Source organism: Bactrocera oleae, chromosome 5 (assembly GCF_042242935.1).
Source record: "Bactrocera oleae isolate idBacOlea1 chromosome 5, idBacOlea1, whole genome shotgun sequence".
NCBI classification, from domain to species: Eukaryota; Metazoa; Arthropoda; class Insecta; order Diptera; family Tephritidae; genus Bactrocera; species Bactrocera oleae.
Window position 1 is genome coordinate 72,464,148 of NC_091539.1, and position 72,089 is coordinate 72,536,236.

General features: G+C 34.9%; 1 long non-coding RNA gene across 3 annotated transcripts; it reads right to left on the minus strand.

Annotated features, from left to right (window-relative positions):
• Window positions 1-19,864: 19,864 nt before the first annotated feature.
• LOC118681302 (uncharacterized) lies at window positions 19,865-46,639 on the minus strand. 3 transcript variants are annotated; one of them, XR_011396604.1, is made up of 3 exons: window positions 46,437-46,639; window positions 20,096-20,216; window positions 19,865-20,035 (listed from the first exon to the last, which is right to left on the minus strand). It is a non-coding gene; the product is annotated as an uncharacterized lncRNA (long non-coding RNA). The 3 variants fall into 3 exon arrangements; XR_011396605.1 differs by lacking the exon at window positions 46,437-46,639 and adding an exon at window positions 28,735-28,832; XR_011396603.1 differs by lacking the exon at window positions 46,437-46,639 and adding an exon at window positions 23,509-23,619.
• Between the last annotated feature and the right edge of the window lie 25,450 nt (window positions 46,640-72,089).

The window sequence follows — 72,089 nt, forward strand, 5'->3', positions numbered from 1 at the left end:
GACTGGTTTTGATTTTTTTTCTTTCTTTCAATTCATGAAATATGATTCACATTGGCGCAGCTGTAAATAGTGAGGGGTGTTGTGGACACATTTGGGTGTTAAATTATGTTTATTACGTTTTGTAAATTTTCTTAAAATATCTGCATTTTTTCCATAAACTCAATAATTATGACATTTTGTATTTTATTCTTATGTTTTCCCCTATAAAAAAAGATAAATTAAATTGTAACATTAATACTTGTATAAATTAATTTCAAACCTGTCAGCAGCTATCTTCTTGCTTTGTTTCTAATAATAAAACGAATAAAATTGGTTTCTGTGGCACCCAAAACCGATATAATTTTTGTTTCGAACGTCAACCCATAAATAATAGATGACACCTAATATATTTTTTTTATCGGTTAAAATTCTGATTCCGACAACTATCAGATTCTACAACACTCCTGAATATCTTGGAAAGGTTGGACAAATGATACAGAAATATTGTACAAAATAATATAAACAAATAATTTTAAAATTTAGAAATATTTTAAATAAAAGTTAATAATTTTTTTTATTATGGAATTTATTATTAAATTAATATTGTTCACACTTTGTTTACTGTGGACGTACTAGGAGCATCATAAACCAAACAGAAAATACAAAAAAGTCTAAAATTCAAAAGGAAAGGTAATTTACCCAGCATAAGTAACTCGTGTCTATATGTCTAATGAATTATGAATAAAAATGTTGCCAAATTCGCAGATTCCCATTTTGCGTCACATCTGCTGCTCACTCTAAGTACCTCAGTACTGGCACGTGACTCGCGTAAAGATTCTGTGAATAGACTCATTCAGAAGACACCAATATTATCTGGTAGAACTTAGTTGTGGGCACGTTTTTTCATGTCTATATAAATCATCAACAGAAATCCATTGCCAATTTAATTTATAGGTGCAACATGTGGTACAACTCACTTCACGAAGGCGGTACTCGTTTATGTGTTTTTTATGCTAATTTATATAACAACGCATTCGCATTTGACGCTTTGGAATTGCGATAAGCATAATAGCGACATATTGTTCGTACATTGCGTAAATGTATCGGAAATTCGCCGTAACAGCGACAACAAACAATTTGCATTACATGCAGGATAAGCAAGCACTTTGTGGTTTTGCTTGGAGTTTCGGAGTAGAAAGAAAATTATATGAGCTACAAATAAAGGAACGCGTATTTTCTACATATTGGTTGACTAAAGATATCAGACTTAAATTTTTTATTATCATTTTTACGGTAATAAACAAAAAATAAGTAATCGGAATCAAAACTGTCAAACACGGATTTGGTTAAGGCTTGCAAATTTCGCAATTCATTGTTACTCTAGTGATTATAATAGAAATATTAACAATTACTTTACAAATCAAATAAATATTTATGTGTTTCACTATAAAGGCCGTGTACTTGCTATGAAATCAAAAATCTAATAGAAAGCTGCTTAACTGTAATGCTTATTTGTTTTATTGCGAATTTCGGTTCTCAACTGTACACACATCCAAAAAAAATATACCATTAACAAACATATGCAGCCACGCAATATAATGGTGCTATTATTCATTATAATTTTTAGGTGTGGCACCATTTTATATAAGCATATATATGTACTTGAATATTTGCACACACTTATATACATATACATATATATACATATGCAGAATCGATTAAATGTCAGAGCAAATGTGTGTTTCCATCAAAACCAGACCTCAACAACCAGCCAACATCTGTCTTGGATAACAGAACGTCTGCGGTCATCATTCAAATGACAAATTAGTGTGACCAAAGTCAACAAAGACAACCGAAATAAAAAACAATGGGCCCTTGCCCTTCAAGTAAGGCAGCATTGTTCGACAAACTTGAGATGCAGGAGTGTTAGGAAAGGAAAGGAATCTCATGATATGCCTACTTTGCTGATACAGTTTAAGGTAGTTGATGCAAATATTCCTTGCGTTAAAAATCCCCTCCCTTTATTTACGAATGCCTTCCACTATAAAACACTGCAGAAGAGTTTTAAAAATGAAGATTATCGGCTTTACCTTTAACTTTTGCCATTTGTATTTCTTTTTATGGTGGGAAGAAGAAGAAATTAAAATACTTATGAAAATTCACCTGTAACAACCAACACACTGAAACTATAAAAAATCATGTCTCTTCGAGATGCGAGTACTATGTTGTTTATGAGTGATTTGTATTCAAACAACTTCTCTATAACATAAATGGCATGTTGAATTTAATTTTAGAATCTTATATTAAATAAGCAACTTTTCTTTGATAGCAATTAATTAAGACAATGCTAAGGGAAATTAAGGAAAAAAAGTTTAAACTTTAACAAATTTTATGAGGAAACACAAATACCAGAGAACCTACACAACTAAGTAAAGAGGTAATTAAGAAGTGGCTCTAGTTTTGCCGAGTAAAAGTAACGCCAATTTCTCTTAGACTAACAGAACTTCTATTTAGAAATCTAAATAAAAATAAAAAGGATTATAAAATTAATTTTGGAGAAGTTAATAATAGAATCTTGTTGCTCTTCACTTTATTAGAACATTTCTAATATTTCTAATTTTAGCAGCCATCCCTGCGGACTTAAAAATCTTCTTGTTGTTCTTTGTTCTTGTTGGGTTATAAAAACTTCCAAGACCACCCGGCTGCTGTGAAAAGAGTAAAGTCGAGTTTTCCTGAATTTAAATAAGGTTCCAATTCTTTTTTTTTCATTTTCTAGCTTCACCAGCAACATTTACAATTTTAATTAAACTTTGGTTTGGCTGACGTGTACAAATATGTTACCGAGTGAAACGGAGGCGAAGAACAGACTGTGAAAATTTTAAATTAATTTGAATGACTGCAACAACAATAAACACTGCATCTAGGTAAAGTTTGTTTTTGTTGTAGGTAACTTGTAGACAAACAATCGACAGTTGTTACACGTGAGGCGTCGGTGCGCGGGATGTGAGGAGCGATGAGACGGATAAGCTTTTAGTGGCGCATCTTCGAAAGGAACACCAGAGAGGCAAATATGCTGCGGAAAATTAAAATTAATAAATTAACCAATTAGTAGAATTGAGGACATATGTATTAATGAGCCATGTACATATTTTAAAAAGCAATGAAATTCCAGGAATATAGTTATAAAGTAAAGCGTGATCTTTAGCTAAAACACCAAAATAATAGTTTCAACGGAAGCAAACTGTAAAAAAGAAACGCTAAAGAACTATCAGGATGGCGTTTTAAAGTCTAAGGTCTAAGAAGTACTCCAGGCAAATACAATTAAAATTGAACAAAGTTTTTGAAGCATAAAATAATTATTCTCTCATCAAACTATGCATCTACGCAGTTTCTTCCTACCTTATACTCTCGAAATCAGCAATAGTCTATTATTTCTGTAGGTACAATTCAATTCAACAATTTCGAATCGCGCATCGCTTCAATCTAGTGTACAACTAATACACCTTATAAGCTGTCAGTCCAGCTCTCAACATGCTATCGGCATCGACTTACAACTTGACTTCCGCGTTTACTGGAAGTGACGGGTGTTGAAGTCTTGCCTTTAAGCAAAATTTGTTTCTGTTTTTGACATGTCATGTTGTGTATTTTTTGCAGTTTTCGTTGTTATCTGCTTCAAATGTAGTGTTACTTAGACAGTCAGAAAACAACGACAGAAATGGTAGATTATTCTTTCTTCAGTTTTATTAGAAGAACAAATTAAAATATAAATAAAGTTGGTAAAAAGGATTTAGCCTGAGAACCGATAAATGTTCGTAGTTAAAAACTTGATATTATTCCAAGTTAGTAGTACTTGTAAGTGGTATGTTTAGTTTTACTTACGTATGAAGCTATTTTATTTTGATCTTATATATAGGCAGAATACACTATCTTTAGAACGACTTGCTTATATTTCTAAGAATATACGTTATAACGTTCGATATTGTAGCTTACTACTACATGAATTGATGTTCGTGGCGCAAAAGCTTTCATGCATATGTATATTGTTGAAAATATTGCCGTCACTGAGATGTAGGGCTTATCCATTTCAACCACTATCTGCTCATTCATTCACATATATTAAATAATACTTCCAAACAGGGTGAAAAGTCGGTGCTTCTACATCGATGCTCTCTTGCACAGCTGCATTTGAAGACTGTGTAATTTGCAGCTCACTAAATAAATAAAACCTCAGCATTTACATAAAAATAGAGGTATACCCTGATTGTTAAGAGAGTAAGCCGAGGATACAAAGGATAAAGAGACTGGCGCAGCTGCAATAGCTGTGTAGGAGCTGAAAGTATGGAAGCCAGTAGCTGTATGCATAGTGCCAACAGGACTGGTATTAGATAAACTGCGAAATCAGCGTTTATAGAGAGAGAGAGGGCTGGCAGGATAGCTGAAGAATCAGCGGAAACTTTTAACCGCTCAGACTTAATTAAACGCCTCAGCAAGTGAAAATGTGGATGCAAGATTTAACATATACGAGCCATATACTATGTATGTATGTATAAACCTTGCACTTGTGGAGCAGAAATATTTGCAATTTCTTTATTTGAAAGCGCTGATGTGTGGGAAGGTCAATACTAGCTGATGTTTCCGCTTTATTTATATGTATAATTCATGTGGTCTTTCATACATACATTTTAACGTTTGATATCTTGCTATAATTTAAAATTGAGTTTATTCACAATGATAGCTTGAAAATATATGAGAATGTCGACAAACTGATTTGAAGTTGTCTTGTCTCTGCATATTGAAATGGCAAATAAAGTTCATAATTTTAATCGTCAGGTTTCCCATTTTCATATTGTTATAATTATAAAAATAAAATAAAAACTCAATAAGAATATTTAAACTTTTCTGAATCGGCAGTTACGATTGCTAGTACTAAAAGCTCAATTTATAGATCTGGAGCAGAAAGATTCCTAATCGTTCACGATCTCACTTTTACATACTTTCCAAAGCTGCAGCTACTAGTGACATTCATGCATGATAAAATCGAAAAATGTCTGCTATTATATTTAAATGCATTCTTAGCATTAAAAATTACTTAACCCGCCTAAGAGTTAGCATAACGGAACAAAAATCTAAGGTATTAAGATTGTTTGCTATTGTTCTTTTGTCACAGTTTTTCGACAAAAACTGAGAATTAAGCTTAAAAGCCTACTTAATTAATTTCAAAGGTGAAAATATCTGTTTCTACGTAAGAATATATGTATGTGTACACTCGTACATTTTTCCGAAATAAATTCCATTCCATGTGAGTATCATTAAAAGTCTCTATATAAAATTTGTTCATACTTCTCACTCTTCCTCTTTGTCTTACACTGAAATTCTGTTCCACTTACCAGCCGTCAGATTTAAATTATGCAGAGTCATTGTACAAAAGACTCTTTTGAGGTACTAATGGTGTTTACATTGCTTATTATAATGCCATGAATGACGTTGATAATATGTTTAAGGACACTCGAGTGCACCAGAAGTGAGCGTATGCGCCAACAACAAATAACAACTGACACATGTGACACGTTGCACTCCGTTTCACACCCTCTGAGTGGCGTAATTGTAGGTCTGTTGGTTTGACAGTGCAATGCAGCGAAGGACAGGGAAGGAATGGTCACAAGTTTGAAGAACTCTGTAGGAAGGAATGACTGCTGTTCCAAGGCATAGAATGTAGCAACATGAATAATGCATGATACACTTACCCGGACACACCCAGTCGCCTGTGGAGTAAGGGGCTCGCTCAAAGCACATTCAAAGGAATTTTTATTAAGCACTTGTGTACTTAAGATTAGAGCTTTCATGCTCCACTCGCATTGCTAGAAAATAGCGATATGAATTTACCTAATGTCAACTCTTTAACTCTTTTAAAATTTTACATACAATTACAGAGGAGTCATCTACTTCTTAACTCCCTTAAAGAAGTAAATGGAAAGGCAGGCTTGCACTTATGATGAACAGATGTAGTCATACTTGTATTAATGATATCTCGCGTGGATTTTAACTCTAAATTCAGATTCACATGTGTAGGTATACCTTTTTACTATAATATGATAAACAAGGAGATTCTGAGCCACACGATAAACTTATAGGGAATCACTGATTTCACCTTCCTGTAGCGTCAAAAATGTGCGTAATTTACTGATATACAAACATAAGTGCATATTTATAAATTCAAATCCATTTCAGTATGAAATCAGAGCATTCGCTGTAATACTAAATATTTTCTCATTGACGTGAAACCAAAAATCACTAAGAGTATAATGGCTGCTTAATGCTTTCGTCGTGCGGGCTTGCCTTTTATGAGCATAGTATGCTACACTGGAACACTTTCGAGGGCTACAACTTATCAAAATATTTTCAAAGCGGGTTTGGAAATAGCTAAAACTAATTGAGATAGTTATAAGGATTATATTTCTAGATCATAATGAGCCCTGCAACGTTAACTGGAGTATAAATTGAGTTTTATATTCATCTATACCATAACTGATTATGCCAATACTTCGTTTAGCATATGAAAGTTACAAATAAGGATGACATCGGTCCATGTCTCTCCCTAAATTAATAGTATATGTTCCGGATGCTGAGCAGAATGTCTGCAAATTCCGAAGCATCTTTTATCGATAAAAATGCCATCACACTCGTGTACATTTTAAACGAGCTTCTCTTTGTCTTGTACCCACCGCATACCAATAACTTGACAAATCACCGCATCTCTTTGGTCATTTACATTACTTCAATTGATTTGCGAACATTTTTATTACACTCCCAAGATTCCATCGAAGGCACACAACCATATAAGTACGTGTTTTTGAATCTGCTTGTGACATTGAAGAGTTTTATGGTATCGCATCGTCTTGTTTCTGTCAGTGTCTTTGTCACTTTCACTGCTGCAACTCATTTTTTATTTTTCGTCTGTTTCTCCAGCGTTCGGCCATTTACGCTAAGCATTTGGGCTGCACACAGACGGCAGTGGCTCCCAAATTGAATTCAATGCCACATTCATCATATTTTTATGACAACTACGCTCCTGAAGGCAACAGTATATTTTCCGCAAATCATCGTTGAGAGCGCCGTTTTGAGATTTGTGCTGGTGTATGCGGGTGTCAGGCTGTAAGCGAGTACGGCAGCTATGCGACAGTAGGGCTGTCATGTCCCACAAGCAAACACGCGAACAGCGAGTATTTGAGAAAAAAAACGTGGCAATTTAGTTACAATTTCCTTGTATCACGTTCTCAAAATTCTGAATTTAACTTTACCGAATTTGTTCTTGTAAGTATTTTTAATAATTCATATGCTTAAGCACAATGCTTGTTGAAATAAAATACCAAATAAAGAAACTGCAATTCTTCTGAGCTCCTATATCCTTTACTTCTCTATAGCTGAGTATTATTGATGGAGTTCTTACGCACATTTATTCGCTCATTAAATAATCGAATGAATGGGATTTTCGCTTTTTCGATTTAGCCTTAGTCGCCTTTTGTTAGCTAAACAAAGCCATAAGCTCGCAAACTAATATTATTACAGCATGTAGGTTTGACTTAATAAAGTTTCTGTGATTTAGAATCACATTTGCGTGAGTGCAAAACTTTACTTTAACCTATAGTTGAATAATTATTTTTTCGAAAATAGTCGCATATTCAGAAGGCATGCTGTACTTAGCTAAATGACGCCAAAACTGTTCATTCACCAGACACCTCAGCGACTTGTTAAAATATAGCGCACGCCAAATGATGAGTTAATACTGCATTCTAACATATAGGCACTATGGTATGTACATACAAATGTAAATGGTATCTACTTCGGAAAGCATTAGAGGCACTGAGTTAGTGTATGCAAGTCGGAAGATACTCTACTTACGAGTTAAGTGAGAAATACAGTTATGTTTGTCACTGCAGCTGTTGTTGAAGTAAATTTGGCTGACGTGACGTATACGCAACACAAATTGCATAATCTAACTACAAACGTGCGTCACAAGCTGCCGGCACAAGTGCTTATGCACATGCGTGTGCGAACGTGAAGAATCTGCATAAGCGCGAAAATGTGAGTTGCATAGAGCAAACGCAATTTGCATGCAAAAATCGACGTGCAATAATTCTTGGAACAAGGCGCCCAAACTTAAAATACTTTCACGCTTACATTTGCATAAACTTTATTGTTTCCTAACGTTGGGCGGAGAAGATGCTTACGCAGCCTTACGTGTTATGGCACCGAGCTCGTATATTGTCGAACATGACTTATTGAAGCGCTTTGTTACTTTTTTTGCTTCATTTTGTTGCAACATACCCCTTTTTTAAGTAATATTGCTTTTGCTTCACAGCCTTAAAGGTTATGAACAACATCTTTTTCTGTGCCAATCTCAGTATATTAAGCTGCAGATTAGGAATCGATCAGCCTTTCTTTAAAAATCGTCATAAGTTTCTTTTTGGAATAAAAAAAAATATATTTAATATATTGAAACTTTGAGAATGCTTTATTAAGTTATCTAAGCAAATATGATAAAAATTTTGGAATTTTTTTCCTTTGAAAAACACCAGATATTAGCAACCCCTTAGTGCAGGTCCCAATCAGACTCAGCATTTTGCGTACATGCAGGAAGCCGCAATTTTGCTGTTTTCAAATGAGGTTGGAATTTGCCTTCATTTTATATGTCTCTTTTCTATATGAATCTTTTCTGCAAGTTCTACAGAAGTTCTTTTGATCACGTTCGAAAAAATCTCTCACTCTGACTTGAAAGACAGCTGCTCACTTTACCGGAATTAAAATGAATTTTGATTTAAACGTTTTGTAACATATGTTTTTTAAGTTTTGTTAAAATTTTATGAATAAGGTTGTTTCAACCGTCTAACTCTATTTCACTCCTCAAAAGCTTTAAGTTATTTCATAGCAGCTGCGAAATAACGCACACACTTTTCAGCACTTTCCCACTTTTAAGTTGACATTTTGGTTTTCTTCCTTCACTCCATCAGCCAGCACACTCAGCACTTTCTGGCAATAATTGCCAATCACTGCCGTTCACGAATCTCAAACAAATCACAGAAGGAGGAACAGACACACAGAACGAAACGCACTGCACTTGCAACTTGTTGCACAAATGTAATGAAATGTTGAAATGCGGCGTCGACACAAACTCGCTAATGGCAAAAAACAACTTTTACTACTTAATTAACATACCAAAAACACACTCACACCAAAAAAGTCGCCATGTCTCGCTCACTTCCTCTCTTCTTCAATTGGCGCTGAATCACAAACATAAATTCTATTAAAACTGACACCTCGGCTTTTTACACTTTTTAGTTGACTTGGCGCATTGCTTCTGACAGCGTGGCACTATGCACCCGCATAGCCCTCATATAACTGCATTCCAAAGGCTCTAGCAGGATAAAAGTGGTAAGGGTAAAATTACTTTCTGAAAGTTGAAAAATATAAATGAGTGTGCACGAAAGGTCATCGCGTAAAATATCCGCAGTGAGATAGCGAAGTTGGTCGTTGAAGCGCTTGGGATTGTCAAGTTTTTGCTGAGATAACCTTTGAAATCTTTGGCTGAACTTCTGTGAAATCTGTGCGTTGTGCTGAGCAGCAGGGGTTGAGAACTCTTCCTCATTTAATATGAGCTGTGGCATTTAAAGGAACACCGATGGCTTTTGCATCATTTGAAAATAACAAAAATTTCATTTCATTTTAAAAGTGTCAACGGCAAACCTAACAATAACAAATTTTACTAGGCTTAGAAGTGTTGGACTTGCCAAGTAGTTTTGGTGCTTTCTAATACGTATATATAAGTATAAATATACCTATATATTATATTATACGTAATTTTCGACGTGGTAAAATTAATTATTATTTGAAAATTATCTGCAATTTAAAGGTGACGAGAAAAAATTATGGAACGCGCTCTTGTGGCACGCACATTATTTTACATAAAACACTACCCAAAATTTTAATTTAATATTAAAATAGTAAGAATAAATAATATGAAACATTAATGCTTGAAATTCTTCATACCTGAATATAAGATATCTTCTTTGTTTTAGTAAAATTTCATTTATATATTACTACTATTACTATTATTATTCTGTTAACTCTTTGCTTTAACTTTTTTCCCTTCCTTTTTGTAAGTCAATAAAATGTTAACTCCACTTCCCTTTTTGTTGCTAATTATTTGTTTATGTATGTCATAGATAGCTATAATATACATAGACATTAAACGGGTTACTAGCGAAAAAGCCAAACCGTTTGCTTTGACTCCATAAACACAACCATTAATGCGGTCATTAACAGCGATCATGAGGGACATTAATCCAGGGCAAGGAAAACGACAGCTTCGATTGGTGTTTATGATGGCAGCGTGTATTTTCACAATTGGCCAACAGTTGATACCCAAGACACCGCAGCGCAATTAAATAATTATCTTCTGCTTTGCAGTAAAATAAATAATGAACATTCTAACAACGAGTCAGAAAAGCATGAAGCTCGTAACTCGTAACTCGCGGAAGTAATCAGCAAGCGTTGGTGAAAGAATTCACAGGACTTTGAAGACACTTTTTTATTTGTCATCGCACACCAAGAGTTTATTTTTATTGCTTGGTAGTTCTAGGGCTTATTTACTCTATAAGATATTAATGATTCAGGTGTGAGGTGGAAGAAGGTGTTTTGCAACTTTAAATTCTAAGAAAGCAAATAAAAAAATTACTTTGTAGTACTTTAAAAATTATTACGATCTTTTATTGCTACGAAAGAAGCATCGATTTCATTGTCGGTAAAATTTAAACTCATTGGGAAGCTAATACTTTTTCTTCCAAGCAATATTTTACCAACTAAGCACAACAAATTTTTTATAATATGATCGCCATGAGTAGCCATTACCAATCACAAATTACTACAAACTGCTTGAACTTATGCAACTTTTACATGGGCATCGCACTGTTTCCAGCTGCTGGGTTCCCACTCATTGGTACGCGGCATTGTATTATTTACCTTTCACTAATTATTTATTTCAGACTTAAACATACATCACCACCAGCATTACAAAATTGCTCTTTTCACAACAAAATCAGTCATCGAAGGTGTTGGAGTGTGCTGCGATGACTGAACGCCTTCTTTCAATGATATCACCACATTTTCGCTCCGACACACTATTTACAATTTATCGTTAGTGTTCAGGAGTGACTCTATCTTTTTTTTTAACTATTGAAATAGGACTTTAAAATGTATAAGTTAACGGGTAGTCTCCATTAGCGTCGCAATTAAATGCCCTTTTAAGCTTACCACCATAGCCCAAGGCATTGTACAACAACCACCTTACTCTACTCACGGATATAAAAACCCAAATTTGAACATCACTCAAGTGAACAAAAACTGACTTGTTGTTGTAGTAGTTTTTAGCGCGAAATTTCAGACAAGCGCCGGCAATAATACGGTCGTAGAGAACAGCTGAAAATCCAGCAAAAAAACGTTCATTTTGAAAAGTTTTCTCTAACTTATTATAAAAGCAAACTAAAAGCAGAGCAAAGGTGATAAGGCGAACAGTAACATAATCCACTTTCCACAGTACATTTTGTGCTACAATTAGTCATACACACCAGTATTTTCGGCGTAAAAAAGGCAACCGAGAAAGAATGTTAACCTTTACCACAAGCTTTCCCGAATCGCTCAACCCTACGAGCGCCTCGATCGGTCGGTTAGCCACAAACCATTAATTTTTCGCAACAGTTTTATTTTCATCTGTTAACTTACTCTCCGCGGTTGGAACTTTCCTTCTTGCAACTACTGCCCACTTTCATTGTTGTAGTCATAATGTAGCTTCGATGTTCTCTATGAGTGTGTTGATGCTTGTTAATATGTTCATCACAGATTCCACAGCTATTTATTATATTCTTCGGCTTTTAATTTCGATCAGCTTAACATCGCTTACAAGCTTTTTTCACTTGATCATTTGTACAGCAAAACTTTTTGCAAGTTGAACATAAATACCTCTTGATTGCATTTTAATGTAAGTCAAACACAGAGCAGCAACAACAGCAGAAGTAGGTTCCTGCAATGAAGCGATAGAAAACTTCTTTCTAAGTGTTGCCGCCATCTCCCAGAATTGTGGTGGCATTGGTTGTCCTCAGGATCCAATGGAGTCCATGTGCGCCATACCTGGGTGTATGAGCAAAATTTTTGCTTGTAGGAAACTCCCAGAAGCGTTTCTCAACAGCAGCCCAGCTCGAAATTGCGTTTTGAGCCATTTATGCGTCATCTAAAATAAAAAATGCAAACTTTCTGCAGCCGAAATTGAAATCCATTCAACATTGCAGTTTACACAAATGAAAAAGATGAGTTTCGATTGCGATTCGCATATGCATTCATTCACCTCTGATCACGAACCTATGTGTGTTGTCAAAAGTGTAATCACAGCTTGGTTTCTGTTTGCCCATGATACCTGACTTATTGTTCGAGCAATGGTCCAATCATCCGAATTCACTTTGATACATTGTGAATCGTTCCACCTACCTCTCTACCGACTGCCACAGCAGTCGCCACAATACCGCTGTCCTCAATCATACTGCATTGACTTTTGAATGGACGATTCGAGCGTTCAATCGATTTGAGTTTGCAATTGTTGCAATTTGCGACTTCATTGCAAGACATTTCATAGGTTATCTATCAGGGGAGGGTAAAGCAAATAAAACGAAATTAAACTTTCAATAATGTGCAATTTTACAGCGATGGAGCGAAAATTCCCAATCGACTATGTGGACAGGCTGACTTATGCAAAATGAAATGAAAACTGCAATCGAAGTCTAGTATGGTTGCTCGAATTGACCGAAACGTTCGGCCACATGACAAACATTGACAGTGGAAGTGGAGTGAGACTTGAGACGTGACAGTGGGAGTTAAGCAATGGTTCGATAAACTGTGAATGGTAGAATTTTTTTTTTTCATTTGATACCCATACCCGTTGGATACCGGATCTTTTACCACTACCATAGTATTTTTAGCTTGCCTTTTTAATTACTGACATAAAATTTTAAATAATATTTTCGTAAACTCACCTTGCTGGTTTCCAACCACAATAAGAGTGTGTTAAACTCAGTTGAAGTACAGTAAAAGAGCAATAGAACAAATTGAGGATATAATTAATTTAATTTCTTATCTGAAATTCGATCTGCACAAAGTGAGCAAATTAGAAGCAACTAAACACTTTTTGTGCCTCAAGAGTATTTTGAAAGCTTCACGAGTCGATGAGAAAACTTAAACAGAATTCGCGATTTACTTAAATACACTTCAGAACACACAGAGCTATTTAGCTGCGCATGTATGTAGAAATAAAGGTGTGCCTACCTCGAACACACAAAAACTATTTACACAGGTTGCACGAGAAAACAGCCGTCGACTCTTACTGGTGTTTACATAACTGATTATAATGCGATGAGCATCGGCGATAACACATTTCGACTCACACAAGAGGCACGCAGAAGCCACTTCACGGCGTCGTTAAGTTCTGCCAGCGCTGAGCAAAAGCAAAGAAATAGTGAGTTTCAGATGTAAAAATCCACTAACTTCATAAATTATGCAAACGACTCAACCCTTCCCACAGACTCTTTTCACGACCACACCTACAACACACATTCATCCACGATAGGGCATTTAGATTTGGTTCGACTCGGCTCTGCCTAAACACACACTTTGCATAGGCAGCGATTATGGGAGTGAACAGACACTTCTGGAAAGAAACTAAAAGCAATATGCTGCTGTAATTCCCTTTTTCTATGCACATGCACATCAATATAGATATCACTTACTATTTGCACCTCTAAGTGTTAGCTAACCAGATTTCAACATCTGCAGCGGATCGTCAGTACTAAGTACATAAGTATACTCGTATTTATATGTTGAGATGCAGCTGAGTTTTATTTTAAGGACCAAATAATGTTTATGTATCACATTGGCGAAGGCATTTGGAGGTAGAAAACCGCTTTAAACAAATACATGTGTGTGAGTGGATCCAAAGATTATTTTAATTGTAAAATCGACTTTTATATATTCGAAAATACATTCATGATGCTTTATTTATATTTTGGCACCAGCAAGAGTAATGCTTTGTGTGAAATCCATCAATTTTTAGTAGCTCAAAAAAGTTACTATTTGTGCTTATGATATGGATTAAGATACTCGAATTTATAGTTAGATTTACATATAGACATATTGCATTAAACTTATTTTATTAAATTCCTCTACTAATCTAATAATCACTTGCTTGACTGCAATATAAAGTTTGCTGAAGAAGACTCAAATTATTCTTTAATAACTTGTAGAATAAGTTTTGTTTAATTGTGCACAAGTTACTTTTGTACCCAAAGATAAACTCAATGTCTGTACTTAGAGAGCTACAAATATATATACTATTTTATATATTTGTATGACGGCTCAAGAATAGTTGTCGAACAAATATAAGAGCGAGTTTAGTAAATTGCCGTTAGGGCAAACAGAATAATGATTGGATGTGGTAGCAGATATAGTCCGATTTTGGACTGGTAAAATAGTTTACCCAGCAGTCACTCCTAATGGAATTAAAACCCGATACGTTTAAAAATAATTGTAAATATGAGAATTGGACACCTTCCTTTTTTACAGGCAGTTTTAAAATAGCTTTTCTAGTAATAAATTGTTAGAGATTTCAATCTTACTGTTTCTACATTTATTATGATTTGAAATTGTTGGAACTAGTATTCACAAATTTTCCAGAACGTTAACTCTTCTTTTAGTCGAAACTTTTTAATGCAATGTCAATAATTGTATGTGTGTTTAGTAGTAAGCACAGCAGTTGGGGTATATTTTAAATTATGGGCTCAGTTAACATCCTAATACCAGTGATTACATTCAAAAGTATGGTTATCACCATAACTAATGCAATTTGAACTTGTTTTGCCCCAAGCTGATGCTTTGCTCAGAACTGATAAACAACTTAAATAATCATTCCTTTTCGGACTTTCCCATTCGAAATTTCTTCAAAATATCTTGCTCTATGCTCAATTTCAACTTGAAAACACTTTTGCCTCTTCACTTAGTCACTTAATTATAAAATGGCTTTGCACGCCGGCAGATGCTCTCAACATGTGTGTTTAACCACGTAAGCAGCCATAATTTTGCTAATTTTAGTACGTAGAACCGCCGAAAACAACAACAACACAATGCAAGTAACGCACAACCAACACGATGCTAACGGCAATAGTGTCAACATTCAAATAACCTTACAAGTGTCTTAGTGTGCATAAGTAGCAAAAGCCACAACCATAAGGATGCTTACAAGTATAAGCGCAGAAGGGGGGAGGGAAAAGAGGAAACGGAGAAAAAACTTGGTAAGGTTAGTAGACTAACACAGCAGTACATTTGCTATCATATAAGCTCTTGAATCTCAAAGACGAGTTATATAAGTCATAACTGTAATTGCTTTTGATGGTGGTTAAAATTAAAAAATAAATTTTTTTTAATTATTTTAACTATTCTTAAGCTTATTAAAACGGCTATATATCATATGTATACATATATTGTATATATTAAAAACACTTGCTCATATGCTGATAAATTCATATATATAAGTTCAAATATATACAATTTGTGTCAGTTCCAAGTTCATTTAAACATGAAAAAGGCGCCTAGGCGTATACGTAAAATGTATCGAAGAAATTAAGTTGAGGAAGATAAATATAAAATATGTTGCTGCAAAATTATCATCAAATTCACATTATTTCATTCACAATGATCTGATGAAGCAAATAAATTAAATTACTTTTCGAATAGCTAACACATTAGTGGAATTTATTTGCCTTCTAAACATGACGATTTACTCACAGCCATGAGTTAGATACAGATATAAATTAAATGATTTTAAGGATACAAATTCTTGCAACACAAAACCGTTCACTAACTCTTTTGACCTATCCGCAACTTCCCAAACGGACAATTCTTTTCGCAAAGCTGCAACTGAAACTACACAACCCCCGACGTATATTCATATGACCGCAGGCAATCGGGGATGTATAGCCCCTACAAAGTTAGAACATAGAGACCGTTACTCTCAATATTCATACGTCATACATCCATTCATCATTTTGCATTGCCGCTTGGAAACATGCCACAACGAAACACACAAGGAAAGTCGAATGTGGTAAGTGAAGTGACAGTAATGAAAAAGAAAACATGAAAAGCAGCCGTCTTTGTTTTTACACAAAGTTCTCTGTTGTCTAGAAGCGCATGAGTTGCTGGTCATCCGTAGGGCAGTTGCACAGCAGAGTATGAGAATTTTTGCGTTTCAAGTTGCATAGAGTAGAAGTTTTTATTCACTTAACGGTTGCTTGTAGCATCTAAAACTAATCGATATAAAACAGCTCAAAATGTTCAAGTTGAAGACGCGAATTGATTTCCGGATAACTCTTCATCACTTCAAGCAATACCTCGAGTGACAAATTATAATAGCTTAATAAATCTCAAATATTCAAAATGAAAATCGATAAAATCTTTACTAAGCAAAAGCAAAAGGGAATTCACAGCAGGACAAAATTAAAACAGCAAATAAAGCATGTATTTTCAGTAACATAATGGAACACGCCATCAAAGGTATACACGGCATTTTGAAAAGCCTTCTTGTAGAGATATGCGTGATTCGTTACACTTTGAAAATATAAGAAAAATATATAAAAATAAAAAAACAAATATTTTTTGACTAGAACAACCTTTTATTAGCAAGGAAAATCCTTATTTATCACCACGAAATCCTGTAAAGAAATGACTACACTACTTCCTTTTAGACTCAGTAATTTTATAGCGCAGTGCTAGCAAGAAATTTAATTAACAGTAATCTTAGATTTACGCAATCATAAAGCTCTACTATCCTCACGAAAATAAATGAAAAATTTTAAAAATGAGTTTACAACTTAAATTCTAATGGAAATGCAAAATTGCTTTCAAACACAGTAAGTTGCGCATACGCAGTGGTATACCAAATTCAACTTAGCCCTGTAACCTTATCAGTTTCAAACAGTGCGCATTTTAAGTGCGCCATATTATTGTTGCCAAAAAATTAGCTATAGACTGATTAGCATAGTTTTGACCACGACGTCGGTGATCCATTTCAGTTTCCAAAATTCGTAAATGTTTAAGTAGCGATAGGCGGCTGTGATGCTCCTTGAAATCAAACCAGCTCAGTCATATCCATTGAATTGTCAAGACCACACAACAGTTTTACTGAACTGTCTGCGACAGAACTCAAATAATTTTGGTTAGGAAATGCACAAGCTTTACAGACTCAGTAGACAGAACCGAAACTTGCGTACCAAGGGAACCTCAAATAGAATAATTCAGACAGTTCAGTTCAGCTTATCTTTTACCTAACCCGTAAAAATAAATCTTTTGAGAAAAATTTAGATAACGTTGAGTAATTTTAGTAAAATTTGTTTAATATGACGTTTAAATTCCGACAAATTATTTTGTAAAATTTTTTCAGAATTCAGTGTAAAACCTTATTTTTAAAGAGTCTACATTACGGTATAGAAGAAAATAGCTTTGGTAACTAGTGAATTATTGGATAATCACATACTCAAAACTTTTAGAGCTGTATAATCTTAAAAAAGTGTACCAAAATCTCACATACAAGTAGACAGAGCGCAGATACAAATTATTTTTAGTTTTACCCGCACAAATTACAGACAAACAAAACAGCTTCAACACTCATTATGCTCCATAAGCGCCTTAAAAGCTTTCTGAATTAATGCAGAATGTAAAGCAAAAGCCTGCATTGCTTTCTGAGCAGAAAGGAGTGCACATGAAATAGGAGGAAACACTAACAACAGTATCGTTGCACATATTCGTTGCATGCTTCTAATATACTGCAGGTCATAAATTATTCAGAGAAGATGCAAAACCAAACAGCCTGTAGCTCCTAGCGTTGTTTACACTGATGGTTATAGTGCCATGAATGACGCCAACACACAACACTTTTAGACATCCTCGGAACTAGCTGTATCCCAAAAGCGGCTTGGGAAAGCTCTCAAATTGCATACAACTGGAGGGGAAAAACAAAACATGGGAAAGCACTGTGGCTAGCTGTAGATTGAAAAACATCAATGGGTTCTTATGTAAAACTCTCGAACACGCTGGAAAGCTCTTTTCACTCAAAAATATTGCACTATTTCGGTCATGTAATGTAAGTTGTAAGTGCAGTGAAACTTGGTCTCTCGGTGGCCGTGCTTAGACACATACGTTAAATAAGCCGAATCGTATAAAAACTTTCGCAATCACTGTCGTTGTAATTTAAAACAACGCATTTAAAAGCATATACGCGTAGAAAGGTGTGAGAATCAGCTTTAACAAAAATTTAATGTAGAGTATATTAGAGTCTTATAACTGGTCAGCTTAAGTAAAAAAAATAATTCTATCAGTATGTTTAAGTTATTGAAAAGACTGCTGCAAAAAGATAAATTAATATTTTTATTCAAAATTCGTATATTAGACAAATTCTTCAGGCGTCTTTGCTTTGCTTCATACACAATATTACTTTCTTCTAAGTCTCACTTGGGCTTTTCTTCCTTTGCTTATACTCGTACACTTGACCTAACTTACATTCACTTCCACTCTGTGTGCTCATTGTCAAGTTCTAATATACCAAAAAAAAAACCAAAAAACAGAAACAGTTTTGACCAAATTTGAGTGTTTTATTTCATTTTAACATCACGTCATTCTTGTTGGTACACCCTTTATTTAAAGTTTTCACATACTCACAATAACTTTAACAATCATCTTTTTCATTTATCATCTGGCAGCTCTGGCCCCTTGTAGTTTAACACATCCAAACACAACCCTAATCAAAGTCTAATGTATCAAATGGAGCAAGAACGCCAAAATAACAAAACAGAAGAATGTGTTTGCAATCAAAGCTGAGTTGTGGAGGAGCTGGACAATAATGGCAGGGCTACAGAGTAACAAAATGTCATTTGCACGCGTTCCCTTATTTCACCGCAAAAACTAAAATGCTCATACAAAAACATTCGAATGTGCTATATAGCTGTACTGTTAGCTAATGGGCGAGTGAGGATACTTCACTCCTTCGCAGCTAGAAAATATAATATACAAATGCGGGCAATAAAGTCAAACTGGAAGTGCCATCAAACAACGTTTTCAAATACCTATTTTAATATCGTGAGGTTAACAGCTTTAATGAAAACAAAAGTTGCTCATAGCAGAAAAACTAGACGTGCTAGATAAATTCCACATATACATTGTTTTGCTCAATTTTTGATGCCGACCAGCGTTATTTGACATTTTGAACGTCACCATCAAAGGGAATAAATTGCGTACTACACAAATAGAAAAACGGTGTGTATATGTGAACCTAAAATGGTCATCACTTTTTAAGCCGTAAATAGTAATGCAATGCTGGCTGCGTGTTGGTGACATTCGTCAAATCTGGTGTGGTAAAATGAAATTTTTGGTGGATTATGTAAGGAAGCGGTTAAATATTTATAATACCGCTATTAGCTTTAGTTATAGTTAATGACATTTATATTATTGCGACGTTTGTTAATGTTGTAATCCGTGATCAGAAACACAATTTCGACAAAATTAATTGAAAATGTGCACTTTCCATATACTTATTTGTTATTTCTGAAATAATTCGTGAAATAGTTTTTTTCCCCATTAGTTTTTAAACAAACCAAACGATCATATTCATATTAATATCACTGAAAACTCGAAATTTAATGTTTTGCGCAAAACTTCAAAAGTTCACCCCAAAAATTTTGGAATTCCTGCCTCGCTTTAATCACGCCTGGAGTTCTATTTTCCGTTTTGATAAAAGAGAGTAAACTTATACTTATTGCACTTTTATTAATATTAAGATTTGAGTTACATGTCGGCATAAGATATAATTATGTGGTGTATATTTTCTTCCTTATATACAAGTGCTGGAAATCCACCGCAAAATGGTACGAATTGTTCGCTAACAACAAAGCCTCTTGCTGGTATTCACTGAAGTGGACTGGAAAGTAGTAAAATTGCGAAAAATCAGTTCATAATCTTCATTAAAGATACAACTCACTCATCTTGATCTCATTTGAGCTTTTGAAGTCTTTTGGTCATCACAAGGCATGCGTAGAAAGCACAAAGCTAAATTAAGGAGTTACCCTGGTCTCCAATCGAGGAAGATTCTGATCGTCTGCCTGCGGAGTTTTTAAAAGTGAGAAAAGGTAAGTAAGTTTAAGGAGAATGGAATAACAAGATTTTATCTGGTTAGTTATATAAAAATTAAGTAATGCTTTGTTTGCCAAAATGCTTCAGTTTAAATTAAGATAGTTTAGTTTAATTCAATAGAAGAAAAAATATCAACAAAAAAAACAATTCCAGTGACATTCATCTAAATTCAAAGCAAATGTAGGCGACGTTATGAAGGTCAACACAATTCTAATGCAATTCTGAAGTTTCAGAACTTATCTGATGGTATATATGTAGATGTATGAATGTATTTAAGTTTGAACACATATATGTATATAAATAATGAGCAGTGAGGTTGTGTGTATGCACATGTATGTAAGTCTGTCTATGGTATAATAACAGAAATGTTTGGTGTTGCTGTTGTTACGTTTATATTTTAATTAGTGTTGTTAGAGTCGTTGACAGATATCAATCATAATTTGCGAAACTTGTTGTGTCTTTGCGTCTTTACTGTCGAGTTCCTTTAATTTAATCTCTACTGACTAGGTGAGTTTTAGAAGGGTTTACGTTGAGCATATTGTATTTTTTATGACAAGAGAGTGCGAAGTGTCTTAGCAAATTCACGCTGCCACACGCGCAACATGTTGCCAAAGTCGTAGTAATGCTAGTAAATTGGGCACCCGCTGCTGCGTTTCCTATCACTTAGCTTCGACTGCATGATTCTGAGTGCCAACGCAAATTTTCGAAGCAAACTTTTTATTTTCCATTTGTTGTGTTTTTATATTAAAATGGAAGAAAAATATGGGTTATCTGGTTTTTACTGCTTTTCCACGGTGGTTTTCATTATAATTATTTTATTCTTTCTTATTGAGTCTCAATAGTCACTGCAATGCGTGTTTGAAAACGAATTCAGAGAACTAGATTATTCTCATCAAATATGATTTAGCCAAAATATTACATAAATTTGTTTCAAAAGAGCAATATAATATTAGTGGAACATCAAGCACGTGGAACTTCCTGCAGATAAGGTGAGGTCCCAGTGTCTTCATATGATTGTTTACTTTTGCTATGTGGCTCCACTCATTAACTCTCACTTGCATTCGATGCCATATGGTAGCTGCTGCTGTCATCATGTTGCAGTATTCATCAACTCCCTTGAGGCTTCACCGATGAAACTCAGCGCTTCATTTTCTCGTTCACGCTCCCATTTAGAGATAAAAAAAAACACTCACTTCATACCCGAGTGAGGCGCATTTAGATTTTTATAATTTTTGCTTTGTTGTTTCTGCTTTTCTTTGGGTCAAGTTTACTGCGTCCCCTTAGCGTATGTCTGTGAGTTTCGATGTTGTTCTTACATACTGATATGCTGGTGAGCTATTTCCAAGCTCCTCTACTGTCACTTAAATTTCGAAACATTTTGCCATTTACCTCTTGGCCATACCACCAGCATTTATTGCACAATATGTTATTTGTTGTTGTAAGCGCTGTGTTGTTGACATTGATCAGAAGTGATGGCATTTTATGGTGTTCCCATTTGCTGATATCAACGCAAGTTGGTAGCATGGCTTCACAGCTTTCCATTCTTCGTTCTAGTACATCACTTCAAGCTCTTAAATTACATCTAATGTTACATTTATTATAATTTTTTGGCCCCTTCGCTTTGCAAAATTTTCACGATAGGTAAAGCGCGGCAGCATAACTTCAAATTATTTTCGAGGAAATTATATTTTTTCTACTTTTCTGCTCCGACGGCTGTGGCCTCTTAGATTGTTTTTTTTGGTTTGCTGCTCTTAAGCAAATGATAAATTGAAATATGGCAGTTTAATTTAGAAGAAACATGTTTTCAGCGCTCGAGCGCTGACGAGTCCTTACTCGTTAAAAGTTTAAACAGCTGACGATGAACTTTGAGAAATCTTAGTTAGTACTAGTTTCAATAAGAGAGATTACGATTATGCTTATTAAAATATGAAATTTCAAGGTTCGAGGGGTGAGCGTCACTTCTTCCTCACTTTTTACACTTGCAATTAATTATGAAGAAAAACATTTGAGGGGTTGTCTGCGACCTAATGAAAGTGCTTTGAAGGGCGATTGCAGAGTGGACCGTAGCTGGTTGAAAGGAATCTATCTTTAGCCTGCCTAGAAGTCGGATAGCTTCTAATGTAATAGTATATTCTTGAGAAACATTTGAACGCGTCTCTTTATTTGTTCTGACTACAAAATGTAAAAGGGTCTCAGATAGTCAACCTCAGAAATGTAAACTCTTTCGAAACATCAGCTTATCACTTTTTTTTCTCTAAGAAGAAACTACATACCATAAGTATTATGAAACTAATACACTTTGTTCTCTACTAAAGCAGTGCTTATATCCATAGCACAGTTAATAAACGTGAGGGACCTTCAAGTTTGCTCTGGTGCTCACATTGTCGCGTACCAGCATTCTGCATTTGCTCTATAATTCTGACGACTGACAATTTTTTCTCTTGGCTGACAGTTAACTGTCATCGTTGCGTTGTTTGCTCGTTGTTTTGTGAGTAGCCGGATGGTTTGCTAGCAAGGGCGCTGTTGGCCGCAGGACAAACGAAAAAATGTGAACTAATGAAACTAGCTGAAGAAAGTGAGGAGCTGAGAGGGAATTTCGCTGCGTTGTTATGTGTCAAAGTTAAAGTTTTCACATCTGCACACCAACAGCAACAACTGCAACCTGGTCGCCTGCAATATTTTACAGTTGCACCGAGTTTTAGAATTTTGCTTTTATTTATACTCTTGCTGCCGTTGTTGCCATTATTACCGTTGTTTTCATTATTACAGTTGTGCGCTATTTACAGTTAAGATTTTCCAAGGCTGGATACAGTTACAATATGACATTGTGTTGTGAACAGTGGAGACTCCTTGGAATTGCATATAAAATAAAACTTTCACAATTCTTCTCTAATTAAATGCAAATAAGAATACTTGCGGAGAAAGGCTAATTTCAAATACCGACTACGTTAAAATTTAATGAAGAAGTAAAACTAATGATTTGATAAATATTTTTTTGGTTCAATCCACTCCAAGCGAGGCGCTTTAATTTTAAGAGGGAATATTATTTTTTCTTTGAAGGAAATTTTAATTGCTACGCTCTTTTTTTGGTATGTCGGTCATTGGTTGTTGTTAATTAAAAACACAATTTTTTTTGTTTCATTAATATTATTCTACAAAACTAGTAACTTTTTTTAAATAATTGAGTTACTAGTTAGAGCATTTTCATACAACAACGATTTAAAGGAAACCAGTGATCCAGTGGGGAGCAATAAAACTTACCACAGGGACAGTTGATTAGCTCTCTACAAGCAGCTCTCTCAAAACATAAATCGTTTGAGTGTGTAAGTTTGCCGAGTCTTTTTCAAAACACAAATTTATTTTCGATTAGTGAACATATAAAATTTGACTACTCAGTTGTAATAATTTATTAAATGTTGCATGAGTAATGAAATCATTGAATTATTGTTCAAGGCGTCAGAATCCAAATCAACATTAGTATTATACCAGTACGGCAATAAATTTGAACACATAAAACTGATCTCATACAAATAATACATATGTATGTTATATGTTCATGTTTCTACAATTCAAAACCGTAGAGGAATTTTTAGTAGTAACCACAACAAATGCCAATAATAACAACACGCTCGTTCGCTTTAACTTTGAAAATGTTTTAACAAAGCAGAAAAGCTGCACATGCTTTGGGGAATGCGCCTGGTTTCAGCTGCCGCTTGCGCCATTTAACAAAACTAGATTTGCAAATTTTCTGTCACAAAATTTCAGTTTCGCTAATTTGACATTTGTTGAATTTAATTGTTCACTTTACACACTATAATTGTATAGGCGGCTATTCTAATTGCTTAAAAATTCATGCTATTGTGGTATTTCGTTGTTTTCAGCCATTAAACAAGTTTTAATATACGAGTATATGGAAATTTAATTATTTATGGCTTATATTAAATTCAAAAATTTTATAAAATTTTACTTGAAAGTTTTATTAAATGGAATTTAAGTAAAATGCATGAAGCCGTAATTAATCACAGTTTTGCTCATATGTGCTGTTATTTTTCCAATTCTGGCTGCACAGATAACATAAGGAGAAAAATTGATTTGCTTAAGCGAACCTGCAGTTCGAGATCATTTAATATATATATAAAACATAGTTTAAAGTACCTTGTTGGTGGGACGAATTGTGGTTTATGTGTTATTTCCTCCATAGAACCCCCATCATTAGTCAAGTCTCATTGTCGCATTTAAAATTAATTTGGACAAAATATTTGGTGTTGCAAAAAAATAAGAAACATGACAAATTCAGAATATTTAAAATAATTTTGGGTCATACAACATTATTTTTGTGCTTCTTTCAACATGAGTTTGCTTAGGATCGCATTTCTTTAATGACCAAAATCGTTTCCTTTTAATTTAAAACAGTTTGTTGTGGCCCAAAAAACTATTTCCCGAGTTGGTGTATATCCTTTCGCACAGTAACTTCGTTTTGTTTATCTTTTAGCATTCAGTAATTAGTCGAAAGGGTTTTAAAAATGTTTTTGTTCGTTTTTCTTATTTTTTAAGTGTTTTTAAGTTTTTTCGGCTTGTTTTGCCTTACTTTTCGCATAAGGAAATTATGGGATTTTGGTTTACTGTCTCCTCTTACATCCTTTTCCTTGGAGCTTTTATTAAATATTATTGCTGTTTTTGTGGCGAAAAACTGCCCGGAAGTTGCACGACAAGTTTTTGAACACTTTTTCATTTGTATTTTACTGTTGACTTACTCATTACACTTATTATGCAACTCAACTCATTAGGGACGTTTCACTACACAAAGCAAGAGACCGAGAAAGGACAACAAAGCAGCGAGTACAAAATACTAGAAAAAATTTAAACAGAAACATTTAATTTGATTTTAAACACCAGTCAACACAGCCCAAATGAGATTTGTATTTAGCAAAGAAATTACTGTTAGCAAAACTCATCGTTTCGAATACCAAGTGCGAAATCTCCGCGCCAACTTTATACTTATTTATAATATTTGCGAAAATGAAAATGGAAACACACACAAACTCAACCTGTTAAAATACTCTTCTTATTATGCGCGTTTTGTCCTGCTTCATCTTTATTTTTGATTTATCGTATTGCGCGCATATTACTAAATTAAAGCCCTTTAGCCAGACTTTAAAATCGCTTTGTATGGTACCTTGAAGCAGTCTGGCAAATAGCCATACCATCACTACCAAAAATAACACAAATGATCGCTTAGATAACAGTGACAGTCAGTGTAACGGGGCGTATGCGTAACCTCAGAGCCCGCAGCGTTTCCCCAGCCAAGTGAAAACCCTCTAACATCTCCCACTGTACGGCTGTAAGTTAGTTTAGTTTGCTTATTACTGCTTTTGAAAGCAACGCGTAGAATGGCGAGCATAACAACTTGCCTGAGGTGGAAAGGTGCAAACGATAAACACCGTGCATAAGTTTCCATATGGACTTACACACACGCCGAAATTCACATATATAATAAATTCGCTTCGACACTAGGCGTGTTGGGTCGTATTCGTTACACTTGCTGTTGTGACAGCGGAAGTGCGAGAAGATGGAACACCACCGAGGATGCAGAGCTGCGTGCCGCTTGGCTGTGGCTTCAATTCACTTTATTTTAATTTTACAGCATTCATAGCTGTTGCCATTGTAACTGCCGTTAGCGTCGCTCTGGAGCAAGTTATCGTGAGCACAAAACTCTGTTCCATGAGAGAATGAGTGCCACCTTGGTTGCATTTATTCGTTTATTCGCGTACAAAGTGGAGTCTCCATTTTCTTTATGGTTGCATTCGTGGTTTTAGAAATTCTAGTGGTGACCGCGTATAGAAAGGTAGTTCTCTGTGCACTCATTGATAACAGTAAACATTTAAAACAGTATTTAGTTTTCCATTCCGGTTTTAAAGTTCAATTGTTGAACTTTATTGAAAAAATTCTCCCAAATTTACTTCTTCAGTTCAGAATGTGGATTGATATTAAATTGGATACACATTATTTACCTAAATTCAAATACAGTTTTCAAAATAAAGCAGAGTGAATTAATTTATGGTTAATAAAATATGTGTATATTGAGATTGATTTTATTTGCTCATTGAAAAGAAACTTTACCAAAAGTATTTTCTTTATATAAATTCCTTAGTAAGATGTTTGGAAAATTTGCCAAAAATAGAAATCCCTTAAGCACATTTTAAATTTTGCGTCCGGGTTAGGTTTAGGCTTTGATACTTAAATGGATGCAGACACAGTGAAAAGCCTTTTTCTCTTTACTAACAGAATCCTTTGTTAATTTTTTCACAGCTAACATATTTGACATACCTTCGAGTGTGAATATGTTAAGCCAGCATTTTCTCATAAATTAAAACCGGACACAAATACACATCGATGGTATTTATATACGCGAAATGACTGAGGTGGAAAATCCAAACTATGAATTTGGCTCGGGCATTGTGCACACTAATACGAAGGAAAGCCATAAAAGGGCACAAACGTAAAAATATGCTGAAATAAGACCCTTCGGTGCAGTCCCCTTTGGTAGATAGTGTTGCTGACACAGAGCTAGTTAGATGAGAAGGGAAAAAGTATGTGTTTACCGACTGTAGTCTAGTTCCGCTTGTATGGTTAGTCGCCAAGTAAAATGAAATGGTCACAGGAAAATACAAAAAAGTTGTTTTTGCTGCTTACGATGACGCCTGAAAATGTGGCATGAAAATATTTGAAACTCGCAAAAGAAGGAATGTCCAAAATAAAGTTAAATGAGGAACCAACAACCAGGATGTAAAACAATCAGCCTTATTTCAGAATCAGTTGGCACTTTTCTACAAAAGTTTACATAAATTTTTTACAGAGAGAAAAGAGAGTGTTTTCTATTAGCATGAGCATAGAAATAAGATGAGAAGGGTTGATGCTGCTGAGCGTGTGGTTGTTAGTATTGCACTTTCCATTCATGTGCAAATTTTGTGCTTTTACAGCTCTGCCTCTGCGGCTACAGCCAAGCCGCATTCATTCGTTGACCTGCCAGGACAATGCAACACTCAGTTGGATAATGCAACAAGGTATTTTTTTTTATTTTAATGAAACATGGCTGAGCTTAGCACCTTAATCAAGCGAAAAGGGCTAGTATTATATTAGCAGTTAGATAGGACCTTGCATGTAAATTAATACATAATACTGAAACTTACGAGAATGTCTCATTTCCTCAATGCCTTCAGTATAACGAATAAGAAGTTATAACCCACGCAGATACTCTGATTTATGGAAAAGAATGTTTGGTTTCGGTGACGCTAAGTGTTTGATTTGAGTAGCGCCCGCACACCGCAACGCACACCAACAACATACGTAGTTCATGTTGTGAGCGAAAAACATCGGAAAAGCCTCTTCACGATGTATTCGAGATTGTTGAAATTTAAAAAGGAAAACCATCAACAAAAGTGGTTGAGGAAGGAAGGAATATTAGGAAGATAAAATTGGAATTATCAAAATATTATGAACAACTCACAGTGCGATGGGCGAACACTCGCTTCCTGCACGAGGCGTTTCTCTGCGCCAAGCAACAGTTTGAATGAAGCTAGCAAAGCTTGTTGACTTAGCAGACATTTGCTGTTATTTAATTTTCATTGTTGCGATGTGTTACACTGTTGTTAACTTTATCTAACCACTCACTTGCTTCACCTCAAAATTATACGTTTGTTTGTCCCAAAAACGCTGCGATTGGCTTTACTTTAACCATAAGTTTAGCCCAATAATGGTGCTATTAAAACCTAAAGCCCAACTATTAAAACCTCAATCCCAAACAACAACAAATTATTTGCAAAAAAAATTTCTATTTGTTCATCTGTTCGCTACTTTACTGGGCAACAAAAGAATTCACTATGCGGCAGGAGGATATCGATTTGGACATTTGATATGTTCATAAAAGTTGTCGCCGAGGAATTTATATATGTGCTAGTTGTCTCTTTTATTGCCATCTAAAGTAAACTAAAAGGTTCAGGTGCCGAGACCACAGATGGATAATCGAGTTTTATTAAAAAATGCAGTAAAGAAATCGTGCCACAAATTAATAATTTTTCATTTCTGAGATGACATTGTTTAAAATTGATATATGCAAACGAATAAGCAAAACAGCAATCAAAGCGCTACGTGATATGCTTCCTGTATTCCTCTATTTGCCATGTTCTTGCCCAGATTGCTCTTCTCAACGATACATACCTTGCTTCACACCCTTAAGAACATGCTCGTTTCTCATATACAAGTATGTGACACATTACTGGCTTCATGTACATGTTAGCATAAATATTTAATAAATAAAATGCTTTCATAAATAATGTGATATGTTGCGTTGACCCTCATATTCTCATTTTAGCAAGCTTTAGTAAAGCTGAAGTGTTTTTTTTTTTGATTTTCGGGAAGATACAAAATATTTAGCTTATTTCTGTGACATCATTCTTACCAACTAACAGGAAAAGATAAAGAGCTTACTCTCTGTGTGTTTGGTTTATATAATCCTTCCTGGTGAACTGTTCCAGTTCGTATTTGTGTCTGCTTCCTGCTTCACCGTTTCGTTTATGTTTGTGCTGTATAAAGAGATGTTTTCGTGTTATACTAGTTTGTTATTATTGCTGTTGTGTCATCTGTTTTACTTTTATTGTAATACTTTAAATTTGTTGTTGCCACCTTTCCGTCTTTCTTTAGGACATTTGTGCTAATTTTTTTGTTTTTGTTTTTGCTCTACATAATATTTTTACGTACCATATTTTTTGCCGGTTTCTTCCTTTTAACCACGCATCCTCTGAATGACTTGAGATGGCATCCACTCATACATATATGAGAAAACACGTCCAAAGGAGAAATTGAGAGTAAGAAGTAGTATTTTACTTCACAATGAAGAAAACAACTTCACTTTTATGTTGCCTCCAATCTCCTCATCAACGCATACTTTTTTGCTTTTCCAATTTCAATTCCATCGCTGGACCTTAGCAAATATTGTACCTATACCACGTGATGCAACTGTAGCGCTATCAATCGGCAGTTTTTCATTGACCCTTATATTGAAGTCGCAAGCAAGTCACAAAATCATCATCACCACAAAATTTATTACGAAATGCAATGAAATAAAATTTCCAACAAATGCCGAACTTAACTGCTAAATTTCTTGGTAATGACGGGATGTCAAGGGATAAATTGACCGTTATTTTCAAATTAAAACTTTTTTTGTAAATAACAGAAAGTTGAACCACAAACCAGTTGAGCTAAGCCTTGCAAGGAGCTAATGTTGAATAATAAATTTTTGTTCAGACCATGACAAGAGTTCGTTGAATTACTGAATCACCGAGCTCAGGAATTTAATATCCTACGTCTTTATATTCATTCATAAGTAAGACATATTACTGATGTAATTAAAAAATTTCGTTAGATTAACATTAAAAGGCTTCTCCATTCAATTCAAGATATATATCTTTTAAACGATATATATAGTTTATATGGAAGCAGAGCTATCGTGCTATTTACTGCACACATTCTTATTTGTATGTCTTTCATTCAGTATACCCACATAACAAACGCAAAATAACCTAAAAACCGCAAAACACCCAGAGGACAAAGCTTTAGATTGAAGCCAACGCCGAAAGAAACGGGATGACGCTTTGCATCTAACCATAATTTTAGACGACCACAGGGTGAACTGAGCAGAGGCTTCCCCATGTCATCCATTGTTCATACACAGGTGGTTCTCTTGTCTGCCCTAAGCGATTCCAGCAAAGCAACGCTTACTGCTGCTGTTTTTGCTTGTTTTTGCTATTTGGTGTATAATTATTGTTATTGTTGTTCTTACTTAGCTTGCTATTCAGGCCAGTTGGTGGCTTTGAGCCACAACACTCCAGCTGTAGAAATTTGTGAAACTGCACTAATGGAGATAAGACGAGGCGGGGAGCCTGCGGGCTTTGCTGGCTTACCCAGAAAACCAACATAAATTAAGGAAAGTTATACTCATCCCTACACCAAAAGGACCTTATATAAATGACAGTTTGTGGTCTTAAGTGATTTTAACCTGCCCCTAAATGTATGCTATACAAGAAAACAATAGGCAGTTTGCGGTTAAGTGTTGTCGGAGAAGAATAATGTGCGTTTTTTTTTCTGTGTATTAGTACCACCTTGGACGAGTTATGCAACAGCCCTATTTTATTACTTATTTTCCCCTCTGCACAAGAACACAAAAGCACCTGAAATATCAGTATATTCTATCAGGATGAATAAGTGCGCACGTTTATATTTAATATTAGATTTTTGTTATTACAATAAGCATATATATTAACATTAACTTAATACTATGAATTATAAAGGTTCACGGTTTCGCTGAAATCTATATATTAAATTAGAAAAGAATTAGTGAATATCAGAAAAACTCACATTTTTTGGGTTTTAAATAAAAATAATATTTTTGTTTCAAATTAGTTATTCTGTTGTGTGTGAGTAATATTTAATGTCCCAATAGTTACACGCAAAGTTTTCTTTTATACAATTCAAGCTTCTTCACCAGTATTAGTGCATATATGTACTTTCAAAATTATCTCAGCCAAGGTCCTCGTATATTTGTTACAATGTGTTGCTCATATGCCGTGAGTAATGTAGGATGTTCATCGATATGTACTTAAAAGTGTGCACAAACATTTACGGTGCTGACTTTTGGATGAGCTTAGCACTATTAGCACTCAACTGCGGATCATTTTGTTATATTTGCATAAGGCAATGCGATTAGTACAGGCTGAAAGTGAATATATTTATTTTAAGTAAGAAAAATATTTCTTTAACAATTTGATCACCCACCGGAGAATAATGTTGATTATATTTCGAACCTGGCATTAAGTACACTTGCCAGTCGCTGGTTGCCGAGGTTTATCTTAAAAGGTGTATGATAAGACACATACATATATATATATATATACTGAATGATTGTTTTTAAATTAATAAATAGTTAATAGTGTTCGACCACTGCTAAAATTTAATTAATGTCTCATTGAAGAGGCTTATCTCTAAAACTAGCTCAGCAACAGTTATGCGAAAAAAATTTTATGTAAGTATTTGAATAACAATACATACATACAAATATATTAATCAAATTTTAATTTAACTTTTCATTATATACAATACTAATAACTTCAAATATCTTTACAGAACTTAAAATCTGGAAATTTAGTAATAAGTAAGGCTTATAATAAGTATAAAAACCACAGCACCAAAATAAAAGCGGAGAAGTCGATTAAATCGATCTTAGTGCCATTTTAAGCAGAAAATTTAAACGTGTCGGCTCTTGTACACACATGCTTATTTATAAGCAAAGATAAAGCTACTAAAATCAATGCGCAACAAAGCCACAAAGACTGTAGGAGGACAATAACTCAAAGAAAGAAGCGTGAAAAAGATATCAGGCGAGGCAAGCGACAACCCCTTGAACGCACAAGTGGTTAACGGGCCTAAGAAGTTCACTTCCCCTAGACAATGGAAATATGTATATTTGAATATATGTGCGGATAAAATTGAGAGAAGCGCACAGAACACTCACTAGATGAGAGCAAAAAGTTTGTGCGTTTGTCATTGTTGACTATGCAAGCGCAATAATAACAACTCTCATAGAGAAAATTCTACTTAGCCCAACTTGTTCTTGTAATATTGTTATAGTTGTGTTGATAAATTCGGAAGTAAAATATGCGTGTAATGTTACGGAAAAAACGGCAATAAATAACTGCTTATAATAAATAAATAAATAATAATTATTTATTTTAATGGAGCAAGTAATGAAGATATAAAAGCTCTAAAAAGACAATATCAACAATATGTAAGTGAAAAAATTAACTAAGTAATTGCAACTAGATTACGTAACTCTTGAATTAACAACAAATTATAAGTTTATTCAGAATTTATTAATTTGAAAAAATAATCGCTGCAATAAAAAACAATTTACTTTACTTTAAACTTTAACTATGTTAAAGAACTTTTAGAATTCACTAGATTTAAGAATTAAAACCAAAAATAATTAAAAGTAAAACACACACATACATAGCTAATGAGGATTTTTAAAACTGTATCAACAGAAGCGACTCTGCCGCTCTTAGAGAGAGTAAAGTTCCCAAATTCTGTTATTTCACCGCAACCATTTTTTTTTAAATTTTGTGAGTGAGAAATTCTGACATCGAGTATATCATATTTTACGTTCCTGGTTTATGTTGGTGTAATATTTTTGGGTCAATAAATATATATAGCTCGATATAGATGCGACTTTAACTGAAATGCATAGGAGTAAGCACCTTAAAGTATGTGTCATTTCTGTTTTTATAGGACACACAGTGCCACATCACTTTTGCTTCGAGGCGATGGCAGGACGTGGCCATACTTGAGTTTAACTGTTTGTCCGCTTAACCGTTTTAGTGTCCATAATTTAACAAATTTTACTATTCGCCATAAAATCGTGAGCATATTTGGATAACAGCAGCAGGGTTGCTTTAGTAATTTCAACAAAAGAAAAACGCACACGCACACGCAAGTAGTACATACATGTAAGTGTAAACCATTGTTGTAGTTCTGTGGAGGGTAAAACTTAATATTTTCATTTGATTCGATAGCTTTTAAACTGTGACACACCAACATGTATGTAAACCTATATAGTATACATATACAATACGCATATATGTTTGGAGAAAATTTTATACATGCTTCTGTTTGGTGAACCCACAAGAATTCACTTATACTATCTAAATATTATATTCTTTGTCATGTATGAGTACTAGGGTGAGTCAAAAAAAACGAATGTTTTTTTTCTTGTTTCGTACTCTTGATTGGTTGATAGACCCCTCTTAGAAAGTCTCTTCAAGTATGCGATCTTAATTGTAACGGGATGATCTTCTGTCTTACAGCCTTTTTCTTATTATCAGCTACAAAAATGCATCTCTCGTTTCCAACTACATGAATACATAATTCGTTCTGTAGATATTGTAGGAAATTTAATGCTCTTCATGAAGGTTTTTCGTAAGAGAATACATTTTATAAATCTTTGAAAAACAAATTTTTAATTGCAAAATTGCATTTTCGAGCAAGCATTGCGGAATGGAGGATCGAGTTGGAGAGATCTGAGTTGCATTTGGGAGAAAATATAACAGCAAGATATGTTTTTAAAATCTATCTTGAGCATTGTAATCCTGTAATAGGAGAGCAATGGGTACAACCAAAAAAAATATTTGGCTTTTTGATAACTTTAATTTCGCAGGGTTTTTTATTATCAGGCTATACATACAAACAAATACATACAAATTTATGGAATCTTTCTTTTTGCCTGGCTGAATGTGTGTTTCGACGCCAGCAAAAATATTAATGAGCGCATATGATGGTTAAGCCAGTGAAACACACTTATTTTATTGATATTATATATTGACGATGCGAAAGAAATTGGTTGGGTTTATTGAACATTTATTGAAAATGGTAAGGAATTTGTGGTTGGGTTTACTGTATTCTAAAGAAGTTTTTATGCTCACTTTAACTAATATCTATTGTTCTCACATATAAAAAAAAAATTGGTTTATTTTCTTGGCACTTCTATACCTCATTGCAGCCTATAATCTTAAGCCACAATAGAGTTTTTTAGTATTTACTAAATAGAATTTGTCTCCAACCAATATTTTACCCACCCTCTTGTCATGTCGTTGGACTGGATATAATTTTGTTTCAAACTACCTGTTCATTTATAAAATAATGTTACTCATCACCTCTGCAACTGCTATCTGTCCTTTCGGACTCTCTGAGGTCCTCTTGTTTCATTAGATTGAATGTCTGCATTGAGCAAGTAGATTTGGCCACATTTATTAGCTGTGAGATAATAAAGTTCGCAATAAAGCACTAATTTCCGCTTTGTTGGCTTCCCAATTCGAAATTGCCAATGATTGCTTCCTTTGCTTTACAATTCTTTCCTCTGATAGGGGAAAATTCACCAATGTCATTGAGTGAGTTTGATTGTAGGTATTGTAGGCGCCAAACCACATTCACAGAGAAAATCCATGCCATTCATAAGCTCCAAATCAATATTTGCGCAAACTTGGAAAATTGCGTGTTCGTAAAAATAAGAAAGCTTCCTCTACTTACTTGAATTAGCTGCAATGCACAGATGCCACAAAATGTCTGGTTATTGCTAAATATATCACCACTCCAACAACAACTTCCGTTCTTGTGTATCTATGTATAGCTATTGTGCTTCTATTTGACTTTTACGGCATTTCTCTGCACTCAAAACATTTGGAGATGCTGCAGAACAAGACTGCAACTAAACTAGCACGACATCGATGTTAGCATTATCGAAATCAATGCCTTACGTTGAAACTTTATCATCGTACACACACTAAACTGTGCTCTTCACTTTTGCATTAACACGAAATATACCATTGAATGTAAGGAATTGTGTACTGAGTCTCTTAAATCCACAAAACAAGCCTTCAAGCTTAGAATATTAGTTGAAGAATACACCGCCTTAGGTCGCCTCTCAGTAACTTGCAGGTGAATATACGAGAGGATTTATTAAGGCCTGATATGTTGACTCACATGTGGATAGATATATGTTTACTGCTCAGACTCAAAAGATACAAAAACAGGCTGAAACACAACCGTGGATAATGGAATTTGTTTTTGAGATAAACGGATGCTTCGATAAACCGTTACTACTCAGCCATTACCTGAAGTCCTTAAAAGCAGAGGAGAATAAAACTTACAAACAACTTCTTCCCCTTCCTCAGACGGATATATTTAATTCTTCATCCATCCAACAAACTCACTGGTATTCTTTATTTCTTCGAAAAGTTGTTAGCGCCTGTGTCGGCGTTTTGCCTGTGATTTCCTTGTTTGCATTTGAATTTCATGGAATTCTACATTTAATATATATACATATACACACATCAGAGAGTCAGCAGTGTAATATTTGCAGCTTGCTTTTAGAAGACTTTTGGATATTATGGGCATCTACTGTCAACACTTAAAGTCCTTTTTTGCGTTCTCATTTGTTTTTGTACGTGTGAGTAGAAGTATAAGTAATTATACGGACATTAATGCTGTTGTTGATTATGTTATTGCTGTACACTCTTCTTCCGACGGTTTGTATCCAATTTCGGCTGTTTTGACTGTTTTCCACTTCGATTCTGCACTTTTAAACTCTCTTTCCCTTGGCATTTACCTCGCATAACGGTGCTTTAGGTTTTTCGGCGGTTTTGATTTTTATGCCAATAAAATTTGTATTGTTGCCGGCTTTTATGCGCGTGATGGTTTAGCTGTTGCTTCGTCTGTTAGCACCTCCCACTTCCCCAGTCGCTTTTCAACGTAAACAACTCACTTACTTCCTGAGAGCAAAAAACACATTTCTCGCTGTGTGTGTACGCGTAGTGACCGTGTGTGAGATAACGATACCGCCTATAAAAGAAAATTGTTGGTTTCTCGAAATACACTCCGAAATTATTTATACTCAAAAATAATTTTTTTTTTGAAAATTTTATGATTATATTATATTTTTAAACTCAGGGGTTTTCAATTATAGATTAATGTTACCGAACAACGTGTTATGTATATAAATTCAAAATATAAGTCTATTTACATACATACAAACCACTTTCGGCACATTCACACTCGCTTTTGTATATGCTGTTCTGATGTAAGCTTTTCACCTCATGAGGGGAATAAAAAATTCTTATCGCTTTTCGCTCTTGGTTGGGCAAACCACGCTGTGTACTTTTCAACTAGTATGTATTGGAAACTAAAATAACCGTCAGACTTTGATCAATAATATTAAGACGAAACAAGTAGTTTTGGTTTGAAAAAGCAAACGAGTAACAGATAGAAAATTGTGAGAGCATATACAAATTTGTGAAGAGCATTTATTAGAAGCTATAATTTTATGTTACTAATCCTTCAATATCTTTTGATATAAATCTGATATTTTTTGGTCAGCTCCATTTTGACCAGAAAATTTGTTCAGTAGTTATCTGACAAATGTTTGCGGAGCTCAATCGAGATATTAACTCCTCTACTCTATGCAACAATGAAATGGGTGTGGATGGACCGATAAACAAAAGCAAAAGAGATTCTTTACAAATTTATTTTCTAATCAAAGAAGTCGGGAATTTCGGAACAAAAAATAGGATGTATCTCAACAAGAGGAAAAATGTCTTAAAACATTTTCTTAATGAATATTTGAATTTAAAAATTCACATTTGTAACGGAAGATTATTCTGATTGTGATAGGTATGTATTAATACAATATATATAGCAAAGTTATAGTAGAAATATTAAGAACTTGATATCCTTTACACCCGGTGGTGTGATTGGCTTCAATTTTATTTGACTATTTTTGACTTTTTAAAACAGTTGGAATGTTTCGAACTGCGCTTGTATCCAGAGTAACATGCACCTCAAATTATTTTAAATTATATTAGATTATATACTTGTAATATATAAATCGTGCATAGGAAAGTTTTCTTTACATTTAAATTTTTTATTAGTAAGTCGTAGGAATATTATTATTAATATAATTTCCTTATTCGGCTGAATAAAGCCCAAAATATTTGCTAAATATCTAACGTATGTTTCCAACACCCCGCAAACACTTATCTCTCGCATAAGAACTAACAACATTTGTTATGCGTTTAAAAAATGGAAAATGTACTCATTCTCTTATCAATATTATCTTATCAATAGTAAAACAGTCGATATCCTTCCGCCGGAAACAATGTACGCCTCCTAAAAGGAAAAATGTGGAAGTATTTGACTTGAAGGCTCTAAATTGTTCAATAAATAACTCAACCTATCGAAGTAGACCCAAATGTCGCTTAGTTTTGCCATTGTGAATAAATAAGCAAAGCAGAATTGCTTGTCAAAGAAAATTTGCGGACCCAGCGTTATGGAAGCGATACTGCGAAAAAGGATAATATTAAAAACCAACAGGGATAATTTAGATTAGGTCACTAGGCAATTCATATTTATTATTGTCGTATATTTGGGAAGAACTATCTCAATTTCTACTATGAAAATAAAAGCAAAAACTAAAATGCTGGGCGAAAAATGTTAAACAGCAAAAATTGTTAAAAACGTTAGCACTGCAGCAGTTTTGCAAGTGTGTGAAATGTATGCAAAACGCGATTTGCAGTGATTCATGTTCGCTTCAAGTTGTAATATGGATCACCGCCGTCTACTAAACTGCAGTGCCCTTCCTTCTCGTTCAAATCCAATTACTACCCTTACACAGCGGGAGCTTGGCAGATTATCCAAAAACAAAAAGTCAGAGTAAACATCATGATAGAAGGACACAAAAGCATCATGTGATAGTAACAAAAGAGTTTGCTAGGTTTATTGGATATTTGTTTAAATGTAAACTTTTTAAGTTGCTGTTCGCAGCATAATCATTACATTGAAGTCAAAGCCACAGCAAAGGTGAAAGATTAAATGTTAAACCATAAGCAATATGATTTGTTACCTGTTGTTGATTTGATTTCTTCTGAATGCAAAAACAGCTACTAAGTAATATTTTATTTAAAATAAAGTAAATTTGTTTGCGTTCTTTACGCAGAGACTTTTTGTGCTTCATATTGTTTATAATTCCTTTAGTTTATATTTTTGACTATTGGATAATTGCTCCTCGCCATTTTTAAAAGCATTTTGTCATGTGGAATTTAATAACTGAATTAAGTAAAACCTAGAATTAGTGACTCGTTGTTCAAGACTATAGGAAATTGTGACAAGTTAACTAATTGTCGCTTGTCACATTACCAACTAATACTCAATGAACCGGTGATATTTACGGAGTTCTCAGAAAGTACATATATTCGAATGTATAAATAAATAGGCCTTCCGGTTTCACTCCTCCTCAACGTTCGGTGTCATTCAACACCTCAGTATCTGAACACATTCATCTGTTGGCATTTATAGTTTAGATAAATATTGCCGGCGATTCCTGACTTTAAAGCAACCAGCACAGACAAACACTAGCAGGCGATGGATATGATAAAACAGCAACAATATTGATTGAAAAGGCAAAGCAATATTTTCGAGAGTACAGGCATTAAGTACTGACTTAGAAACAACAACAGCAGCAACAAATACAATGGTTTATCTGAGCTTTTCTTAGCCGTATTCGATTGTTTGATTGCAGCACCGTGTGCATATTGCCTCGACGAGAGTGTGTTCTCATAGGTGGCATGCAGCATGTACGAGAGCACTTGTTGTTAACTGTTTATGCATTTTCGTGTGGGAGTGCAGATGTAACAACGACACAGGATGTACGTTCATGCGTCACTTTGTAGATGCTGGGAATCGTTATGTGGCACGTGTGATTAGATTGATCACCTAGTCTCTGCATTCTGAACAAACTATTACATTTGCAACATGTTTACATACACACAATGCTTTTGGTATGGGACTTTACTTTTAGACGAAACTTTAATGATTTTCTGAAACTCTATTTTATGACTTTTCTATTTAACAGTAGCTTATGTTTATATATTAACCCAATTTATGGAGTAATTAAGAATATCAAGGAGTACGTGGAATCCAAGCACAAGGGATCTCGGAATCTTAAAGTGTGCAGTTGCAACAAGTATGTACTCGACTACAACTTCTCTGAGTTCGGTTTTTTCGAATATGTTCAGAATGTGTTGTAGAAATCTGCTTGCTGAGAAGTAAATGTGCCATTTATGTACATTCAGGTACTTGCTCAACGCTGTATTGAGGTAAGATTGCTCGACTGTTTCCTCACCGGGGAAATGTTTTGTCTTCCGGCAATCAAAAGTGGGGCATGAACTTTCATAGCTGTGCTGCGGCAGCACATTTATTGTTCCAATACTTCTGTTATTGCATCTCCATTTATCAGTTATGCCACCGTTGCGACTGCGACACCAATGCCACTCCAGTGTAACGGTAAAAATAAAAGGACAATATTTCACCAAAATTGCAGAATTATTTCAAAATGCAACATAAATAACAGCAAATTGCGCCAATTTTTGCAGCAGAGACAACGGGAATTTTTGCACTCGGATAGTAAGTGTGAGCCAACAACAAAAGCTTCGGGAAAAGTGTCAAGATTAAACCGAGCAAACCAGATGTGACACGAGCGAGTACGTGGCACAAGAGATGGCAAGTTGTGAACTGTCAACAGCTCCACGTTGCGCAAAATCATTAGCATAAATAAAAGAGAGGAAATGAAAACTACAATAACGGTTTTGTCGACAGTTGCAACAATGCCACATTAGCTGCACAGCGTTACCCGCGAATGAATACTGACTTCGTTGCTCGCAATCCCACATTTCCGCTTTCCTGCAATTTCCTTGTTGTTCCTCGTTTCTGGGTAACCTCAGGTAAGTAGAATTTTAATATGCCACATTTTTGTGTTCGGTGTCTTTAAAGTAATGAGAATTTGTATTTATATTCAAAAGGTAACGTTCGTGCAACGTATGTATGTATATCGGTGTGACCTGCTTATGTTGCAATTTTTGTGTGCATTTGACAATTTCTTATTGTTGCTGGATATCCTTTCATGCTCCTGTTGAGCAGTTTTGTGCAATGACCTTTTTCCAATCGACTGCGTAGGAAAAACAAATTTGTCAGGTTGAACGCCTAACCCTAGGACTGGCAGCCTGACCTGCGAAGCTGACTCTGATGAGCCTATCGCTCTAGCCCTGTGATAACTTTGTTGTGGTTGAAAGAGCAGATGGTGCACAGCTTGTTGCTGACGCATGAGCTTCGGTCACTTGGTTTACAAAAATAGCTCGTAACAACAGCAACAAAAATGGCCTAATAATTGTTTGATATCAATTATAAAGTAGCTTTTGAGTATTAAATATTCCAAAAGCTATTCAAATTTAGTAGCAAGCTCATAGGAAAAGAACGTTTCAGAATTAATGTGTTGATAATCTTGAGTCACTTCAGTATTTTAATGAAATGCTGATTTAGAGAGAAGAGCTGTGATTGTTTAGAGTATGCACAATCAAGCTGAAATTTATTTTGACATATTTTCAACTTCAACATTTCTGAAGTAATTTTTCTTTACACTTTACACAGTTGGGTTTTTTTAATAATTGAAATGATTCTAGGCTCTCCATCAATTGCTTCTCTGATATCTATATCTATAATCTATATATATACATATATTATATATCAGTGGCACAGTTAGCTTGTATGAGTCGTATTTTAAAGAAAAAGCAAAAAATCTGAAACACAGAACCAGTCAGAATTGCTTGCCTTACTGCACAAAATCCACCACATAAATATTTGATGCACATGTTCATACACCGTAAGGCTCTGGCTGCTTACATAAATAAATAAGCCAGCAGAATTCTTCTGCTCCACATTGAGTCCATGATAACCCACAACACACTCTTTTATATATATGACCATTTTCACATTAAGTTATTCGATTACGCACTCACATAAGAGTCCATATAAAATGAATTGACAAACACACACACATACAATCTCATATGTGGCACGTCCTCAAATGTATTGGAAAATGTCAAGGACGTAAGGAAATAATGTCGGAGCATCTACTAGGCAAAGGGGGGGGCGGCCTAACAAGCCCATATAATGCAGTGAGGCGCCTTATCCCAAGTGGGAGGTGAGTGGCCAGGCGCAGCAGGAGCTGCTGTCATTGACACAAATTTCGAGATTAGATGGAAGAAGAGACACTGGAGCTTGATGCAGTCTATTTCTACATCTATGTGCGTGTGAATGAACTTGCGTCTTGCGCAGTTGTTGTTATTTAGTGCTTGGCTTGTTTTCTTTTTTTTTATATTTTGTTTAAAAATTTTACTTTTATGCTCGTATTGGGTTGCTTGCAACTGCCGCAATGCTACACAACAACAAACACCAAACTCGAATTCATGCGAGTATATATGTGAGTTTGTCGCAACATTGCTGACACACATTTTTGGGCATGCCAAAATAGGTCAGTATGTAAATGTTCACATACATACATACCCCATATCCTCATTTTTGTATATACATATATATGTGTGTGTGTATAAGAAAAGTGGATTTTTATTTTCAAGTCAATGCCAATGGGGTTTTTATATTCATGTCGTTGATTTATTTTTTCCGCTGTTCTAATTACAATCAAAGTAGTTGTTTTTGTTGCAGTTGCTTACCAATGCTCACAAGCCGCTTGTGGCCTCAATGCAGAGACTGTGTCGCTTGTAGCTCGTTTTCACTCTTCTTTCATTTGCAATGACATATTTGTCCTACTGCCGTGAAAAGTAAGTAAGGTTGTCATGGTTTGTTGAGTTTTTCCTTTCGGTTTTGTTGAAGCTTTGCTCCGTTTCTTCGGCGCAGATTCTCCATTGTAGGGCCCAATCCGCTTTGGCGGGAAAATGACTTTTGTTTTTTGTAAATACGGCAATTGCTGTTGTTGTTTGTTGCTTACATTACGTTTACGGTAATCGTTCTGGTTTCTTGCGCTGCAACCGAACTGAAGCGTCTTCAATTTGCATTTGAAATCAATTTGACGTTTCTGACAGCCAAAATGAAATGTTTTGCGGAAAATAAAGTTGTTGTTTCGGCTTGCAATATCTTATTTATTATTTATGGCTATACTTGCGGTTGCTAAAGAAATAGTTCTATGCATTGAGATTTAAAGCCGTTGAAGCTGGTGCATTTAAAAAGACCGCAAGTAATATTTGAAATCAATTGTGTCAACCGATGTGGAGGGATAAGAAACTTACCTGCTTTTTGATCAAGTTTTGGTTTGGTTTACTCCTATTTTGCCTTTTTTTTCTAATCATTGAAAGTATTTGTATGACTTCGAATGATTAATAAAACTATTTTGAATCGAGCCAAGAATATTAGACATTTAGATTTATCATAAATGCTAACATTTGTAATTTGTTTATATTGGGCTTTTAAAACTTTAACTATAGCTTCGCATTTACTGTATTAATTTCGTAAGAAACGCTGTTGCAAAATATGTCTAAAACAGATAAGAACCTAATATCTTGACTCGTTTGCAGAATAGAGTTGATATATAATACCTCCATCGAGCAAACTAAAACCAATAATCAATCTGTTACGAAAGGTGAATATGTAGCGAGGAAATAGCCGAATGAATATGGCTTTAATAGAGTTAAGTCAAACTTCGCCATAAGAAAGTGTTTACATAACAGGTGTGCGATATTTTATCAGGTGAGTATGCCTTATTATCTATACAGATTGGTTGAAAAGTTAGTTAGTCTCTCAAAGATATTATAAGCAATATTAGCTCCTTGCAAGGTTACAAGTCATTCTGTCAATTAATTCTTTGTTTTCAAACCATTTGAAGTTGGAAAATTTGAATATTGCGCATTGATGAGATTCTTTGTTTTGAAAGGCTTGAAAGTAAAGGAAATTTATGAACAATTGTAAGAAATGTATAAGGCGTCCTCAAAGCGCACCGTTGAATTTCGGGCTGGTGAATTTAAACGTGGTCGTACTAGGCTTGAAGACGATCAAGGCGAAGGACAACCAAATACCGCAACCACACCAGAAATTATTAAGCAAGTTCATAATATTAGTAGCGAAGATCCATTTGACTAAGCGTGAAATTGCTAATGTCATCGGCATCTCAGAGGAACGAGTACTAAATATGAAGCACAACATAGAGAATTACATATGAAAAAGCTGTTTCGAAAGTTAAAAGATATATTTCGTACCAAAAACAGTATTTTTTCATTTCGAGCGCAAAAACTTTTCAACCAACCTGTACTTTAATTTTTCACAGAGTTTGAACACAAAATGAAATAAACTCCTTATTTGACCTTAAATAATTTATTTGAGAGCTAATTTCGGCATATAAAACTGTGTGTTGATGGAGGAAGAGATTTCATTTATCATTGCGACCTGAGCTTTTCGATTGGAAAAGTTGAATTATTGCAATTTCACTCTAGAAGGATTTTCATGCGTAGAAATTAATTATAAATGTGTGTATTCGAAACACTCAATTGTTTGTGTATGTAACCAACTTAGATGTCGCTCTTTATTACCAACTGGTGGGCGAACTACGGTTAATTAACTCCCAAACTTTCCCCGTTGTTTTGCTTTGTGCGAGTGGCAACATGTGCGGAGTGCCTAAATCAAATTAAGAGTGTTTAATGAGATTGTCACTCAAGCGCACTTTTTAAATATTTATATGCTTCAAAGTGTATGTATCGTCTAGCGGTCATACCGTTATCACACATACTTTTGGTTAATGTTTTAAATACACAATAAACAGAAAAGGTTTACTTAATGTGCCTACAAAATGAGTAGATTTTATTTATTTAATTTGAAAAGTAATGTCAATGTCTTTTTGTTAGAAAAATAAAGATTGAAATACGAATTTTACTTATTTAAACTGAATTTATAGCTAAAGTTAGTTTAATTTGTATGGCATTATATGGTTTTATGCAAAAATATATTGTAAATTACTTAATTAACTGAAAAACATTTCCAAAACTATCCGATTCACGCGACGACGACTAGACATAAGAATATAAAAATTAAAATTTACTGTAAATTTTAGTATTTTTAATCTCAAAGCTCCCAAATTAAACATAAAATATTTAGCAATAATTTCATAACTTTTAAAATAAAAGTCATTTGTGTCATTGTGAAAAAATTAGCGACGGAAAAAGGAAAACTATTTTTCGCACCCTAACATCGTTGTGACATTTAAAAATCTTCATTTTACCCTAAGCACACCTGGTGCCGTTTTAATTACGGATCCTTACGTTGCAAAGCAGGCTTCTCGCGTCGTGTACCTTTAATTATTGCTACTTTGCACTTTTGCACGTTTCGAAATGTGTTTCTCCCCTTCAAGAGTACAAAAATGTCCAAGCCTGTGGGAAGCAAAATAATTCTAAGTCGTGGGAGAGGCAAAATCCGGAAATAACTTAAAAACTTTACAATGACGTTCAAATGAGTGCATGTGCGTAAAGCAGCGGTGAACTCAGTGAAGCTTTGTGAGCATTGTCGTAATTTCTGCTCAAGTAGAGTGCCATTCGCATTGTTGTTGCAAGACATCCTGTTTGTTATTACATTTGCTTTGCTTGTAATTAAACTGTAAATAACTGTTAATACTACATGACGCAAATAGTTGCCATTAATTTTTTTTCGCTTCATTAACACAAACAGTTTTTTAATTTACTCATTAAGGCAAAAACGGATAAACATTTGCAGGGCGGGACTCTCTCAATTACAATATTATTCACAAATGAAACTGAGATTTCGTTCTCAGCAAATAAAATACATCACCGATTTAGAAATTCCCAAAATGTTTTGTGGCCTTTGGCAAACTTTATTCGGTCAAGTGGAAGTAAACCAAAACAGATAACCGTTAGCATACAAATATGACCAAACAAATATTAATAATGAGTTGCTTTGGGCTAAGCACGTTGTTGAAATTAGATTGCATCAAATATTCACATAATATATTTTAGTAATCATTTAGTCAGACAACGGTTGACCAGATCCGTAAACTATTATGCAAATAAAACGCTTTTATTATATGACCAACGAAATGGAAGATAATTTCCCAGCCTCTAATGAAATATGCAAGTTGTATACCCTTGCAACATGTTGCTACAGAGTATAAAAGTTTTTTTTCACCTACAACCGTTTGTATCACTTAAAATTGTGGAATAAGATATAGGGTTATATAATATATAAATGAAAATGATCAGGATGACGAGACGCTTTGAATTCCGTCCATCTGTCCGTGCAAGCGATAAGATGCAACTTGGTACACATATATCTTGGCACCCAAGGGAAGTTGGTATTGCAAATATGATGAATCAGACCACTGCCACGCCCACAAAACGCCATTAAACGAAAACATATAAAGCACCATAACTAAGCGCTAAATTAGGATAGAAAACTGTAATTTAGTACAAAAGATCGCAGTAGTCAGTGACACCTGTGGTATAAAAATTTTTAAAAGTGGGCTTGGCCCCGCCTCCTAAATGGTTTATTTTACATATTTTCGAAACCGATAAAGTTATATCAACCAGACTTGCTGAGAGGAAGTCATTTTAGCACCTCTTCAAATACTGTGAAAATGGGTAAAATCAGACAATAACCACATCCACTTCCCATTTAACAGTTATGTTGAAAACCACAAGCACGAAGTTTCACAAACATGATGATACGGAAGGGCTTCATAGGTTAAAATGTCAAAATTGAACAATAGGCGTAGTACCGTCCGCTTTTAGGTGAAATCCTTTATCTCAGGAACTTTAGGGTGTAAGTCTATCCAAATGTTCCTATTAGACACTTTCATTACCTAATAAGGGATGAAAATAAATGAAAATTGTATTCAAACTTTCACTACTCTGAAAATTTCGTTTGCTGCTACTAATTAGCTAAGCATTAATTGAAACTAATTTCATAAACCAGAACAGAGAAAAACTTTTACAATTATTTAATTATTTCGCAGTCGAAATGTGTCGTGAAAAAAGACCAAGTCCATTGCACATTGTCGGCTTTTCACCGCCACAAATCCAATTGTTACGAACAGCCACAGGCAAAAGGTTGAACAAAGATTGGCGGTCGCACGTGCCGAGGAAACGTGCAGAAATAAAACGAGAAAAAAATAAATCAATAACAGACTAAAATGCTTACTTTTAGTATTATCCAATTTAACGGTGAAGCAGGAAATGCAGTCACAGCTAAAGTAGCAAAAATTAAAAGCAAAAACCATCACATAAAGGACCAAAAATAATAATGTGAAAGTAGAATCATTGAAGTGCGTCACTTGCACAAATCTAGAATTTTTAAAAGCGCTTATTTAGCGAAGCTGCTTTCGCTGCTTTCCCAGAGGCACGTTTCGGATCCTTGTTCTCCTTAAACTATCTCAACGGATATTGCTGATGATGACGTTGTTCAAGTAACGGAAACTGTAAGCTAAGGCGCGGAAAACACGAACGCCTGTGCGTTTAATTAAAATTTATGCGCTTCGTGGTTTTGAATATTTTCTCTAGAAGAACAACCACAGACCACCGCTAGATTAAAAACTGAACTAACACACACACTGAACACTGATGTGTATGCCTAAATGGTAGAACGATTTTTACTCAAACTTGCACAGCTGCCGCTTCGCCTTGCCTTTTTTACCTCAACCACTTATCGCTTATTTCCACTTAGTCAACACTTTCCAATCACAAACGCACTTTTTTAATTCGCCTGTGCCATTTTACTAAAAATAGCAATAATTTCCTTAGCTGCGCAATACTTGGCAGCCATAATTTATATTTTTGAGATTTACTTTGCCGTCTCTGGACTTCTGCTTTAATTCTTATCTATATCTTTTTATATTGTTGCATTGCTCGTTGCGCCGACAAGTAGCGAACCGGCTCGTTCAGGCCCACGTTCTAAACTGAATTGTATCTCCGCTGCGACTGAGGTAAAAATCCCAGTGCAAGCCGAGTAGCCGAGTGGTGAGCTGAGGCGAAAGGTGGAAGGCGCAGATGAGAACATCGTGGATGCAGAGGCTGTGCAGGCAGCGCTGCTGTTTCTGTCTTTTGATGCTGGCGCTGCTATTACTGCATCCTTGAGCACAGCATTGGTGTTCACGTGGTGCCCCTCTCTGTCAACGACGCAACTGCTGCAACATTTGCCGGGGCCATTGGTTTCAACGGTATCTGCTTGCGCTTTGCTTTACTGTTAAATAAGCAGCTGTTAAAATTAGCAGAGATATTTACAGGAAGTTTATTCTGTTGTCTAGTTAGCGGTTGCTTTCAGGCAAACAAGGGTTGCAAAAAGTTGTTTCTCTTTTGTGAGATTAGGCGAGCTCGATTAAGCCGGTATAAACTAAAACAATACATAATCGAAGAGAGAAGTGAAAGCAATCAGATAATGGGCTACTGTGGATAATCTAAAAGAGAAATGTACTAAATTTGATATTCATACTTTCATCTCTCGTTTTCTCTTTCTCATATTATCAGCTCAAATACGTGGTAGTTCAAACGTAACGGTTACGGGCTCTATCCAAAACACGTCAAGTGTAAACAAATAAACGGAGAACCGATAGTTAAATGCACAATCACGTGTTCTAAGCAAAGCAAGGAGCATACCATATAAAAGAAGTCAGAGAGCTCGTGCAATGCCATTCTTATTGGGGTAGGTGAAATCTTATTTTATGTGAATTCTTGGCAAAATAGTACAGGGCTGTAATTAGGTCTTTTTCACAAAAGAGCAATAAATGCAAAAACAACACTTAATGAATGAAGTACTAAAATTCCGGTAGAAATAATACCTAAAGTTATATAACATAATAAAAAATAAAGCTAAAATCAAATTTTCTGGATCGATTCCAAGAACACAAGAAGAGAACGGAAGTAGGTGCACTCACTTTCCTCATCTTCGTTTATGAATATGAAAATTTAATTAAATCGTCAAAGCTAAGTTTATTGTTTGCTACACATCTAGGTTACAAAAATAAACAAATGAATATCACAGAAATGTCATGTTGTACACATGCAAACAAGTTAAACACAATAAATCTACATCCACATGTGCAAATATGCTAGGAATTTCACTTTCATTTCATTTTTCTGGGTTTGCAGAGAAAGCAAAGATTTTTTGCTGGAGATAGGAAATGACAAATGGAATAAAAACAGTCAAAAATAAATGCGACGTAACATACGTACATAAAGGTCATCTTGCTGATATATACCATACATATGTACATACTCGTATATGCATATATTATCTAATTGATCTAGAAAACATTTTGTACTTTCATTTCTCTCTCAATAAATTTGAGTTGTTTGACTTGTGTGTTCGCATTAATACAGAGATTGGTTGACACACACACATACACACGAGAATGTTTATACACGTACAAGGCCATAGAGGTTCATATGTATGTGCTTAGGGTTTACAACGACGAAGGAAAATTGTTGTGTGATTGCCCTTCCCGCTGCTTGTATTTAGCTCTGCTATTGTAATTAGCTCTGCTTTCAGCAGATTTAATTAACATCTTTGCACTTTATTTCTATTTTTTTCGCTGAATTTTGGCTAGTAATAGAAGTGAATACATTTAGAGAAATGTGTAAGCTAAACTTTCAATATGCATATTAACCTTGTACTAAAAAAATTAATTTGGAGATTTATGTACTCTAATTAAGTAATCCGCATCCTTAAATTAAAAAATGCTTTATATACATTTACAATATACAATAAGCTGTCAAAGAACTCCATTCACATTTGCACAATTAATTATTCAAGGTGGACACAAGTTGTTTGTGAAAATAGTTGCACAAAAAATCATGCGAAATACATTGTCAAGGACCAAAGGGAAGAGTGGAATATTCTGGACGCTCTTATTGACTAAAATATTTTTATTGGTCGATAAAACTGGAGCGAACAAATATCAATGAAATCGAGTGAAAAAGGTAAACAAAAGGTATGTATGTTTGTAAATGAAAACAAACATGAGCTCACACAAATTCAGTGTAATACCGTTACTGTTTTCAACATAAATTTGTGAAGCTTTAAAGTGGTTTCGGCCTTTGTTCTAGTTATGTATGTAAGGAATCATGGACATAATAAATTTAAATACGTGGAGCACAGAGAATGGAAATATACCCTGAAAAATATCCCAATAGAAAATAGATATTATAAACAATATTTTTACAGATTCTGCTTTCTACAGAGCAATTATCTTATACTTATTATTTAATTTGAGCGCAATTTGACAAAAGTGATGATTTTTTTGTTATTTTCTTTCTATATAACTTGCTGTGGTTGGTAACTGATATAAACCATTTAACTTCATGTCGAACAAATGCTGTTAAAATCATTATCACTATGCCGCCGTAAGCGAAGCTGAGAGTTGTGGAAGAACTGGTAAGGGAGGGCGCCACTGCAGGGACAACAGCAACAACTACTAATTGAGTTGTGGGTCAGCAAAACATGGAAAAGGCCATTTAAGTGCTAATAACTGGCACTCGGCCACTTTTCGTCTACAATAGAGACAGACTTGAACGAAGTGCGGGTCACTCGAACATGTTGGCGATGCATCGGCATGTTGTGCATGTAATGTTCATTGCTAATAACGTTTCACAGCTGTTTTACTTGTCGCAGCGAATGGTAAAAAGAACACGGAAATGCGGCATTTTCTACTCTCAGTGCTGGAACCATTATTGCCATCTAAGGTGATTGAACTGCCAACCTTTAGTTACTAAAATACCGTGAGCATGCTTATCGAATATGTGTGTCAGATGGTTATTATAACTGCTACAGCATTAAGACCATTTATAGTGGAGATATCTTCGCTTCACATTACTACCCACCCCCCTCTCTCGCCTTTACATTTGCTTACAAAAATGCAATACATATTTCACATTTATTTATTATACAATGTTCGACGGCATTGTCGCTTTAATTTAGTTTTAAAAATGGAAAATAAATATTGAAGTTACTAAATGTTATTGCATAAATGTAGATATATAAAAACCTATAGATAGCACAGAATATGAATACAAACAATTAGAACCCTTCTCTTCAAACAAAAAAAAAAAAAAAAAAAAAAAAAAAAACTAAAAAAACCAGAAAACAGCAACGAATTTGTCTTCCACATTAGTTGCTGCAACACCCATTGCACTTACTTGAATACTCATATTCTTCAACATTCTTTTTTGAACTCTTACAAACTCCTGCAGAAAAGCAGTGCAAATAACGAATGAATTTTAAATGGTTATAAGAATAAAACCGAATATATAGTATAAAGACTGAAGGAGCCTCAAAGGATACATCTAACAACAATGCATAGTGCAACAATAAATCAGTTTCTTCTTCTAAGATTGCACATTAGGGTCGTGAAATTTTACCTAGAATAAACCTGAAGCTGGTTTAATTTTTTAGTAAAAAAACTAGTCTTGAATCCCCATTCCTGCATAACCTAGTTGCAATTGAGAGTATCACAATTTTATACCGGCTATCTACCTTAACCTAAAATAAGGTATGAGTCAACGAAAATTCGTCCGTCCTACTGTTCAAAGAAGCGTGAACCGCATGAAACAAGAAAACAGAAACTAAAGTGCTTAAATTCACCATGGAACACAAGTGTACTCCAACACAAAGTGCTGTGTTGCAGCATGTAACTGTACAGTGGCAAAAAGTTCAATAATTCGACTGATGACAGGGAACAGACGTGGCTGACATGCACTGAACAGTTATGAAAAAGTTTCTAATGTGAATAATGATGATGGTGAAAGGAATAAGTAAGAAACTGCATGTATGTAAAGTTTTTTAAGGGTTTAGTTGGAATAAAAAAGGCTTAAGAATTTAAATCAAGAAGGAAGAAGAGGGAGCGACTATTTTCACATTCTCTAAATCTTTTATATCTCTATTACTTTTCTTTATTGTCGCTGATTTTCTACAATTGAACGGATTTAGTGAGCAGAATAACCTCCTAGAGCGGTGGTATAAAAGGTGATAAACAATGGTCATAGATGTACTCAGTGGTTTAACGCAAACATATTTGGAAAGTTGTCTGTAAAGTATAAAAAGAATCATTGCATTCTATTACTTTTGAAAATATTTCATTTTATGCGGATTTTTCGATTATTGGCGTTTTGCAAGCGTTGCAGTGCTCCGATTTTGCCAATTTACAATACCAAACTTCTTATGGTGCCAAGGAACATGTGTACCAAGTTGCATCAAGATATCTTAAGTTTTACTCAAGTTGCAGCATCCACGGACAGGCGGACGGACAGACAGTCACCCGGATTTCAACTCGTCTCTTTATACTGATCATTTATATGTATATAACCCTATATCTAACTCGATTAGTTTTAGGTGATACAAACAACGTTAGGTGAACAAAACTATTATACTCTGTAGCAACATGTTGCAAGAGTATAAAAATGAGAAAAAATGTTACCTCTGGTTGACCCAAAGCTATAGTACCCTTCATATATACAAAGTGTTTCTTACAAGAACTTAATTGCAACCGTTCAGTTTGTTTGGCAGCGGTAAGCTATAGTGATTCGATCTCAACAATTTTTCCGAAGATTGCGTAAGGGCCTCAGACAATAATCGCTGCCGAACATCGTGAAGATATCTCGTCAAATGAAAAAGTTTTCCATACAAGTATTTGATTAAGATTGTACAATTTATGTGGCAGCCATATACTATAGTGGTCCAATATCAGCGGTTCCGATAAATAGGCAGCTTTTTGGAGAGAAAAGAACGTGTGAAAATTTCAAAACGATATCTCAAAAGCTGAAAGACTAGTCGACAGACAGGCGGGCATGGCCAAATAATATAAATTCTACCACACGAAAGCAAATATTACACATATTTAACAATAATTACACTACCCTATATTTAGATTTGCATACGCTGATAAATGCACCCTTTATACTCTTACTGTATTTGAGTTCCTACACTTTGGCTCCCCGGCCAAAGGCTATCAGCGGAAATTGTTGGAATTGAAGATTTCCGGCGTGATGATCATTTAAGCCTTCATGGTTTACCGCGTTTTATTCTTTCTCTTTTTTGGTTAGCCCACCAGGGAATACCTTACAAAGCGCCGCAATAGCAACATCTTATATATATGAATGAAGAGTAGCGAAATAAACTCAGATGACTAATGTAGCTGTGGAGAGCTTAGAGCATTTAGCTTATAAAGTTGACAGTTGCGTAGTCTCTTTGCCTTAAGCGTCAGTACTAATTTTAAAAAAATAACGAACCCTACAGGCCCCACTGTTTCGTGAGGGAGGTGTGTTTGTGTTCAGCATTTTAAAGAGCTATCAGTCTTCTTTTCTATATCCCACTTTTTTTCTTGTTGTTGTTTTTTATACTAGTAAATTTAATTTAATTGCCTAATTGCTCGGCATTTGCTGCCTGTCAGCACAAGTGATGACTGTTTGCATGCTCTAATCAGCTGTTTTACCATGCGAATGCGAGGTTCTGGCGACAGCTCTGCTTAAATTAAAAGCTTTTTAGGTTAAAACATAAAATTGTTTACAGGAAACAGGGGGATGTTGAATGTTTCAAGCAATTAATTTTATAATGAAAGTGAATCGAGGTGATTAAATGTGACTATTAATTTACATAGATATATAATGTGCGTTCAAAAAATAACGTGTCTGCCTGCGCGATTAATTCGCGCAAAATTTTATTTTTTTTTTTCAAATTACTAAGACATGTTGTTTTCGATCTTTTTAATGTGTCTTGTCGTGTCATGAAATAAGCAAAATATGTGCTCAGTATAAGAAACGTTTTGAAGCCGCGAAGCGACCTAAAGGTCCCAAATGGCTTTTAAAAAACTGTAAAGTATTTAAGTGCGATTTGTACATTTGTGAAGGGATTGCTCCGATTATTACGGAGAAACTGGAACGTTTATGACAAGCCAGGAAGAAATAGGCATGACGTAACATCTAAAAGGAAAACAAAGCTATTGTATTCTGTTTTGAGAAGAAACCACTACTGAGACTAAGAGAAGCTAAAAAATTTGGTTTAAAAAGGGATTAGATATATCTCAAAATACAATACGGGAGAGATTTCAGAGATTTGGCATGAAATGCAGCAGGCCTGTAGATGAGACAACTTTTGTATTGTTCAACCCGTGGAGTGGATTTAAGGTTTTGAAATGCTTTACAGAAAACCTAAACGCAGTTAGAACGATAAAATTATATATAAAGTGTTTACTAAGTCAGCTGAAAGGCCTTACGGCAAAAATAACCATGATTGGATACTGCAAGGAGACAATGATCCGAAACATAGACTCTATACTCAATGGGATCAAGAAAACCAATATATACCTACAAGTATAAGTCGCTACTTGTGGAATATGCGGAAAATTTAGTTGCAAGCTGTCAGGCTATAATAGACAACGTAGGAGATTAGAGCAAGTATTGATTAAACATCCTCACTTTTTATAATTACAACATTTTTTCCAATAAACGCTACCCACACTTTGGAAAACGAAAACTTTATCTTTTGAACGTACTGTATTTCCCAGTCTCAGCTAAGCGAAGTAGCAACTGAACCAAGTGTACAACAAACTCTGCTTCACTTACCGATATAAAACTCAAACATGAACAAATTTGTACTAACTTGTTTTTGTTGTGATTTTTAGTGTGAAATTCCAGACAAGTGTTGACATTATTACAGTCGCTTATTTATTCAATTCGGCAGCGAAAAAAGAGGTGCTAAAAATCCAAAAATAATGTTCATTTTGGAATGTTGCCAATATCTTATTGCCAATACGAACAGTAAATAGAGAGAAGCAGTGAAGGTGATAGCGATGCATATTGTTTTATTTTCATAACTTTTGCCAACTTTAATTATTTCAGTTTCGATTGAAAAATGTGTTGACCTAATATTGACTGCTCACGTACAAAGCCGGTGTTAACGACTTCTCAAAACCATCACACTTTTCACCCAACTGCCACAAACAACCTACAAACATATATGTGTACTAGTAAATATCATCATTAAAATAGTAGCGAGTAGTTTCCACTGGGGGAAAGATATTTTTTATTGTTATTCGTTCTTTCCTTGGTCCTATAAGCAGCAAAACTAAAAAATACAGAAATAAAATGAGAAATGTAACAGCAACCCTTCTACTATTTCACTTGGACAGCATTGCGAATTGCCCCGGTGTTTACGTATTTGAGGGCAGAGCCTCTTTACAAAATAATAACAGTAGTTATTGCAATTGTAATAATTTCGCCGCACCGGTTTGTGTTCTTCTACGCTTTTCACTATATTTATTGTCGACGTTCAAACAGTTTAAGGACTTTAAAATAAGGTCATAACTTATTAATACGGTAAATATTACTTAATATTTCGTCTTTTTCCATTTTCAGTACATTTTCGTATTCAGTCAACGATATTTTGGATGAATTTTAAGTAATTAAGTAAACTCTAAAGACTAAAGAAGAAAATGTATAGTCCAAAGGGTTTCAATTATTGTAGAATGTGTGCCTACTAAAGATATTGACTTGCAAGTGAAGATAGTACAACCTGTTTGTCCAAAAATACTATATTACATGAAAGTTCTAAAAATATTATATTTTACTGGAGCTTAAAGCAAATATGAGTTTATCAATACATAGGGCTTATGAGAGAGTAGTGGGTTCAGTTCATGCCATTAAATGCCACAGATATCCTTACATTTTTCATTCATTTCACATTCAGTCAACCTCACATATCACTGCACAGATACTTTGAACTAATTGAACTTTCGTGTAACTGTTGTTAAGTAGGCACTAAAATCACGTCTCCGTCGCCGCAATTGCACTGAATGCACAGCGTGCACATGAGTTCTAACATGCTTTTCTCACTTAGTTACTTAAATAGAAAAACTCTCGCAAGTGCAACATTAGCAACTTTGAGTAGAATACTATTAAGCATACCTTGATGTGTTGACTTACATACATGTCGTACCAAACTTCGAAAGCAGTACTAACGGCTTGAAGATAGATTGTAGGCGCAGACAAAATGTTCAACTATCAAAGGTTCAAAGATTGTTTCCATTCCACTTCGCCTTTGCCTTGTTGCAACACTACCTCTGTCCTGCCGAACTTGTGGTAATTGGCTTATCGATAATGAAAATTACTAAAAACTTTGACAATTTCTGCAGTGTTTGAGAGAGGTCGTGAGTAAGTGAACGGAGCATATGAGTAACAGGTTTGCCTTAAACACAGACGAACAAGCTTCACAACACTGAAACTATGTATATCAAATATTGAAGGTAATTTGGAAAACTTTATGCTGACTAAATTGACTCTCTTTCAATATTATTTCGAGGAGAAGCGGGAGTGTAAACGTGTTCACTGAGAGAAGGTTCGATGAACTTTTAATGGCAGAAAGTTGCAATAAATTTTTCAGTTCACTAAGAGCCAACATGACTTTCTATCCAATGTCAGGTACTGTTACAGTTAAACACGAGCGTCAGGTTAATATTTTCAACTATAAAGTCCGAAATTTGCTTTTTAACAAGTTTTTATTAAAAAAGTTTGTTAAGAACATGCCCTAAGTTTTTATTAAAAATGTTTGTTAAGAACATGCCCTAAGTGTAAGTAAGGAATCAGTGTAACCAGCATAGGACATTGATCACTTTGTGGCATCGTATATATGTAAGTTAACTGATAATTAAGAAAACCACTAACATACCCGAACAGACAGCTGACCAGGCAACGCTAGCACAGCAGTTCAGAAACATACACACAAAACGCCGTAAACTATGTTTCTTATCCTCCTAGTAATTGCGTTTCACAGTGTTGGCTTTAAATCTACCAAGCTGTCTGCGTTAAGTTCGCACTCCTCTGTGGTAAGTGACTACATATGCTATCCATTGCTCTGCTTGTCTGTAGAATGGGTAAATTTATAAGCATTGTGGAAAATGTTTCATAATTTCAGTAAAATGACTGTGGATAATGTAGTAATTTACCGCTTTGGTGGTTCTGTCTCTGCGCATGTCGCCGCTATCCGCACGTTGGTATTCCCTAGCAGAGCAAAGCAATTTAATTAAAAGTAATCTTTGATTTATGCAACCATAAAGCTTTATTATCCCCATGCAAACAAGTGACAAATTGAAAATAAACGAGTTTACACCTTGAACCACATGGAAATGCTAAACTTGCTTGCAAATGCAATAAGTTGCGTATACGCAGTGGCATACATAGTGCATTGCATTGTGAACGGCAGATGCCGAAACAACTGATTTGAAGTGCGATTCCTGCTGCGAGTGATTACGAGTAAGCGAATAAGCAATTACAGTAGGATATGCGACAATTTCGGTTGACACCTACACACAGCCTGTAACATACAATGATCCAAATCAGTGCCTTAATAGGTAATCAGCAACAGGAGGCTTTTCAGTGTCATACCAACTTATCGGATATGACAGTAAAGTAAGCCATATAGTGGATGAAAAGGGAATGAATTGCTGCGTTACGGCAAAAGAGAAACAAGAAAACGGACACTAACTGAGTCTCAAAGATCTTGACTCAGCACTTCCTAGGTCTCAGCAATTTTCTCTATAAAACGATTGATTCCATGTCTTTTTTCATGAAAGTTAGTAAATCTAATTTTAACCGGAGGTATATTGAAGCGTAAGTGGCGTAGTGGTCCGATCTCAAAAATTTATCAGGGGATTATAGCTTTGCCTTGGGCAATATTCTATGCCAAATTTCTCTTTGTATCAAGCTCTAAACTATAGTGGTCCGATCTAAAAAAGTTCTCAGTTCGTCACGCTGATCACTTATATACTCGTATGCATTTCATAGAGTCTCCGACACTTCCTTCTGGTTGGTATATATATAGGAGAAAATTCAATGGCTTTGCATCAATAATTATTAGAGTAATCGGCAGATGCAGAATTTATTATAATATATCAAATCGTTGTAATAAAGAAATTCTACATTCAATCTTATATACATTTGCCACAACAACAAGCTTTAGTTTCTTTAGTTTTTAGCGGGGACTCTTAGACAAGATTGCTTTCTTTGATTTCTCGTTTTATTAATTTTATTATGAACTTGTCCTCAACTACTTTCACTTCCCTTTGTCTGCTCACGGCACAATAGTCGGAGCGAATTCTTTCTTCGTTTTTACCGTCAGTGATTCAGTCATTCATAAACCGGTCTGAGTGCGCTTATCAGAGCTTTTGCATAAATGAATATTTGCTGAAGACTCCCGATTGGAGGATTTGTCTGTATTTCGCGAAGTGTTGAAAGGCGTCGCCTGAATCATTTGCTTTGCAAAGTACGACACATTGATACATTTATCGCAGCCTCTGCATTGAACGTCAAAGTCTTCGCTAGAAATTTTATGGAAACTATGTGATGGTATATATGTTATCGTGAGCGAAAAGCGTCATGGTGAAACGGTCACCTTCTTATGTTGGCAGAATATAATAGGATACAATATTAAAGCATGTCTTTATTTACCATTTAGCTAATTGCATATGCACTGGAGCTCTTCGGCAAACTTTTCACTAAACAATTTATTTAACGCTATTTGTTCATATATTCTGACACACTCACACATATGCGTACATATTTAAAAATTAAATTTTTTATCACAGAACTTTCCATTCGCTTAAGTTATTCACATCTTTCTAAGCATACATTCTGATTTTATGAGTCAAGCTACAGCTGAGCTCAAGCTCTCTGCTATATATCAACACGCAAACTGACAGGAGACGTTCACAGTCATCTGTATAGTTACCACATTCTTGCAGTAACTCCGAGCTTTCTTTCTTTCATTTATCTTCCTGCAGCTCTGGCTTCCACATGCAAACAAAATATGAATCAGGGTCAGATGTGGCCAATAAAGCGAGAACGCCAAAGCGTTGAAACCATATCGCAACTGACTCAGTTCTAAGTTGTGTTGGAGCGAATGCGCTACTCGCCAGTCAGGACATAGCTCAAGAGCAGCGAAATAAGATTTATATGCTTTCCACTTTTCATCGTAGAAACAAATATGATGTTTGTTTGTGGGTGAGGAAGCATTATTTCTCATCTTCATTGGTATTATTTGGCTAAATAAAATGCTTTAGTGTTTTATTAATTAGTTTTATTACATACAATTGAATTTTTGTAATAAACTTTCAATAAGATTTTATAAAATTGTAAGTTTTTTACCTATCTTATCTTATTCGTATTGCCTTCCCATTAGGATGATTCGAAATTATATCTCCAGCTTGGCACTCTATGTCATGAGCTGTATATAGGGTGCAAGAGGAGAAATTTTTTAAGGTCAGAAAAGAAGCACCGAAGAGCTCAAGTGTAACCGAAAGTGAATAAATTACAAAGCAAAAGTCATTTCACAAACGAATCGGGGTTAAGCAGAGAGCCAAATATTAACAAAAACAACAAATAAATTAATTCTTTTGCAACAACATATATGCAATTAGGTACATGTAGGAATTCTAGTGCAACTAAAGCGAATTTGAAAGTGAAAGCTTGTCGCTGCAGAAACAGAATGTTGAGGTCAAAAGTGTCCTTGCAAAATTCCAGTAGCAACGAGAACAATTCTGCTGGAAGGGTGTTACATCGCTACAACTCAGTGAACAAGCGAATATATCAGCAAGATTTCACCCATTTTATTTGCAGTTTTTAATATTTGTCATTTGTTGCATGCTGATTCAAATGTGATGAAACTCACCATCAAAGGAATAAATTGCATGCTTCTCGGGACAACTAACAAACCTAAACAGCGCAGCAGCAAACCACATATTGGGGAATGATGTTTTTAGCTTTCGATGCTGTGTGTGCTGAATTGTAATTGTGGTTTAGTTTCTTAACAATTTGTTTCCCATATACTCCTTCTCGGCCAAAAGTAATCAATCCATCATTGCTGGTCGTGTTTTGGTCACATTCATCAAATTTGCTCTGCCAAAAGTGAAATAACTGGCGAATTGTGGCAAGCAGGGAATCAGGTCATCAATATTAATATTAAGCTTAGCTGTATTGCGACATTCAGTTGTTTTATTCTGAAATTTCCGCGTTGGCAACAAAATTATATGAGAATAGATTTGAAGGCCTCGTTTATATTGTATAATATTCTCTGCAGCCAAGGTAGAATGTGTGATTTGCAAAATTATGATGAAAAAAATGTTCATCACAATAACTAAAAACACAAAAGTAATTTTGTTAACGGTGTTACCCTGCACAACCTCTCTTTGTACTGTTCTGCTTCACTCAATTTGTAAACTATTCTTCAATGAGAACTGATATTTTAGCATTAATTTAGACACAGAGTTTAATTTAATTTGCGAAACTGTGGTTTGCTGGTCACCGCGTGTTTTCCCAAATGACTTTAAAGCACTGTTGTGGCAACAATTTTGTGGCAGAACCAATCATGAAATTGCAGCCACAACTTTTTCAATGCTAAATTATTTTAAATTTTTTCTAACTAATTATTTACATATATATTTCTTGCTGCTTTGGGTTTGTAGAATTCAAGTCCTAATTTATTTCGACCATTTGCTATAAATGCTTTTAATATTTACCTGAAATCATTGGCGATTTTTCTATACATACTTTTACACACGAAATCTGCAAACTTTCTACGGAAAAGTGTCTGATAAATCACCAAACATTACAATGGCTTTCAAAATACAATCAATCACTTAACGGTACATTTTAGTTAAGTAAACTCTTCACGCTCACACTCTTCATGCTACCTCTCATTTGACATCCTCAAACACACTTCTAGAATCAGTTATTTTAAGCACTCGCTACTTACCAAACTCGTCGTCAATAAGTTGTTGTCCCTGGAAACCACTGCCACTCGGTGCGAATATCCAAAATCATTAACTTTTTGTATTAACTTACAAAAACAAAATGTGACGTAAAATTTGTTCAAGTTCGGCGCACAACCAGCCTCCAACCATCCGCTTAATGTACACCTATATGCGAGTGTGAGTGTTTGTTACCATGAACATGTTGCACAGCAACAAACAGGTAATTTAGTATGTGTTTATTGTCTGAAACTTTGAAGGCTCTGAGGCCAAATTTGAAGTTAATAGGAAAAGTCTCAAAGGGTCATAAATGAATATTCATACATAAGTGTTAATATTATATATATGTGTGGAAGTTGGTTTTCTATGGTTTTTGTTACTTCTGAGAAAAACATACCGTGAGCCGGGACCATTTAAGCTCTATTTTCTTCATAGAATAAGCAGATATACTAATCTGCAACATTAGTTCCAATTATATTAGTAATCTCTCTTAAATGCCCCACAAATCACGTGTCTCATATGGCGATCGAAGTAGCGAAATTCGCTCATTCGTTTTTAGGTGCTCTCAAAGCACCATTTTCGTGAATTCGCATAGTTTTGCTCAAAAAAATTAAATAAGTTTTTTACTTCTAGTTCTATTTTGTTTTCTTCGTAGTAACTAAGTGTGAAGTAACTTAGCGAAGTAACGCTGCCACACGTGCAACATGTTGTCAAAGGCATGGTAATGCTCGTCTACCCGGCACCTGCTGCTGGGTTTCTTATCACTTAGTTTTAGCTGCGTGAGTCTGAGTGCCACCATAAATTTCCGTAGAAAATTTTTCATGTGCCATTTGTTTTATTTTGAGGTAAAAACGGGAGAAAAGCGAATACTTTTAGATGGTTTTTTTTTATTCTGTTCTGCATGCCTTTGTAAGTATGTGTGCACCGTTCCATTGGTTCATGTTTTGCAAGTTTTCTAGTTTGGTTTTTTCTTTCAAGTTATTTGTTTCTTTCTAACTTCGTAATCAGTAAACGTTGCAATGCGTATTTGATGGCGAAACAAGAGAACTTTTCTCGTTATAATTTTCACATAAATTTTGAACTGCGGCAAAACTTTCAGAACCTAACAAAACAAAAAAATGCATGGATTATCCCTGAATATCTGTAATTTTTAGTTTTACATTTTTATATTTTGTGTACATCATAAATAATCTGTGATGAAAGACTTGTCTAAAATGCACACCGAGCTAAAGGTTCGGTTTATTATTCCTGAAAATTGAAGCCGTAATCTAATCAGAGAAAGATATGGAGCCAATTCACAATTCCATTTCGAACACATAAAAACTCACTAGCTGCATACTTATGTGAGGGAGGCATTTAAATAAATATTTGTAATGAATTATTTTTTTGCTTTGCTGCTGTTACTTTTTTTGGGTCAAGGCTACTACGTCACACAGCGTTAATGTGTGAGTTTACCATATATGTTAGGCTTACGAGTAAATATAAATTACCATACCTATACTCGTATACAGACAAGTATATGCTAGTGAGTTATTTAAACACTTACGACAACTAAATTTCGAAACATTTCGCAGTTTTACCACTTGGCCATATCATCTGGATTTGTTACACTATATTTTTATTATTGTTGTAAGCGCTATGTCGTTGACATTGATCAGAAGTGATGGCATTTTATGGCGTTTTTATTTGTTGATGTGGACGTGAGTTGGTGCACGGCTTCACAGCTTTAAGTCTTCGTTCTGCGCGATATGCGAGTATTTAGTCTTTGATGTGAGTTTTCGTACTCTCTTGAGGCTCTTAAATGGAATTTAATGTTGCATTTATCATAATTTTTTGACAATTACCCCACGATTACTATCTTCTTACTTTTATTTCAAGTCACATAAAGTGAAAACTTTAAATAATTTTCGATTATATAGTAATTTATATACTTTTTAGCTGCGGCGGCAGTAAAATATACCATAGCCTTTTTTCTTTTTTTCCTCAAATACGAAAGTGAAAATTGTAGTTCATTTCGAAGAAACGTAGATGACCGCTCGAGCATACGTGTGAATGGAAGCACTTTAATCAGCAATAAATGAGGATTTATTGGCGTTCGCTATTCGTGAACTTCTTACCAGCGAGAATTCCATTATTACATACAATTTGTTTTTTTTCGAGAAACGACACATGGCAATTTTACCATATAATGTACAAAAACAAAAATAAAAAAAAATTATTTCGAATCTTACTTAGCGATTCGCTGGTATACTCCAGTCCAATCGATAAGAAAGTTCGAGCAGCAATAGAGCTTCTAAAGAGAAATAACGACTGATGGCGTTAATAATGTCCGAGCGATTCGAACATGAAAAATGTAGTCGAAACAAACATCGCATGTATGTTTATTTATTATTTTTATGCTTAAGGTCCACATTAAAAACGACTGACTGACTGTTTACTGGCAACTGACGATCCTGCCTCTCAGCTGGCAGGTTCCCATCATCCTTCCGTTGATTGCTCACATTATTGACCGCAGAGCAAACGGGCAAGCGCAGACCGAGGATAGTCACAGTAAGGAGAGTTTCCACAATCATTCCGCTATTACCGCTATTTTCTTTACCACCGTTAGTAGTTGTTTTTAATTTCGCAAGCTTAGATACAACCACAGTTTGATATTGGATTCTGACCAGTGGAGACTCGTTCAAACGACCAGTAAAAAAAAACTTCTCCTTTTATGAGAGGCAAATAAAAATAGTTAAAGAGAAAAAAGTTGTTCATTACTCACCACGAAATATACATAAAATGCTGTCATCACATTAAAAAATTTATGTTCTTTAAAAATATTGTACTTGGTGGTTATTTGTAAAACACTGCGCCTCTGAGACTAAATAAAATGTATGCAAAACGAGTTCAGTGTTAAGTCACAACTCGGCAACAAGTAATGCACCAAACAAGCTGAGTGCCAGCTTGGGAGCTAGAAACACAAGGTGCGAAAGTAACGACTAAAGCATCAATAAGCGCTGGTATAAGAAAGAGTAAAGCGATAAAGAAGTGAAAGCAGACCAGGAAAGTGTAAACAAAATTCAAGCTGTTCAGAGTTTTCCTTTCATTCACCGCGACTATGAAGCCACATGACATACGCGTTGCTTTTTTGTCAGTTGATTGCGAAATCTCCCAAAGTATGGCAAACGATGCCAAGCTGAGAGTGTGTGTGCGTGTTCGAAAACTTTTCATCGCATGCATCTGATTATTTATGAGCGGTAACTTTGTATTCATAGGTGGAAGGTCAAGTCTTGCGCCTTGTTGCAAGCAATATTTAATCGCGAGTAGGTGTAAAGCTCTTGAATATGCAATATGCAATTATCCTTGCTCTTCCACTCTATAGATGCTGGCTGGCAACTATTTGGCACAATCACCGGTGTGATTACATTTGTACTGGATGTTGATATGTGTGTTCCAACTCCTTTGCATATAGAGTGCTTCTTAATTGGGTTGGGTAAGTTTTTAAACTTTTTTGAAAATCTTTTCGCACAAAGGAACTAAGTTGGAAAACTTGATCAAGTTTTCTACGCATTTTCTACTCTGTAGACGTCCATAAGAAAATTTCGATAAGTAATAGTTTTAGTAACTATAAATTGGGGGACTGTTTTGCCTACTCCTTCTGAGGTAGCGGACAGTATGTAATATATAGTGCATATTTAAAACTTTTGCGTTCAAAAGAGATCCAAGGTCATGGATTTATGCAAAAGGAGAATTGTCACTAAAGGTGTCATACCACCATATATCCAATGCCGTATTGTATTAAAATTACCCACGTCATTGACAATGTCATCATTTCCTTCTGGCTATTTTCCAAAGCCAAATCACAGAAAACATAATTATCATCTCAAACTTTGCCAAACCACATTTCTAATTTCCTTTGCAAATGCGCAAGGTCAGAGAATGTGCCTCATTGCTTACACAAATGGCAAAAAACACTTAAATTATTTCATTTGGATTAAAAAGTGAAGCCTTAGGAAATTGTGAGTGTTTTACAACAACAACAGCGCAGCGCACATCCCTCAGATGAGCGGGCGAAAGCCAAATCACTTGGTCACATTCGCAGCAGAGGCATGTGGTTGAGCCAAAATATTATTCCTGCGTGCCACGCAAATGCAATTTCCATACCGGACAACAAAACAAACAAACATCTCGATTTATTCTCCTTGCTAAAGGCTAGTCAAGCATATACAACAACGATAATAACATAAATATTGAGGACAATTTAGCACACAAATATATCGACGCTCCGATGTAGTTTGGCCGCCCACAGTTTGTTTCTGATGTTTGCCGCAAAGTGTTTGCATGTGAAATATTTCAATTGAATAATTTTCGTGGGGTAAATGTCAATGCCAAAAACGTACAATAAATTAAAAAATGAAGTAGCAACTATTCGCAATTTCAACTAGAGCAACTTTGGTTTCAAACGTATTTATTTTGTGACTGCACCGAACAGCCAAAATCAAGTATATGTGCCAAGTGTTCCTGATTCGCGCATCTTCCTAAGATTCTTTGGCAATACACACACACGCTAATTTTTCCTTATGTAGATATAGTTGGTCTAGTGCTTGTTACTTTCTCTTTTAATTTAAATACATTGATCTGAGTATGAAGTTATAATGAAATAACTTGTTTAAAGTGCTTCAAACACTCTTAAAAACAACTGCCTTCAAAGGCAGCAGGCTCTTATCGGACGCATAGTATTCAGCAATTATCAAAATATAAAATTTAATTTTTTATTTATATTCAATAATTCATTATATCAGATATAGTATATCATTTTGATGAGTTCTACTTTAAAATCCTCTCACACTTAGCAAAAGTGGCGGTTGTGTAAGTTGATTGTCGCAGGGGGTATATTAAAAGGCTATTAAAATCAATTACACTTAATTGCAACGATTAAAGTATTCGAAGAGTGTGAACCGGCTTGTTGCTCCATAATTATGTTAGTTGTTGTTTCTGATTTTTGTTTGTCTGTTTTCAACCCGCATGGCTTCGATCCTTTTGTACTTATCATGTTATTATTATTTAATTTTTTTTTAGTTGTTCGAATTAACCAGCCATTAACTTAATTTGGTGTTAATTATTGGAATTGGTTATGGAAGGTGTTATATAAACTTAATTTTGAAAACAAACTTTTCATGAACTTAATAACTTTATAAACGAATACTCACACGAACTCATTGGCGCTGTTTTTACAATAATGATTTTTATACATACTAAATAAAAGAAGTTATTAAGTATTGTTGTTTACTAACTCAGCGTTTTGATACTGTTTTTCTCATAACACTTGAGTAAAAGCATTTTTTATGAATTCATAACATTAAGACGCTTAATGTGAACGCCGCTAACACGCATTTTCCTCCAGTGCCTCTTTCAATGGATTGCTTAGTAAATCCGTTATAAATTGCAACAGCAACCGACTCCTTTATTTTTAAAAGCCGTTTCGACGTTACGTTCTGAAAACTAGTGCAGTGTTGCATTACTTGCCGCGCTGCAACACAATTTCCTTAGTAAATGTGTTGCCAGAAGTAATCAAAGAGCTTTTGGGGCAACCGCCAAATTATAAGCAAAATGCAAAGCAAGCATACTGCTTGAACGAAGAAAAGTGTTACGTGTTTACTACTACTACTACCACTAATTTCGATTTCAACGTTATTATTTACCCATGACGAGTGTAAAGAAGTCACTAATGGAATATGAATGATGCGCGGGGATTGGTGAAAAGCTTAAAGTAAGCAGTGAATGGGTTGAGGGGTATATGAAAATACTTGTAGAACAGTACTGAATTAAAGCACGATAATCTCAATTTCATTTCTTGCTCAAATTGAAGTGTCTGCCACTTATTTGTTATATTTCAAATTGGTAATATTTTTGCAAAAATCCGAATAAACGTTATACTATCATTTTTTATGGGAATGTTTTCATCCTTTATTCAATTAACTTGACACTTAAAACGTGCTTATGCAAATATTATATATGAGCACACTAACACATACACACACTTTTCTTTGCTGGTTTGAAACTGTGACAAATGTATGTTTATTTCTATAATCGGCAACGGCAAAATGAGGTTTCCAGTTTCCGCAAAAAGCCATTTGCCAAAGCAACCGAAAATAGAAACTCGCCAACATGCTTGAGCAAATAACCGCCGCTAAAACAGTAGTCCAAAGAGACAAATTACAAGAAAAATATGGAAAATATTTCATCGTAAGTTATGTCAATGGATTGTTGGATGAGAAATTGCTGAAAATATAACCAGCATATCGGTTATGATCTGCAAGGAAAGGAAGTTTGCAAAATTTTACAATGAAATGATATCGCCCACTGCACCCAATTCATATTCTTGGAACACAAAACGAACATGCAAACAGGTAAATGTGCCACATTTCGGTTTGCTTGTGTGCAATTTACACCACAAAATTCCCGAATAAGTGATCGCTAATTGTGAAAATGTGAGTTAATCATTCACCAGTGGATACTCAATTTATGTCACTCATACGCCCTGGCACACCATGCAGATTTGTTTTGCTTGCACACTTTTCATTAATATATTTTTGCCTCTCAACTTTTCAGCTTACATCTACGCATTTTATATTGTTTCAGACTAGATACAACTGAATATTATCAGAAATTTATTAATTTTAATAAAAACAAAATACCAAAGTGCTGCAAATGTCTCGTTCTACAGACTAACAGTACTAAACCCAAATGGATTATTGACTTTTGCTTCGCTTTCTAACAGTGAGTTTTGCTGCTCAAAGCAAACGAAAATTCGATTGAGACGGCATTTGTGGAAAAAAGCATAGAATGGGAAATGCTTAGTGCAATAAGAAAGCAGTGATCATAAAGTTAAGTACAATACCATAATTCATTGTTTAAAATTTCATTTTCGAAGTACGTCGAGTACATAAATACACGGCTTAATTTTTCATATTTTTCTAGTCACTCCGACACAATTTGTGTTTATTTGCTGTCTGTCCGCAAGTTTGTACACAATTGCTGTTGACATTATTCCCTGAGCATTTGAGTGATTTGCCGATGCTGAAGATTAATGCGTCTCTAGTCGAACTATGTGACGCTCGAGCATGTCCAGATTTGAATAACATTTGTATTCCGACCACCAGGCGTTCGCAGCAATCGAGCGACTAATCGACACTCTCCCTTCGCTTCGGTGGCATTTTCTTCTGCATTCTGTTGTGTTTTATTTGCATAAAGATTCGTTATTTATTTGCTATTTTCGGCTTCTATTGACTTCGATTTAGCTTTTCTGTGTAAAGTATTTATGTTCTTGTACTTTCTGTTGATGAAATACATTTGTTATTTCAGTGTGAGATGTGTGTGTGGCGATATTTATTGCATTTGCTGTGTTTTGATTTCCAACATACCGAATTGAAACAGCTAAGCAAGCAAATCACTTCTCTCATCCTCTGACAAGTTTAATCTGTCGATGGAAATAGCTTGCTCTATGATTAAGTAATTAATTTCTTACATTTCTTCTGGATATTCCGATAAAAGTAAATATCTTTAATCGAAATAAAATCTGAATTACCGCAGGATGTTAAGGTAGCACAGAATTTTTAAAGTTCCCAATGTCCGATCACTGGATGGCTATGTTTTTGCGATCTACGTAAATGAATGCATTTGTGGGCTTATATATTTCGGGTACTGAAGCGGAGTGTAGTTAGCTTCGGCATACATACATATACTATATGCGAATATATCTGACAACCGTAATCAGACAGCTTGTCGTTAACTCACATCAATTTCACTAATTGCGCATTCGTAATCCGATAAAACCATTTGTGGTAATTCGACACTTTATTGATGCTTTTATAGTGATGAGTTGCTCAAGTGCTGCCGCATGGTGTGAATTAATTAAGCTTAATGTTTATGGGGGCAGCCATCTCTCTTCATAGCTTAACATTCGTACATACGTACACATATATTATACAATACTGGTTTGCGTCGTCCACCTCTGTTCATGCGTAAATTGATATGAGCTGGTGATTAAGATAAATAGAAGCGTTTAATGTAATTAATTAATACAACGTATGCAATTAGTTTATAGATCAGATTGCGAAATTTTTAAAATATTAATTTCCGCAGGGTTTTAAAATATTTCATCCAATAGTGAACAAATATAATGGCAGCCCTGGGCAAGTTCTGTAATTTTTTATTTCTTGAGGAAACACATTTAGGCAATAATTATTGATGCAGTTCATTGGTGAAATCAAATTAATAGATATAAGTGTAATAGAAATTTGTTTAATGGGTAGATGTTCTTGCGAAAATATTTCACCCATAAAAAATGGTCAATTTAAAAGGTTTCTTAAGTATATCAAATGTGGATCTTTCTATCGAGTCCATCTAAATGGAGTTTGTCAAGGTGATCAGTGTAAAAAAAGTGCAGTGACAAATAAATTTTTTTCCAGCTTATAAATTATTATTATGTTGTAATTAAATAGCAGATCTGCGATACAAAGAAAAAGCTAAGCACAACTTTGAAGTGTTTCGTAATAATTTGTATGAACAATCAACTATAAAATTACTACATTAATAGCTTTGTACTTTTATCCACTAAACACGCACACTCACTTACCCAAAAAATATTATTCGATTAGCTTTGTTCATTTAAACTATTTCAAAACAATTCAATTAAATCAAATGCCGCCATGAAACTCTTGCAACATTTAAATTGGATATTTGCCAGAGAATGGCTCGCACTTTCTACTAAGATTAAAAATAAGTAAACTTTTTTCTTCGTTACAAATACAAATGTTTGTGTGTTGTTTTTGTTGTGTCGGTATTTATTTGAAAACAAATTAAATTTGCTGGCGATCAATAAAAAATTGAGGATATATATTTGAATTGAATTGAACGAGAGCAATCGCAAATGGTTGTGGCAGCGAATTTCCATTTCATAGCCGCTAAATTGACAACTCATGTATAATAAAATTAACAGCAAAAGTTAGACAAAATCATTTCTTTAAACCGAGCTTAGACGACAAAAAAGCTTGACCTCGAAACGGTTGGGCAATTGCTTAGTAAATTGAGAACACGTGTATAAGAATGGGCTCATTGATATGTATGCTGCCAGCTAAATAAAATTAAATTCCGAAGGATACAAGGCATTGCACAAACACATTCTCACGCAAAACGTATGCGGACAACTGCAAGGCAGAGTCAAAACTTTTTATTGTTCATTTTCCCATTCGTACATGCAATATGGAAAACTGTCAAAAATGTTGGCTTATTAGTGTTGCCACAAAATGTTTGCGCTCTTTTTGAATTGCTGATAGGTCTTGTGCGATCTTCGTCTTCATCATCACTTATGGGACATAACCTACATCTACGTGACGCTTGTTGACGTACCGTTAAAAAAATATACGCCAATGACAACAACATCTTATATTAAAATTGGTGCATCTATCCTTACTTTGGAGTGTTTTCCGAGTTTCAGTTGGAGCTTAAGTCATTTAGCAAAACAAGTTTTGTAAATTTTTTTTAAACTTTTGCTTTCATTTTAGTCTAAAAATCCATCGTTCTAAATCTATCGGATTGTTGTTAGGACACTCTTAAATTCATTTATTACATCCAGACACAAGCTGTAATTCGTTCAAATATTAAAGACAGAAATAAATCAAGGTTGGACAAGTTATGTTTTTCATAATCGTGAGGTTACTCCTCAAAACAGATTGGATAAGTCTAAGCTCCGATATAAAAATATATATATATATAAAATAAATGAGCTTTTAAATTTATATAAAATTCATCTGATTTTGATTTTCTGTTCTTTCCACAAATAGTTGCAAGCCGTCTAAACATGCTAACTGGACGGAAAAAAATTTGACATTACTAACAAACGAAAAGCATTTCTATTTACCTATAGTTGCTAACTTGTATTTCATAAAATAGGGAAAACTTCAGAAAAAGTATTTTATAAATTCACGAACACAACAAGTTTGAAAGAAATAAAAGGCGTAATAGGTATTTTCCTCATTATCGACCGTGTGAGGAACACACAGTTATGGGGAAAGATCTTAAATGTATTCTCGACATATGTACAGAATTTTTTGAGAATGTAATTGGTTTTTGTTGTTGCTGTGCTATGAAATAGTGAAATTGCTGAAAAAATAATGGAGCGATTCAGGAGGATATGAGCCCAATTCACAAATTTCGAGCGAGGCTTGCATATGTGCATGTGTGAGTATTCGAGCCTTTTTGATACACATGCATATGGCACTAAAAATATGCAGGCGCAGAATGTTTGTTGACTTGATGAACAAGATGATAGCCAAGTTTTTGTGCGAAATTTAAATGCAAATGTGCCAACAATGGAGAGATGGGCAGGAGAAAGGGGGAACTCAAGCAAGCGAGGAATTCGTTTTGTGAAAGTTAAAATTGCCTTACACAAAATACTTGAGCTGCCTCGACGCACTGACGAATAGTTGTCGCATTTGCAATTCAATTTGCCAAAATATGTGCTGAGGGCGAACCGTGAAACAAAATGTATGTATAACGGGAAACATTTTATGGCATATTAAAAGCATTTTTGTTTATTCGATTTTAATTTTGTTCTTTTTGCAATGCGAAATGTCTGTTGTGGCGACATAAATTTAACTTGCCACAGCTAGTGAATATACTTTAGCCGAAAGGAGTTTGACAGAAGTTTTATAAGTTTCTCTGTTTTTGTTCTTCGCTTCTTTTCTTTTTGACACTATTGGCCTTGGTTTGTTTTTGCAGTCACTTAAGTCGTCGTTATTATGAAACGACACTCACAGAAAATTTCATGAAAAGTTTATGAAGATTTTTTTAATTGCACTACATCGTCAACTTACTCCTTACATTTGCTATGCAACTCAGCTCATTAGGGACGGGACGCTCAGCTGTGTGAAGTAACAAAAGCAGCTAGTAGAAATAATAAGGAAAAGGAAGCGCTATAAATATGCAAAAATAGCGTTTAATTTGATTCCAAGTTTCAGCCACCACAGCTCTAGTGACATTTTTTCATTAAGCAGGAAAACTGCAAGCAAAACTCAGCGTGTCAAACACAAGCATTACGATAACTACTTCATCGCCAGCAACAACAACGACAAATAAATATAACTTGCAAAGATCACTGAGCACTCCCTTTAAAATACAATTCTCTTGTTGTTGTTGGAATAAAATACAGTTTTACGGTCTATTGTGCGTACACGCCTGAAAGTATACTTCGGAAGTATTTAAAACTCGCACAACTTGAAAAAGAGAACCCAAAAATACAACAGAATGAAAGGGAAACGACTCATACATTGTTTCCAAAGTGGCAGCCGGACAATTTTACAAAAATGAGAAAGAGCAGCTCGTCCTGCCACTTCATATATGCAAACACCAGCACGTCAGGCTGAATAATCGAATGAGGGTAATGAACTGGGCTGTTGAATACTAAATTCAGAAAATATATTCCCCTTCAACAACTCAGAATTTGGAACAAAGAGGCGAAAAGGGATGTTATCAACAAACAATAGAGAAAAGCGGAATGATATGTATTATCTCACGTGTGTTAAAAAAAATATGAGTTTTTACATATAATATATTAAAATATATGGGAATGGTGCATTCATAATATATTTATAAACAAACAGATGAATATACAAAAGTCCAACAAACACCGACAAAGTCTGCTTTTCATACAAATCAGAACATGAATGCTCGAACAATCACAGACAAGCTGCGAATTCATTCCTGTGCCTGGGTTGATATTATTGTGTTCGCATAAGCATGTGACACGCAATACAATTTGTTACTGTTGACAGCTGGTGACACATTATGTGTCAAACTCAAAACAATTATGCCACATTACAGCATTACAGTCATTTTGTCGTATGATCGTTATGTCAGCGCAATTTCTTCCTATTTCGTAAATCCACATTTATTTGAATGATGATAATTTAAATACTGAGATGTGAACAATACAATGGCGATTTAATGTTTTGTTCGAACTTGGATAATAATTAAGCGACTGATGTTTGCTAGTCTTCCTGTACTACACTCGAATGTTAACTTAAATATATTCTAAAATTTTGCTGCGTTAATTATAATAGGTCATAGTGGAAGTCAATATTAAAATTTCCACGAGAGAGTGGAGATTAACGACGTGGCTTAATTTTCCAGTAGCTTTTAAGAGTTCAGAGGAAATTCCTGTTTAGCGAACGGGAACTACAGTGAAAACACTTATCATAATTTAAAGAAACGACTTGTGTGCTCTTGACTTTGACCACTACATAGTTCTTCATTTATTTTACATGCATATTTTCATGATCCTAATAATTGGCATTCGTAGCGGCGTATCTGTACCGCATTATATTGCAAACTTAAAAACATATTACACACATACATCGATATAATGACATATAAATGATCATTGACTCTAACATTTATTAATGGCCTACACGCATTTCACAGCATTTCGAAGCATTTTACGCGCCGCTCCCCAACTAGGTAGTAGACTCTAAATATGCTTAGAAGATTTCATAATATTTTCATTAATAACATTTGAAACTTCCGCAAATTCTTTTCTTACAAAATTCAGTACACTCTTCTAATCTCATGAAGA